The sequence below is a fragment of the Monodelphis domestica genome, chromosome 5 (genome assembly GCF_027887165.1).
Source record: "Monodelphis domestica isolate mMonDom1 chromosome 5, mMonDom1.pri, whole genome shotgun sequence".
NCBI lineage: Eukaryota > Metazoa > Chordata > Mammalia > Didelphimorphia > Didelphidae > Monodelphis > Monodelphis domestica.
The window spans coordinates 187683045-187755133 of NC_077231.1; the positions used below are offsets into that span (position 1 = coordinate 187683045).

The 72089-nt window shown below is 34.7% G+C and overlaps 1 pseudogene; it reads right to left on the reverse strand.

Moving 5' to 3' along the window:
* Window positions 1-30205: 30205 nt before the first annotated feature.
* Window positions 30206-50918, reverse strand: LOC100015473 (WW domain-containing transcription regulator protein 1-like; annotated as a pseudogene).
* Between the last annotated feature and the right edge of the window lie 21171 nt (window positions 50919-72089).

Sequence of the window (72089 nt, forward strand, 5' to 3'; positions counted from 1 at the left end):
AACATTAAGAATACACCAAAAGGTAGTAGAGTTCTAAATGGAGGAGATTTAGTTTGGGAGCTGACTTAAGTCTCTTGAAAAACTTACTATAGACCTTTGACTTTTGTTTTTTGCAATATCTCATTACATATTCTCTGATTCCTCAAAGTATTAAATCCTAAATATTGCATAATCCTGATTGTGCTTCCTTGATCTTTGATTTTTTAAAATTTATGGCTGCTTTTTTGGAAGTTGTGAAGTTTGGCAGTCACCTTCCTGGGAATTTTCATTTTGATGTTTCTTTCAGAGGGTGATCAATGGATTCATTTAATTTTCACATTGTGTCTTATTTTAATATATCTGGACAGTTTTCTAAATAAAATCCCAAGACAAAATACATATTGCTACTAATTAGAGAAATGCAAATATAAGTAATTCTGAGATTCCACCTCATGCCCATTAGAATTGCAGATGACTAAAAAGAATACATAGTAGAGTACCTATGCTAAGCCATGCATATTGATATATAGCTTATGAAACTATGAGTGTGTAAATCATTCTAGAAAGAAATTTGGAACTTTACACAAAAATGACACAAAATTCTATATATTTGAGTCAAGCATATACCACGAAAGAAGTCAAAGAGAATAGAAAAGATACATCATGTCAAATAAGCAGCTCCTTTTGTGGTGGGATGGCAAACATCAAACAAAAACTGGAAACACGGAATGCCCAACAATTAAGGAATGGTTGAAGACTTTGTGGTATATGAAAGTGATTAGGCCCCTTTGAAGTATAAGAAACAAATTAGTAGATTAATTTTAAAAATTATGAAAAGAAGAATTTGAACTGATATAGAGTGAACTTAGCAGAACCTAAATAACAATTTATTCTATAGCATTAGTATTATAAAAATGAATAATTATTAAACTTTGATAAATTGAAGAACAAAATCATCTGATTTATGAAAATGATTTACCCAGTAATGACCACATTAAAAAACAAACAACTCTGAAAGCTATAATAATAATAATCAATATAATAAGCATTCAAGATCCCAGAGTTTCAGTTATAAAACATGTTATCCACTAGAGACATGACCTATTTTGGATACAGAATGAGGCAAATTATTTTTTATGTTGTCATTGAGTGAATTTCTTTGATTGACTATACAAGTTTTTTTTTTTGTTACCAGAAATGAATTTACCTTTCTTTTTTCTACCAAAAATGAGAAAAATAAACTGGAGACATATTAAATTCTTAATTATTAACATAATAATTTAAGTGGACTGATAAATATTTGAAGGAATTTAGATCATTATCATCTGCTTTCTTGAGCCTATTCAGCTGGAAGTTCTGCTATATCTAGACACATTGATTTTCAAATGAATGTCCTTGATACATTTGTAGGTCCAAGTTTTAGACTTTGCAAAGACCTTTACAGATCATTAAATTCAACCTCCATTTTTTCAGAACAGAAGCTGAGAGATTTTGTAGATCACACAGGCTATGAATAATAAGTTTTGAACCTACACCCTCTAATATGAACCCAGTGCTATTACCCCAATATCATATTGGCTCTTAATATGCAATAGTTTTGTCTCTCTTTGGCACTTGAATCTCATGATAACCTTACATTTGTTCTCCCAACTAACTTTCTTGCTTTCAGTAGTCATAATAATATAACCTCATCTCATTCTTTATTAATCCAATAGGAAAAAATAAACTATTTTAATTCGTAATTTACGTGAGTAGCAATCCTATCACATGCTCCTGCCCCCATCCTTGAAACCACAAAATTGTGTCCATAGTGTTTGGATTCTGGTAGTTTGCTGTCTGGAATGAAGAAGACAGGTTTTGTTTTTCTAACCACAGTTTTCTCAAGATAGCACTTTTGAAGGAATTATATCAAGAATCTGAGAGTGTAATCATTAAAGAAAAAATGGTTCACAATAGTGAAACATGAAGTTTGCTTTAAACTTTTGAGCTATAACATTTGATTATTTTGATTTCACCTGTTCTCCATATTTTTCAAGCAATAAATAAGTATTTATGAAGTGCCTACTATGTGTCAGGCATTCTATCAAGAACCAGGGACACAGAGAGAGAAAAAGACAACACCTTCCCTTAAGAAGCTTCTATTCCTTGGAAGACGTTTCCTCAATTACTTTTGAAACATCTTCATGAGACTTTACAAATATTTAACAAAAGTTTCATATTTTAAGAAAATTCAAAATATATGCAATATATCCTTTTTATTATCCAGGCATATGTTATTGATTCATTTTCAGGGTGGCATGTGTGTACTTTATTTAAATCCTAGAAATAAAATGGGGGTAGTGGAAGGAACATTGGTTTTGGAATCAGAAACTCTGGCTTTGAATCCTGGCTCTTTTATCTGCTACTCCTATTCCCTTATATAAACCACATAGCCTTACAACTTCTTTTCTTTGCCAAAAAAATAAAGAGATTGTACTAGAAGATCTCTAAGATTTCTACAAGCTCTTAAATTCATGGTTTCTTTTCTGGAATTTGTTAACTATATAATTACAAGCACGTCAATCATTCCCTTTGAGGAAAATAAAATGTGTTTGACTGGGAAATGCTGATGAATCCCAAATGGCTATAACTGGGGGCTATATTCTAATAGCCTCATTTATAGTGACCCCAACTTTTCATTTATTTTTGGCAAAGATACTGAAGTAATTTACCCTTTTATTTCCCAGGACATTTTACAGATGAAGAAATTGAGGCAAATTGAGTTTAATTGACTTGTTCTGTGTCACACAGTTAGTTAAATGTCGGAGGCCAGATTTGGAGCCCAGAAGATGAGTGTTTCTGACTCTAGAGCCAACAGGTTATCATTTTTGCCACCAACTCCGCTGAATACCATCACTACATACTCCATATCTACTAATCTGCCTAAATCCTCCTTTTGAAAAACTTAGGCAAATCATTTTCATTTTAAAGTATCATATGAAACATGATTTCCATTACCTCAGCATACTTTTTTTCCTTTTTAAGTATCTGAAAGAGGGAAAATCATTATCATGTTCTTTATTGCTGATTATACATAAATTATAGAAAATGTCACATAATCATGACATAACTGCCATTTAATATCCTGTCTGTCATTTTTTTAAGGGTAGCAATAAAATGTCAAGAAAATGGTAATTATGTAACTATTATAAGATGTTTTCTATAACATATGCATAATAGGGCATTAAAGGCAATATAGTGAAAATGTCAATTTACATATGTCCTTAATGGCAGATCACACAGACACCCTAATTTCCTCATGATAGAAAATGTGTGCTGTGCATCATATCTGAGACTGTCATGGCATAGGAGAAGTAAAATATAACGTGATACAAAGTTGATGCCTGGAAAAGTGAAGATTCTTTAACCTAAACAGAGGAAAGACTTGCAAGAACCTAAATGTTATAGTGTGACCTCCAGTTTTCCATCACTGCATCTCTGGTGCAGCTGGTTATACCAGGCTATTTCCCTTATTGGAAGCAGAAGACAGAAATGGTCTGAGTGACTGATTATAGTCCCTCATATCTAAGAATTTCTTTTTTTATTTGAATTTTTTAATTTAATTAATTAATTTAGAATATTTTTTCTATGGTTACATAATTTATGTTTTTCCTTTCCCTCCTCCCACACCCCTCACATAGCCAAAGAGCAATTCCACTGGGTTGTACATGTGTCATTAATCAAGACCTATTTCCATATTATTGATATTTGCACTAGGATGACCATTTTGAGTCTACAGCCCCAATCATATCCCCATTGACCCATGTGATCAAGCAGTTGTTTTTCTTCAGTGTTTCTACTTCCACAGTTTTTCCTCTGAATGTGGATAGTCTTCTTTCTCCTAGGTCCCTCAGAATTGTCCTGGATCATTGCATTGTTGCTAGTAGAGAAGACCATTACATTTGATTGTATCACAGTGTATCAGTCTCTGTGTATAATGGTCTCCTGGTTCTGCTCCTTTCACTCTACATCAATTCCTGGATGAATCATTCCAATTCATATGGAATTCATCCAGTTCTTTATTCCTTTGAGTGCAATAGTATCTCATCACCAACAGATATCATAATTTGTTCAGCCATTCTCCAATTGAAGGACATCCCCTCATTTTCCAAATTTTTGCCACCACAAAGAGTGAGGCTATGAATATTTTTGTACAAGTCTCGTTTTTCCTGTTATCTCTTTGGGGTACAAAACCAGCAGTGATACCTAAGAATTTCTACCATATATATATGAAGAATTTTTTTAAATCTTTAAAAATCTTTAAATTTTTAAAAATATTTTAAAATTCTTTTTTGTAATGGTTGCTTTATTTATTCTAGAAATTTTAATTGAATTCATGCCCAGTCTGTATTTACTTGTGGATATTTACTTGTCAATTCTCTTTATATGTGCTTGTATCTTGAATCCCTCCCACCAGTCCTTGGTTTGGTTCTGTTCTTGTTTGCCCATTTTTCCATGCTCCTTTTTGACTTTGGACTTGATATTAGGGCTTTGCCACAATATTGGAGGAAGGGTCTGTACTTTTCCTGTACTGCTTTCTTGGGGTATTGAATACTGTGTTATTCCACTCTCAGGGGTAACCTTGGGACTCTTTAAACTTTCAGCCCTGCAAGTTCCTGACCTGTGTTTAGGTCTAAGCTACATCAGCATGCTGCTAGACTTACATTAACTGGCTGAAAGCTCTGCTGGTTCAAAGTGACAGATTGTAGATTCCTACTTGGTGTGAGTTTCCTGCCTTGTTATCCCTCTTCGGGCTGGACTAGATGCTGGAAATGAGGTTGTATTCAGAGCTCAGATCTGAACCACACCACTGATGCCACTGGCTTCTGAACTTTACCATTTATTACTATAGCTGTCCCTTGCTATATCACAGTTCACTTGTTGCAGCTTCACTGTATCTCAGGTTTTTAAAAACTATATATGCAATTCTGTATCATGGAGTTTTTGCTATATCACAGGATTTTGTGGATGAATACCATACTGTACACAATGGAAATGCAGTATGCCACTACCACTTGTGCAAGTTTGCCAAAGTGAGATTGTACATGACATAGTATTGGTTGATGGAATTAAAGGTGACCAACCACAGCACTGTGTTCTGTATCCTGGGTGCTGATTGGCTCAGTGACTGTACTTCATGGATTTTCACGTATCACAGGGGTCTCTGGAATGTAACTCCTGTGATAGGTGAGGGACCACTGTATACCGTATATCATATAGGGCCTCCCTATTTGATAATACCCAACTGAGTGCATGTTCCCTTCTGACGTTGCCCATTATTTATGATCCAGGGCTGTGTAACAGGTTACAAAGTTACTAGTAGGGCCAGTTGGGACTAGTTTGCTGATATGCTTGGCACACTGGAATTCTCTGTGCTTTGCTACATGCCTCAACTCTGGCTTCTGTGTCTACATACCTTTGTCTGTCTTCCAATGCCATCCTAGACTAGACAAAGGATTCACTATGACTTTTTCTGTTTTTTCCATTAGGATTTGGCCTGGTGCTTTGAGTGCTCATTTGCATTGTGTAAAAATTAAAATTAGTCTCAATACAAAAATTATATTTTAGGAGATTTATTAATGATCATTAGAAATCAAGGAATAAAAAGGTTACAAAATAAAGACCACGTGACAATGGCTGATCAGCCAGTTCAAATGCCCGCCTTACCACCACCAAGCTCAGGATAGGAAGTAAAGAGATGGGACCCTCTGCGTCCCTGCCGAATATCCCCTGTCTATAGGAAGTACATAATGACAGGAAGTTCATGGACTCCCAGGTAATATAGTTCTTTTTTAGGGTCTGTCAAGGAAGTTTTATCCTCTCCCCCTTCTGAGGGGCTTTACCTGTCTATCAAACATTCCTGACATACCACAGTTGTGCCAGGTTTTGTGTCAGTCAAGGTGCTGTGTATCAATAAAGGTCAAGGCTTTGGGAGAATTGTGGGAGAACTGAGGGAGAATTTGGAAGAATTGAGGGAGAATTGGGGAGAATCGGAGAGAATTGGGGGATAACCAAGAAGAGAACAGAGCAGGTAGGTGAGGGGGAAGAAGGAAAGAGACTGGCAGGCTGGGGATCACGCAGTCAGGTTACTTAGGAATGATTGTCTACCCTTCCTAATAAACTTTATAAAATATATATCTGGGTAGAAATATTATTTAATTCTTACAAGGGTAACAGATTTTCAATTATACAATTGCTTCCTTCTACTCTGCCTAAGAACTGGGTTTGGATAACCTTGTACCTGGCCAATATTGTGAATATTGTGTGGTTACTAATCCCAGTGTTTGCCATTTTAAACAATCATAGGTTGTATATATATATATATATATACATATATATATATATATATGCATATATATATGCATATTATCCCATTAGGGGTGTATGGGGTGCTCAGGGAGGAATAGTATCTCTGGTATGGAGGGCTTGTCATGCCCTCTTAGGGAAGCTCTCCAACCTCTGACCCTCACCTGACACCCAGCTCTCACTTGTGGCTTCCAGCTTCGACAGGCTGGCTAAACCTTGTGAGGGTAGCCATCGGGTCGTCGACCCCTAGTGAACCAGGGCTTTGCTCACCCAGCATGTGAAGACTGCTTCGGCGGAACAGGCAGAAGAAACCAATAAGAAGGTTCAACGGCTGAGATGGCGATGCAGCAAAGCACTGTGGAGTGCTTAGGGCATGTTGGAGCACAAAGGACAACACGGCCATCCAATGCAGCTGAGGAAGCCTCCAGGTGTAACGACTTTTTGTGCCACTGGACCCAGACTCCCAACGCCGAGAGAGTGGGACTGTCTCTGTGCATCAACTTTTCCACTTAAATCTCCTTCATGCACAAGTGTCTTTGTGCACACTCATCTATCATAGATGAAAACACACAAAGACAATCGTCATCCTTGGTTACCGAGAGACTACTACTACTATATATATGAATATATGTTATTTCGATCCTTAGAACATTGCCAAGAGTTAGACTCTATTTTAGATAGCAGGACTCCAGAAACAAATGGTGTTTGGGATTTTTTAATATGTATAATTCAATATTTCACTAGTGGCTTGTATATTACTAATAAACACTGAAATTGGTATAACCGTGTTTCTGTTTCTTAATTTCAAGAGAGGGTATATGCTCCAAAGAGTATTTTAGTTCAGTTCAGTGACCCTTTTTAAAAAAAGGCACTTAAAAGCTGCATTGTATTATGAAACTGTAGGGTTCAAAATTATACTGAGACCTCAGTTTGTTTCAGAGAAAGGTAAAAGTGTAGTTTAAAGTGATCTTTCCTACTAGAGAGGAAGAGAACAAGCATTTAAAGTATTTAAAGTATTTAAATCCTGTTTCTGACATATAATAGTTGTCTGATTTATTGTTGATTCTATAATACATGTCGTTTATTCCAGATTGTATGCATTTCCTAGAAGAGATCATACACTTTTAGTGTTCTAGGTAACTCTTAATATTGAATGCTGAGAGGCCCCATGAGACAATCAAAAGTGAGCTGCCTCCCAAGTCAGGAAGATATAGTGACTGGGTGTCCATAAGCAAGTCACATGATCTCTCAGTGTTGTAGATGGCTAAACCTGAAAACTGCAGTGAAGGTATTGACATCAAATAATAAAAGGAGATTTTTGTATTTGGGTGTTGCTTATGCCAAGGAAATCATAGGTCTAATGCCTATCCCTTTAAAAAAAAGATGTAAAGTGAAGAGAAAGTGCAAACCCAAATTGGTAAAGGGCATTATTTTCTTTTATTTTTTTTCCTTTTAAATATTATTTTATTTGGTCATTTTCAAACATTATTCATTGGAAACAAAGATCATTTTCTTTTTCTCCCCCCTCCCCTCCCATCACCCCTTCCACAGCCTACGTGTGATTCCTTTGGGTGTCATATGTGTTCTTGATCTGAACCCATTTACATGTTGTTGGTATTTGCATTAGGGTGTTCATTTAGAGTCTCTCCTCAGTCATATCCCCTCCACCCTTGTAGCCAAGCAGTTGCCTTTCCTCGTTGTTTTTACTCCCACCATTTGTCCTCTGCTTGTGGATAGTGTTTTTTTCTCCTAGATCCCTGCAGATTGTTCAGGATCACTGCATTGACACTAATAAAGAAGTTCATTACATTTGATTGTACCACAATGTATCAGTCTCTGTGTACAATGTTTTCCTGGTTCTGCTCCCTTTGCTCTGCATCACTTCCTGGAGGTCGTTCCAGTCTCCATGGAATTCCTCCACTTTATTATTCCATTTAGCACAATAGTATTCCATCACCAACATATACCACAATTTGTTCAGCCATTCCCCAATTGAAGGGCATCCCCTCGTTTTCCAATTTTTGGCCACCAAAAAGAGTGCAGCAATGAATATTCTTGTACAAGTCATTTTCCTTATTATCTCTTTGGGGTACAAACCCAGCAGTGCTATGGCTGGATCAAAGGGAAGGCAGTCTTTTAGTGCCCTTTGGGCATAGTTCCTAAGTGTCCTCCAGAATGGTTGGATCCAATTCACAACTCCACAAGCAATGCGTTAATGTCCCAACTTTGTCACAACCCCTCCATCATTCATTACTTTCCTTTGCTGTCATGTGTGAATCTAAAATTTCTCAGACTCTACCTTGGAACATTATCTTAAGGTTAAGGTTAAAGCTAGTCCCCATTTAAACAATGGAGGTACTTGATCAGGAATGTACTGGGAACTTTAAAATTGCTCCACCCATACTTAGGCATACCTTAGGGGAAGATAAAGTTGTAAAATTCCTTACTGAACTATGAAAAAGTACTTAACCCATACTTATAGTGAGGCAAAAGCCCTTATGCTAGGTTTATTTTTAGATCTAATACAAAAGGGTGCTAAGTACCTATGAAGGTTAAATTAATCACTAAAAGGGCAAGCTTAGCAAAGAGATATGAATTGCTCAGAAGTTTTAGTCTACCCAGAGAAGGTGATAACAAGATGTGAATTAAGAAGGTGATAAGATGTGAATTAAGAAGGTGATAAGAAGATGTGAATTAAGAGTGGTCAGTCCTTTGGAAAATGTCTACTGTGATTGGTAGATGTGAAAATTTAGGGGAGGTGACTTAGGAGAAATTTCCCTTTAAAAGGAGCTGTCTGAACCAGTTCAGGGGAATTCGATTTATTTCAGCTTTGGTAGCTGAATTGGAGGTCAGGAGTCATGGGAAGCTGCTGGGTCACTGAACACTAGAGTTTTGCTTGGAAAGATCTTGTGATGAGCAATTAAAGACTGACTTAGTTTCTTTCTTAAAGAGAAAGGCCTAGGCCATTGGCCTAGGCCCTAGCCTTTTCCTACTATTTCCTCTTACTCTGTCTTTTTCCCTTTCCTTAATTCCTTCATTTATATTAATTAAAATCTCCATAAAACCCAGCTGACTTGGGTATTTCATATTTGGGAATTATTTTCCCCATGGCAACCACTTATTTTTTATTTAAAATCAAGATGCTAAAAATTATCTTTACAGTTTAGGCAATTCACAGTCTTGAAACCCACACATGTTAGCCAATCTACTAGGTGTAGTTGTTTTGATTTGCATCTCTCTAATTATAAGAGATTTAGGACACTTTTTCATATGCTTATTAATAGTTTTGATTTCTTTAACTGAAAACTGCCTACTCATGTCCCTCATGAATCTCTTTTAAATCATTACCTTTTATCTTAGAATCACTAATGTTTATTGGTTCCAAGACAGAAGAGTGGTAAAGACTAGGCAATGAGGATTAAGTGACTTGCTCAGGGTTACAGAGCTAGAAAGTATCTGAGGTAAGACTTGAACCTAGGACTTCCTATTTCTAGGTCTGGCTTTCAATCCACCGAGCCAACTAGCTATTCACTTGGGTATTGTGTTTGGGTTTTTTTTTTCAACTTGGAATTTCTATGTTAATGACCTTACATGGTCTTTCCATCATAACTTTGTCATTCTCTATTGATATGGACCAGGGTTTAATCATAATTTTGTATCATATTATATTATTTATATTTAATTTAAAATGAGTTTCCATGGATCTGTTCAAGTCTTATAGGAGAACTTTCATAACTTATTCCTTATGAAGCAAGTATTAACAATTCAGTTTTTATTATGTAAACCAAATAAAAATAACCTAATAAATATATGTCATGCACCAACTATGTTAAGTTATGGGAATCCAATGTCAAATATAAAATGTTCTTTGCCTTCAATATGTTTATATTCTAGACTGAGAAAAAACTAAACCCTCCAGAAGTCATTATTTTAAAAATAATCCTTCTCTTTTTCAGTTTTTGTTTTTCCCACTGTCAGTGAATATGCCTGTACTGAGTAAAATTGCAGATTTCACATAAGCAAATAAAATATCTTTCAATAATTGCCTGACAAGATTACTATGTGGATCTTAACTTCCATATTATTATACACAATGAAAATCTTGCACAGATTAAAACATTTAATTGCCTAGCACTTGATAATCTTATAATGCTAACATTTGCTTGAATATTATATGAAAATTGTTTCCTAATTCCAATTCTTTTGACTACACTTTGCTAAGGGAAAATACATACACCCACTCACACACACAGAAACACACACACACACACACACACACACACACAAATACATGTTCTTATTTAAATTACCTAAAACACCAGAGGACTTCATCTTTAAAATAAATAAAATCTGGAAACACAATAGTTTGTGCCCGTTGAGAGGGAAATCAATAAGCAAAGTGATGGATATGGATTCAATGGGATACCATTATGCTTTAAAAAATAATGAAAGTGAAAAATTCAGAGAAATGCAAGTAGATTTGTATGAACTGATACAACACAAATAAAGTAGAGGCTAGGGAAAATATTAAATATAATTGTAATGAGGTAAATGAAATAAACAGTAAAATATCAAAATTCATATTGTAAACTATCATCAAAGAACTACTTATGAAATAGCAATAGACATGTGATGGATTAAGGGTATAGATAGTTTGACTATGCAGTTAATCAGTGATATGGACTTGGTTTATTTAACCCCCCCCTTTTTTTTGCAATGAGTGATGGTTTTATTAACCAGAGGATTAAAAGATGAATTCTGATTTTTGAAATTGAAAAAAGGTAAATAAATCAAATATTTGTAATGAATTTCATCCATCTTACAAACACAGTAAGTGGAATAACTAGTAGAAAAATAAATAACCATATAATTGGAAATAATAGGCAACTAGTTAGCACCCTGGATAGAATATTGGAACTGAAGTCTGAAAGATTTGAGTACAACTCTTCCTGAGAAGGTTATTAGCTATGTGACTGTAGGCAAGTCAATTGATGTCTGTCTACCTCAGATTTCTCATTTCTAAAATGGGTTTAATAATGATACCTGTTTCTTGGGGCTGTTCTGAGATTAAATTAAAATTATTTTTTAAAAGCTCTTTGTAAATTCCAAAACACTTTATACATAGTAGTAGCTAAAAGTTAATTCTTTATTTACTAAAATTTGAACTTTGTTGGAGAGGAAAATCATATTATTTAGGGAAATTTTGACGTTAGTTTAATGATACATGTTTAAAATTAATATCCTCTGACCACCATCAGTATGTGAAATATACCAAAATGATGACTGTGTACATAGGGTACAATCTGGCTGTAACAATAATATAAGCTAATTTATGTAATATGCCAAGGATTTATTGTCAGTCAAAAGTTATTTCCTGCTAAGTTGAGAGATTCAATAAAAAGGAAAAAAAAGAAATGTGAGATAAATAGATTAGATATATCTGACATTCTAAAAATTATCTTTTCAATATATTTTGCTATTAGGATAAAAATTAAATTAAACTCACATGTAAGTGTATCATATTTTAAAATATATATTGTCACTCCTTTCCAGGCAGTATTATATATTTTTTTTTGTTTATAGCAATCACAGTTTATCAATTCATGGACTATCTGTGATCAGTCATTTGTCCTACCACTGGCTGAGAGAATTTAGAGTTTCTGGCAGGGTAGTCTCCATCTCTGTTAGAACTTAGGACATCTGCATCTAAGTGTCTTGGCTTATAAAGTTCTCTTTTCAAGGCACAAGAATTTTGCTACTTTTTACTCTGAGCTTTTGGGGAATAACTTGAGTACTATTGATTTAATACTTTTCCTTTAAGCTTATTTCCTTATATAAGGTGGAAAAGACACTTGATGAGGAATTTGATGTATCTGAACCAACAGATTCATTAGGTTATCCTCTGTGATATTTTCCCTCTATCACCTTTTGACTTTATTGATAATCTCTTAAGCTCTTCAAGCTCTCCCTATTAATTGGCAATCTTCCTTCCCAAATATTTGAGTCTTCTCTATTCTATAACAATCTTCCTTTGACATGCCTATCTTTTCAAGTTATCATTTGCCTCTTTCTTCTCATTCCCTATTAAGCTTCACCTAAATCATTGCCATAGCATCCTTCCTGTTACCAATTCACCCATTCTTTGGATCATTCTTCATACATCTATCTGAGTAATATGTCTTATTCTCCACATTTATCACATCATGCATTTGCTAAAAAAGCCTTCATTGGTTTCCCACTTCATTTAATGACCTTGATGATATCACTCTAAATATAGCTTCATGCTTTTCTCACAAAAATCCTTTTTTTATGCCAATTTTCTGTCCCCCATTTAGTCATTCTTCTTCTGTTTGTGCTTTTGTTAACCCTGCATTTTGTTGAATTTCCATACCTCAATTCTATTTTTGTGATGAAGCCTCTCCTATTGCCCCACTCCTATGCTAGATCATCAAGAGTATTATCCTGTTCCCTTTACATGAAAGTGATGCCTCTTTCATAAATTGTTTATCTTCTAAATTTATTTGAACATTTCTACATGCGAGAGGAGCAGAACCAGGAGAATATTGTACACAGAGACTGATACACTGTAGTACAATTGAATGTAATGGACTTCTCCATTAGTGGCAATGAACTGATTCTGTACAGCCCAGAGGGATCTATGGGAAAGAACACTGTCCACATTCTGAGGAAAAACTGTGGGAGTAGAAACACAGAAGAAAAACAACTGATTGATTACATGCATCAAGGAGGATATGATTGGGGATATAGACCCTAAATGAACAGACTAGTGCAAACATCAACAACATGGAAATAGGTTCTATTCAAGGTCACATGTAATACCCCCTGTAATTGATCATTGACTACAGGAAGGGCAGGGGCAGGGGAAGGATGAATAGAATATGATTTTTGTAACCAAGGAATAATGTTTGAAATTGACCAAATATAAAAAAAAAAAATGAACCAAGATTAGAGTGAAGTGTGTAAAATCATAGAACTGAAAAAGTCATTTAGTTTCCTTTCTCCCTCCCTTCTAATCCCCCCTTATTTTCCCTGTAGTCTTTCTAAAACTACCCCCTACCCTCTACCTCCCTTGTACTGCTTCCCTCCCCTCCAGTCCATTTGTTACCCTTCTACTCCCCCACAGCACGCAAATCTGTTCTCTGCCCCAATAGATTGGATTGTTCTTCTCTCTTTGAGTCTATTTCAATGCACATACGAGTTGAGTATTTCCTATCTCCAACCTCTTTAGCCTTCCAATGTATTAATGTTCTCTCCCCTCCCACCATGAGGTTCTTTGTGACCTATAAATTTACCCCCATTTGTTTCTTTTCCCATTTCTTTTAGTATTAGCCTCTTTTTTAGCTCTAGTTATATATATGTATATATATACATATACATTTATATATATACATGTATATGTATTTATGCATGCATATATCTATATATCTATTTATGTCTTGTCCCTTCATCCTATACAGTTTGTCACTGTTCACGCTAAGTGTAGTTCTTCTAGCTGCCCAGGTGATAACAACAGTTTTTAAGAGTTACCAATGACCTTTTTTCTTAAAGGGATCCATATCATTTTAACTTATTGAATCTCTAAAAAGGGGGGAGGGTTGTTTGTTTGTTATGTTTTATTTTTTCTATATTCCAGATTTTTTTAATTACCTTTTGATGATTCTCTTGAGTTCTGTGCTTGGGCATCAAATTCTTTGTTCAGGGCTGGTCTTTTCTTTACAAATTCTTGGAATTCTTCATTTTATTGAATTACCATATGTTTCCCTGTAAGAATATAGTCATCTTTGCTGGGTAGTTGATTCTTGGTTGTAGACCTAGTTCCCTTGCTTTCCAGAATATCATATTCCATGCCTCTCAGTTCCTCAGTGTGGATGCAGTCAGATCCTGTGTTATCCTCACTGTGGTTCCATGGTATCTGAATTACTTCTTGGCAGCTTGTAATATCTTTTCTTTGGTCTGATAGTTCTTGAATTTGGCTATAACATTTCTGGGAGTTTTCAGTTGGGGATTAAGTATAGGAGGTGATCTGTGGATTCTTTCAATCTCCACTTTTCCCTCTTGTTCTAGAATATCAGGACAGTTTTCTTGAATGATTTCCTGTAGCAGTCCAGGCTTTTTCTTTTGTCATGGTCTTCTGGTAGACCAACGATTCTTAAATTGTCTCTCCTCAAATGATTTTCTAAATCCTCTGTTTTGTGAATGAGATGCTTCATGTTTTCCTCAATTTTTTCATTCTTTTGGTTTTGTTTTATAGTGTCCTGATGCCTTTGAGGTCACTTAATTCTAATTGTTGTATTCTGGTTCTTAAAGACTGGATTTCATACCTGGCTTTTTGGTCATCCTTCTCCTTCTGGTCTGATTTTCTTTGTAGGTCATCTTTCATCTTCTTTACCTCATCTTTTATCTCCTTTGCCTCATTTTCCAGCTGGTTAATTTTGGCTTTCAAGACACTATTTTCTTGTTTCAGTTCAAGTGCCTCTGTTTCCAGATGACTTATCTTAGATTTTAAGTTTGTTTCCCAATTGTCTTCAGCCTTTCTTAATTTTTTAAAATTTCCTTTTGAGTTCTTCCAAAGCCTGTATCCAATTTGCTGGGATTTCTGATTTATCATTTGCTGATCCCTCCCCCTCTGTTCCTTTTGTTGAATAGAATCTGTCTATTTTAGTTTCTTTCTTCTTTTTCTGTTGTTTGCTCATATTCACCCCTTGGTTACTTTCTGCATTTGTCTGTGCTCTTGCTCCTCTCATTTTTTTTTGGTTTTGGGGGCTTCTGTCAGTCTCCCCTCTTGTAGCTTTGACAGAGGATATCTCAGTGCAGTCTGTGGGGGAGGGTTATTGGAGTTTGAGCTTCCCTGTCCTCTGGAGGCTTTTGATTGGATTAAAGCCCAGCAGGTCCTGAGGGGAGAGGTGTTGGAGCCTGGGATTCCCTGAGTTCTGAAGACTTTTGATGGGATTAAGTTGAGCTGGGTTGGGCTGGGTGTGCTCTGAAGGCAAAACCTCCTGGAAGGCTAGAACAATATGGAGGATCTCCACAGCTCTGTCCAGGCTTCTAGCTCTATGTTCACTCTCCAGCTCCTTCCCCGCTGTCTGTGTTCGATGCTCTGAGCTTGGCACAGCCCTGCCCACAAGGCAAACATTCCAGGCCAGAGCCTTTGCCCACCCCATGTTTCCCACTACCTCTGGGGGCTTAGTGCTCTGGGGGTGGGAGGGGTCCTAGTACCTTCCTTCTGCCTTCCCCTTAAACCCTAGTGTTCTCAGATTCTGGCTTTTTTTTGGGGGGTGTATCTTTTGAATTGAATCCAGCAGGAGGGTTCCTTGGCTCTGTCTTGTTGTTAAGTTTGAATTTCAGTACACTATGAGCATTCAGTTTGTGATCAGTAAGGAAGGGTATTAAGAGGTCTGAACTTCTTCCTTCTAGGCCACCATCTTGTGTCTGACTCTCTCAGAAAAGTCATTTATTAAACCAATATGTCTTTTAATAACAAGTCAATTCACCAAAGAAATATACATTAATATAAATTTCAAAAAGTGCAACATTAAAGAAACATCATCAATAAATCTTTCCTCAGAAGTTTGAAAAAAATAAAAATCTCTATATCCAATATCCATATAAACAAATGAAAAATCAAATGTTTTCCTTCTGTGTTTCTACTCCCTCAGATCTTTCTCTGTGGATAGCATTCTTTCTCATAAATCCCTCAGGATTATCCTGTATCATTATATTACTATTAGTAGCAAAGTCAATTACATATGATCATCCCACAGTATTTCAGTCTTTGTGTACAGTGTTCACCTGGTTCTGCTCAATTCTCTTCACATCCATTCATGGAGATCTTTACAGCTTTTATCAAAATTAAGCAGATTATCATTCCTTATTGCACAGTAGAATTCCATCACTATCAGACACCACAATTTGTTCAGCCATTACTCAGTCAAGGGACACTTCCTCATTTTCCATTTTTTTTTTGCCACCACAAAGAGCACAGCTATGAATATTTTATACAAATATTTTTCATTATTATCTCTTTGTGTTACACACATAGCAATGATATTGCTGGATCAAAGGGTATATATTCTTTTAAACCTCTTTGTGCATAATTCCAAAGTGCCTTTCAGAATGTTTGGATCACTTTACAACTCAACCAGCAATGCATCAATGTCTCAATTTTGCCATATCCCCTATAATATTTATTACTGTCCTTTACTTTCATATTTACCAATCTTCTAGGTGTGAGGTGGTACCTCAGTGTTGTTTTGATTGGCATTTCTCTAATTAGGAGGGATTTAGAACACTTTTTCATGTGCTTATTAATTGTTCTGATTTCTTCATCTGAAAACTGCCTATTCATATACATTGACCATTTGCCAAATGGGGAATGTCTTGTTTTCTTATACATTTGACTTAGTTTCTTATGTATTTGGGAAATTAGACCTTTTTCAGAAAAGTTTTGTTATAAAAATTTTCCTCCAAGTTTGTTGCTTTCTTTCTAATATTGTTTGTATTGTTTTCTTTGTAAAGAAACTTTTAAATTTTATATAATAAAAATATTCATTTTACATTTTGTAATGTCCTCTATCTTTTACTTGGTCTTAAATTCCTTACTTTCCCAAAGATCTAACAGGTATAGTATTCTATATTCACCTAATTTCTTTATATTTCTTTATATTTAAGTCATTTACCCATTTTGAATTTTTGACATAGAGTATAAGATATTGATCTAAACCTAACATTTCCTATACTGTTTTTCAATTTTCCCAGTAGTTTTTATCAAATAGCAAGTTCTTGTCCCAAATGCTGGGATCTTTGGGTTTATCAAACACTAACTTGCTGAGGCATTTACCCCTCTTCTATTCCATTGATCCACTCCTCTGTCTCTTAGCCAGTATCTTATTATTTAGGTGACCACCACTTTATAGTACATTTTAAGATCTGGTACTGCTAGGTCCCCATCCTTCACATTTTTTTTTCATTAATTCCCTTGATATTCTTGATCTCTTGTTCTTCCAGATGTGTTTTATTACATTTTAATTCTATAAAATGTTTTTTGATACTTTGATAGGTATGGCACTGAATAAATTGATTATTTTGGTTAGGACTGTCATTTTTATTATGTTAGCTTATCCTACCGATGAGCAATTAATGTTTTTCAATTATTTAGATCTGGTTTTAATTGTGTGAAAAGTGTTTTGTAGTTGTCTTCATATAATTTCTGTGTTTTTCTTGGTAAATACATTCCTAATTATTTTATATTATCTAGAATGATTTTAAATGGAGTTTCTGTCTCTAACTCCTGCTGCTGAATTTTGCTGGAAATATATATAAATACTAGTGATATATTTGTGGGTTTATCTTATACTCTGCTACTTTGCTAAAGTTGTTAATTATTTCCACTAACTTTTTAGTTGATTCTCTAGGATTCTTTTTCTTTTCTAATTGTTATCTATATTGTTTCTATAAAAATATTAAAAAATATTAAATAATAGAAGTGATAATGGGCATCCTTGCTTCACTCCTGATCTTATTGGGTAGACCTCTAACTTATCCCTACTGCAGATGATACTTGCTGATGGTTTTAAATATATATTGTTTATTATTTTGGGAAAGGCTCATCTATTCCTATATTTTCTAGTGGTTTCAATAGGAATGGGTGCTGTGTTTTCTCAGAGACATTTCCTATATCTATTGAGATAATTATGTGATTTCTGTTAGTCTGGTTGTTGATATGGTCAATTATGTGGATGTTTTTCCTAATGTTAAAATAGCTTTGCATTTTTTATATAATTCTGACCTGGTCATACTGAATAATCCTTGTAATGACTTGCTGTAGTCTCTTTGCTAATATTTTATTTAAGATTTTTGCAACTATGTTCATTAAGGAGATTTGTCTATAGTTTTCTTTCTCTGTTTTTGGTCTTCCTGGCTTGGAAATCAATACCATATTTGTGTCATCAAAAGAATTTAGTAAGATTCTTTGCTTATTTTGTCAAATATTTTGTCAAATATTTGGATTAGTTGTTCTTTGAATATTTGATAGAATTCACTTTTGAATTCATCTGGCCCTGAGGATTTTTTCTTAGGGAATTCCTTAATGACTTGTTCAATATATTTTTTCCATATTGTAGTGGTTTAAGTATTCTGTCTCCTCTTTTGTTAATCTAGGCATTTAATATTTTTGTTTATATACACCCATTTCACCTAGGTTATCATATTTATGTCCATAAGATTGGGCAAAGTTGTTCTTAGTAATTGAATTAATTTCCTCTTTGTTAGAGTTGAGAGCATCCAGTTCATCTTTCATACTGTTAATTTAATTCTCAACTTCCATATTTTAATTATATAAACCAATACTTTATCTATTTTATTTGTTTCTTTTCTCAAAATTTCAGCTCCTAATCTTATTTATTAGTTCAATAGTTGTTTTACTTTCAATTTTATTAATTTCTCCCTTGATTTTTAGGATTTCTTATTTGGTTTTTATATGAGGGATATCTGTTAGCTCTCATTTTTCTAACATTTCAGTCACGTCCCTTACTTCTTTATCTTTCTTCCTTCCTTTCTTTCTTCCTTTCTTTCTTTCTTTCTTTCTTTCTTTCTTTCTTTCTTTCTTTCTTTCTTTCTTTCTTTCTTTCTTTCTTTCTTTCTTTCTTTCTTTCTTTCTTTCTTTCTTTCTTTCTTTCTTTCTTTCTTTCTTTCTTTCTTTCTTTCTTTCTTTCTTTCTTGTTTGATTTATCTAGATATTTTAGATGAAGGTTGGGGTCCTACTCTAGTATGGTTTTGCTACCTATTTCCTTCTTGAGCTCCTTTAGTTTCTCCTTCAGAAATATAGATGCTATACCATTTGGTGCATAAATGCTTAATATTGTTATTACTTCATTGTTTATAGTAACATTTAGCAAGATGAAATTTCCTTCTTTATCTCTTTTTATTTGATTGATTTTTACTTTAGCTTTGTTTGATGTAGTGATTGCTACTCATGTTTTTTTTTTTTTTTAATTTAGATGTTGCCTAATAAATTCTGCTCAAGCCTTTTACCTTGAATCTGTGTGTGTCACCCAGACTCAAATGTGTTTCTTTTAGACAACGTATATTAATATTCTGGTTTTTAATCCACTGTGCTATCCATTTCCTTTTTATGGATTAGTTCATCCCATTCACATTCAGCATTATGATTACTAAGTATACATTGCCCTCCATCTTATTTTCCCCTTTTGATCCTGCTCTATTCCCTTTTACTCCATCACTCCTCAATAGTGTTTTGCTTTTTATCACCCCCACTTTCCCCTCCCTCCAGTTAGTTCCCTTTCCCTTATCTTATTCCCCTTCTACTTCTCTGTAGGGTGAGATATAATTCTTTACCCCAATGAGTATATTTGTTTCTCCCTCTCTGATCATGTTATAATGAGAGAAAAATTTAAGCATTACACATCACCAGCCTTATCCTCCCCTCTCCATAATGGTTTTTCATGAATCTTTATGTTTTATATAATTTACCCCATTCTATCTCTCCTTTTCCTTTTTTCTCACTGAATTCTTCTTTTTTAACCCCTTGATTTTTTACATTTCATATTACATATAATCATATTATATCAAAAGTATTTCATATAGTCACAATTACATACATAGCATATCATTATACATCATCATATATATCATATCATCATAATCAACTTATCATCAATTTCCCCAGCCTTTTTCTATGTATATTCCTTCTATATGCTCTACTACTAAAAGTACTTTTTGAGAATTACAGACATGCTCTTCATACAATTTGATCTTAATGAGATCCTTAAATTTTCTCTTTCTTATTTACCTTTTTGGGCTTCTCTTGTGTCTCATATTTAGACTTCATATTTTAGCTCTGTCTTATTACCCTGTATTATTACTTATTATTCTGTCTTCTTACTTATTAATGGAAATCTATCTCATGGAATGTCCATTTTCCCCCTGAAAGACTTATTTCTCATAAATATTAAATTAACTCTCCCCTGATTGTGAAAATGAAATTAGTTAACTCTCTCTTGATTGTGAAGATTAAATTAACTCCTCTGCCCATTTCTTGATTTAATCACCAAAAATGTAAATATTCCACTTAATCATTGAGTGGGGGAGGTCTGTGACCCACATATGAGATAGAGGGTGATGAAGCAGAATCAAACTGACTGCCCCTGGGCAGTACTAAGCAAAACTTCAACTGTAATTGGTAGACAGAGAAGTGGAGGCAGGCATAGGAAGTAACACAAAAGAAAGCACCTTTAAAAGGGAGTTACAACTGCTTCTGAGAAGTTATTTGTGCTTGGATATCTGAGTGATCTCATTCTTCAGAGTTCCAAGTTTGAGTTAGAGGATGGTGAATAATCTGCTGCCTGGACCTGAGATGCTGCAATTGATAAGATCCTCCTTGAATCTCTCCCTTTGAATTGACATGTAGTTAGAGAAAGAGCTGATTCTTTTTTTTCTGGATTTTCTGAAGAGACTAATCTCAGGAGAGACCTATCCTCTTGATTGAGGCTTCCTGCATCCCAGGGTCCTTTGCTACAAGGGCCAAGGGCCCTCCAGCTAAGGAGTAACTAGCCCTGCCTGTTTTTGAGCCAGGGGTAAGAGCAAAATACTTAGTGCTTAGGCTAGATATCTTGCCCTATTCTCTCATTTTCTTACTTCACTCCTTCTATACTTTGTAATTAAATTGCAAATATATCTCTTTAGAATTAATTAAAATTCCTTGTGATCCTATTCTTAAATAATCCAGTAAAATCTTTTATAGAAAGCCCTCCAACAATAGCATTTTGCTGGATAGGTGACTCTGGGTTGTAAACATAGATCTTTTGCCTTCCTAAATATAATATTCCAAGCATCCAACCTTTTAATATAGAAACTGCTAGGTCCTGTGTGATCCTCATTGTAGGTCCATGGTATTTGAATTGTTTCTTTGTGGTTGTTTGCAGCATTTACTCCTTGGCCTGTGAGCTCTTGAATTTAATGCTTATATTCTTGAAAATTTTCATTTGAGGTTTTCTTTCTGGAAGTGACCTGTGAAATCTTTCAATTTCAATTTTATTTTCTTGTTTGAGGATATCTGGGCAGTATTCTTTGGTAATTCCTTTTATTATGATGTCCAACCATTTTTTTCTTTTTTTTTTAAATCATGGTTTTTAGATACTCCAATAATTCTTAAATTATCACACCTTGATCTATTTTTCAGATCACTTGTTTTTTTTTTCCAATAAGATATTTCATGTTTTTTTCTGTTTTTTTTTTATTCTCTTGATTTTTTTTATTGTTTCTTGATTTGTCATGAAATCATTTGTTTCTGGAAGCTCAATTATATTTTTAAGGTCTCTTTTTCTCCCTCAGCTTTTTTCATTTCTTCCATTTCTTTCCACCACTTTTCCTCTGCCTCTTAATTTTTTTTTGATACTTTCTTTGATTTCCTCCCAATTTTGTTTCTATACCATATTTTTTCTTTTGGACTTTGTGTGTGTTTGTTTTGTTTTCACTGCACCCTTCTATGTCTGTACCTTTCTATTTGTCTGCATAACAATTCTTTAGAGTTAGGTTCTTTTTTGTTGTTTGCTTATTTTTCCCTATATTTTTATTTATAGGCTCTGTTTTTTGGTAGATTATTGTAAAATTCACTCCTTCCTTAATGCTACCCTTAGCTTCTTTTCTGAGGTTCCACCAGTTTTAGTTCTTTAGAGATGATATGATGGCCTGAGGGCTGGGGGTGCTGAGGGCCTCTTCCCACTGCTAATTCAATTAACCCTTGAGATGCTGATAGCTTAATGACTTGCCCCAGGCTTTGGTGTGAGTTTTGGATCTCACTCTCAACTTGATCAGGTCAGGGCCTGCTCAAATTCTAGCCCTAGGCTTAGTGCAAATTCCTTGTCTCACTGTGTACTTGATCCAATAAGAAACACAGTTGATTGTCCTGTCCTGGATCTTGTTCCTGAGACTCTAGCAAAAAGATCTAGACCCCTCTCTTGGGTCAATCAGCTACCTCAAATTCAGATATATGTCCTCACCACAGGCTCAGACTGGGACTCCTGGCTTTGCTCTAGGCCCACATAGATCAACCTACTGCAGTACAGACTTCTCTTTCCTGGGATTCCAGACATTACCACAGGTTTGAAATCTCAGGAAGAGTGCTTTGACTTGGACCTCTATTTGCCCACTAAGGATCCCAGTATATGAATGTTGGCTTGGGCTTAGATTCAGAACCTGGCACAGCAGATATGGTGTGGGAGTGTGTGACTTGCTCTTGGCTTGCTCATCACTCCTTGTATAGCCTTGAAGACTGTTCTCCCCTCTCACCCCAGTGTCCCAATTATTCTCTGCCAAGTTTTTAAGTCTTTATTTTATTGAAAGTTGTTTCTCTGTCTCCTTGTTGGTTCTTTCACTCCTGTATTTGTTTTTGTGACATTATTTAATATCAGTTAGAGGGGATTCTCATTGTGATCTTAAGCTTCTCTGCTCTACTTCGCCATCTTGGCTCCATCTCCAGAAATCCATCATACTCTTTTTAATGAACTTGTCTCTCATAGTATATTTAGAAAGGATAAAATGAGCTTGCTTTTTTAAATTGTTAATCATTTTCCCCAACTTTGCCTAATTTCTTTTCATGAAGCTGGTGGTAAAGTGTAAACTTCAAAAGAAAGTTGGTATTTTTTAAAACTTCTGTTACCTTTTAGTAGTAGTAGTTGTTGCGTGTTTTTTTTTTCCTCTTGAATAACTTGTTAAACAGAAAAAAATGTTTTTTCCCCAAAGTTTTGTACAAGTCTGAGTAAATTACCACCAAACAGTATTAATTATTAAATGTATAGTGTCATAAAATTATATTATGATAAAAGGTTTTTATATCCATTGTTTAAAGATTTCTCTACAATATGTATTGATTTAGAATTTTGAACCCTAGAGACTACATTTTTCATAACCCTTTTTCCCTTTTCCTGTTTGTGCATCTCCTTACATGGATTGGGGTTTTGAGTTTCCGTTTCTACCTATGTGGTCTCTCTGGCTGGTATCAGCATGGAGGAGGGAGGGTTTTTTTTGCCTTTTCTTTTTTATTTCTTTGGTTGTTTTTAGTTTCTCTCTGCTCTAAGTGGATTTTAATAAATTGTATTAAAATAATATTCAAAGTATCAAATATTAATTTTAATCTTTACAAATAGAAATATAATAATAAAGTATGATTACCAAAAATTCCCTTTGAGCCAGGAGAATTGGCCATGACAAATATTTAAAGGCACAATTTTTTTTCAGCATGGCATTTGCAGAATAAGTTAAAAATTAAGTGACTACTGTGAAAAGTAGAAGATTCAAATAAATTTAGAAGCTATAGTGAATATATGTGAAAATAGTGATATTATTTTTTAGAAATATTGTGATCGACTCTCTGCTTCACTTCCTTCCCTAATTAACCATGGTCTGAATTCAAAGCTAGAGGAAAAATCCAGGAAGAACCCTCTCGGGATCACTATTTTCTTAATATTGGGAGTAAGAAGAGTGTTCTACTAAAAAGTTACTGAACAATTAAAAGAGAAGTTAACAGTGACCCTTTTTTGGTGCTATTACTCCTCCTAGAATAACTTAATATTACAACCACTATTACTACCACCACTAATAATAACAACAACAATAAAAATCCTTTGCAATTAATCAGCTTCCCCTTGGGAAACATAACATTGAACTAAAATAATTATTAGAGCCTTAATGTTTTCATTTCCTAATTTTAAGCTGAAATGCCTTTGGAATAGTTTGACTTTTTTTAAACAAAAGATAGGAGAGATTTTTGGTGTGTATTTCCACTGATAGGACTCAAAATACCTAAGAAATTAATTGTTCATGGGAAATATTAAAGTTGTTTGAGTAGTAATGGTTTTATGTTATTTTTAAAAAGCAAAATACTGGCATAAATTATATGAAAAATTTGAGTTATTCATTATTCTTCCCCAAATCTTATCTTTTACATACTCCTCATTTAAATATAATAATATAGCAACAACCTATTTAAAAAAATGGCAAATTCTAAAATTGTGGATTTATTCAAAATCCCTGATTTTCTTTTTTTCTTTGGCATCAAGGGGGAAATTTATTCTATATGAATGATGGCCTCTGTGGGACACAGAGTATATATTTCAATTTTATTAATATAAGTTTTATTTCTATACTATCCACATTTTTACATCACTTAAACCTTTTATTTACTCAGCAATGAAATAATCCAAGAATAGTTGGACATTGTGTACTAACTATAATAATCAGCATCTGAAAGACAATGCTATATTAGTTTTAATCATAATTAAAGTAATCTCACAATATCAAAAAGTAATCAGAAATGTTTGCTAATGAGGTGGACCTGCCACCATGATTTTCAAGGTCAAGTTGAGGAGTCTCCTGAGAAGACATTCTACCTCCAATACTCTTAAGTATTTGTGTGGAAATAGTTCACATAATTTTACCTACTGACCTCTCTTGCTGAGATGCCTCATTAGGAAAGGGATGACCTAATGTCAGTTAAAACAGCTACAACATTTACCTCTTTTAACTTTTCAATTTTTCCTCCTGAAAGTAGATCAGAAAGAAAGTACATTCTGATAACAGAGACATTTTATTTATTTTTTTAGATTATTTCAAAATGTTTTAATTTAGTTTTGTTTCATTTTTCAGATTGTATTTAGCTTTATTTAGATTATTTCAAATCTGAAAGTTAAGTATATTAGAACAATAAATGTATTCTTATGTATGAGAATGAAAAAAAAGTATTTTTTGAAAATAGTTGAAATGTAGAATACCCCACATTTGGTTTCTTTCCTGCCTGGGAATTTTGGGTTCTGGAGCCAAAGACTTTGAATTCCATAAGGAACATGGGATGTTTATTTTGTGAAAAGAACAATATATCATAGAATCATTGATATATAATGAGGATGTTCAGAATTCCTATATTCCAGAGCTTATTAAACTTAACTTTTTCAATATTATAATAATTATAATATTTAACATGTACATTGCATATTATATCTATATAACACTTTCAATGGGTCAGAGATTTTGCTAGTTAGTTTACAACTATTATTTGATTTTTTCCTCACAACTATTCTGGTCACTAAATGCTATTATTATCTCCCTTTAATAGATAAGAAAACTGAGACAAACAGGAATTTACTGACTTGCCCAGGGTCATATAGCTAATAAGTATCTGAGGCAAAATTTAAACTTACGTATTTTTTACTCCAAGTCTGGCACCCTATACAGAGTGCCATCTTTCTACCCAATATAATCAAATTCCTTTGTAACCCTATGTATTTTGTATTATGTATTTTAAAACATTATTCTGAGAAGGGATCATTAGACATTATCAGACTAACAAAGAGGTCTATGTCATAGAATGGTTTAGAACAAAGTGTGAAAAGTAAAAAGGATTCACTGAGTGATTGAAATTAGGAGCTAGATATAATTCTGAAGTTGTTACTTCAGAGAGATTTCTGCCCAGTTTCCAATTCTCTTTTCCCATTATACTCTTTAAACAATCACTTGGACCTATTTAATAGAACTCAACTCTCATTTATGTAGAATTGGGTCTATTCAGCAATTCTAGCAGGGAACTCTAAAGCATTCCTTTTTCATTTGACAAGGATTCTCAGACCAACTTGACAAGGATTCTCAGTACCTGGTCAAGGTACTAAACTGGAGTTTGATAGTAGTGTCTCTTATTTACTAAGTCTCTAGACCCATGTTGGCAAACCTATGGAACACATCTTGGAGGGGTCTACTTCCTTACATGTCTCCATGTGCACCTGAGGACATTTCTCACATCACCTGCCCTTCTGCCTAGCATCCCGATGGGAGCACTTCCTCCCTCCCTAGTCTGGGTATTCATCTCTGAAATGTTTACCATTTCTGCTCTTGGCAATCAATATTTCCTGAAGGGATAATCTTAGTATAGGAAACAAGAAGATATTATAATACACCCAAAATAACAATTTATTTTATTTTATAGCTGCTAGTAGGTATTTGCATATTTACTTAAGTTATGGACTATTAGTGATAGAGAGGAGTGGGATAAAGCAGTGATCTCAGAGTTTGAAATACTTTAGTACATGGTGAGGGTGTGACTCCAGGAAAGAATCTCAAATCCTTTGTCTTTCAAGTATATATTTAAGTCTATAAGTTGCAGAAAAGTTTCTTGTCTATCAGTAGTTGGCGTTTCTTCACTGAGTATTTCTTATAACATTAAACTTTAGGTATCCTCCCATGTAATCCATTTAAAAATTCAATGGTACTTGAATATAAGGTAATGGGGTTGTGAGACTAAGATATGTCTTAGTCATTACTGTTGTAATTATTAAGCCTACACACTGGACAATAGTATCAAGAAGAATATTTTACACAGAATACATTTACTAAATATTTCTTGCTTTTATAAAACACCATAAAACTATTAAAAATCAGCTACCACCTGGAACAACTTGATGGCTCAGTGGATTGGGAGCCAAGCCTAGTGATGGGAGGTCCTGGTTCAAATCTGACCTTAGATACTTTCAAGCTCTGTGATCCTGGGCAACTCACATAACCACCATTGCCTAGTCCTTATTGCTTTTCTGCCTTAGAACAAATATACAATATCATTTCTAAGAAGGAAGTTAAGGGTTTAAAAAAAATGATCAGTCACCACCTCGAGCTTTTGAGGAATTAATTCACTCATTCAACAAACTTTTTATTTTTATTTTTTGAAATTTTAATTATATGTATTTTTCTTGTACAGGATCAGAGAAAAAACCAATGTCAAACTTTGGCTACAGCAGTTTGATCTGATTGGTTTGACTACATACATCTTTGTATGCATAGCCATCTAAATTAAAAATAAACACTCACACGTATGTCATATAACAAAAATGTAAAAGTAAATTAAAAAATTAAGACACTAGAACATAGATGGATGTAGTGTATTAGGAAACATTCTTTGTCAATCACCCATTTTCCCCATTTAAAATAATGTATGATGTCTTTTACAAATAGAATTGTATCATTGAGTCTTGCTTCTTCTGAGAACTACATTCTAAGAGTGTTACCAGAATAAAGGTTACAATACACAACTTCTTTCTTGTTCCATATCACCAGCACTGATGTGGAACTGTCCTACTCAGCAAGGGTCAACTGTGTGCCTGGGCACTTTGGCATATTCACTCTGTATGTATCCTATACACCCAAGAAAACTGTTTAAAAAAAAAAAAGAAATGTCACTTCACATTCTTAAATAATGCAGTGAAATACTGTCTAAGAATTACTGCATAAAAGTTTTGTCCAAGAATTCAATTCAAATTCCTTTTAGATCAGAAAAAAAGGATAGGAAGGAATACACTGTAAACGGTATCTTTCTCATGCCAAAATTGGTTCTTTTTTCCTTTATCTCATCATTGTCATTTCAAACTAAAAAGAATCCTAGCAATTGCTTTATAATCTAATAAAACTTGTAAGATAGCACCTTCTATTTAATTTGGTAGGAGGTTCATGATTGTAATCAATTGAAACTATGTATTTTAGAGCTTTATTGCCTTCAAATTTTCATATTTTAGTATCTATCTATCTTCCTTTTTCTCTCTCCCTTTCTTCCTTCCTTCTTTCCTTCTTTCCTTCTTTCCTCCCACACTCCCTTCCTTTCTTCATTTCTTTCTTTCATTCTTTCTTTCTTCATTTCTTAGTTTCTTTTTTAAACAATGTTTTACATGCCACTAAAAAAAATCTACTTGGCTTTCTTTAGGTGATAACACCGTATTGATCAATGCTTTGCTTTACCCTGGGAGAAAGTGTAGTTTCCTTAATAATAAATGCTTAACTAGTTTTTCTAACAAAAAAAGAAAAAAATTACCTCATATTTATTAATTTGAATTATAGCATACTAGAAAATTCATTTCTGAAAATAGACTCTATAAATCCCTAAAAATTTTTAAGGCAATGAGGGATTGCTATTTCAGATTTAATTTGATAACCTGAAAACAAGTCTTAAAGAAAAAAAAAACTTTAAAAAAATATAGTAACACTACTTATCATTGTTAGGTCCCTTGTTTGTTCAAAATGATTGTTCCATTCCTTTTGCAACAGCAAAAGGGGGAGGGGAATCAGTGCTCCCTTCATTTTTTTGGAGAAACATTTCCGTCCAGCTGCACTTCCTCATCCCAACACCCTCATTGGGTGTAGGAAGGAAAAAGTGGGACAGAGAAAATAATAAAGAAATGGAACGGGGTCTGGGGAAAGGTAAAGGAGAATATAAAGGGAGGAGGGGGCAGAAAATATTATCAGACAAACATACGGGGGAGGAAGGGAGCAAAAAAAAAATCCTCTACTATTTAGGGAAAAAAGTTTCATTGTTTTGGAAGTAAGAGTAGTTTTATCCTCAACCTTCTCATTCCTTCTTTTGTCTTTCTGTTCAATGTAAAGTGCCCCAAAGGAGTTTGTTTGCTTGTTTTAAAAACAAAATAGAAAAAACATTTGGAGTAAAAGTAATCATAGAAAAGAGTTTTTATAAAACTCTCTTGATGCCTTCTATTTGGGCACCCAAGCTCTTTTCACTTCTGGGGCATGATTACATGTCTATCCATATAGATTTCTTAGCTTTCCATGTTTCCATAATATTGCTACTTGAACTCTGACTTTTTCACCTGCTTTCTTACCAACAAGAAAAAAGATATTCTATACTTCTTGTGTCTTCTAATACAAAAGAAAGAATCTGAATTAATAGACCCTCAACAAATAAACACTTAATTGAGTGATCAACCTCCTGTGTTTGCTAGGACATAGGTTATAAATAATGACAATAAAATAAATAGTTTATAAATTCATAGGTTATAAATAATGACAATTAAAAATATTAAAACATTTGAGGGCTTCAGTGGCACACTAGGGGAGCTGAATGCTAGTTATACTTTATGCTCTCTCAGTCCTAAACATCTCAAAAAGAAATTTCTCTTGATTACATGAGAGGTATTAAGTATATATGATATCAAGCCTTTTATACCAATAGGAGCAAGCGGAAAAGTTTGTATAATAGAATTAGCAGACAGGGAATAGTCTGACTGAATTCAGAAACATTTGCCTCCATCATATACCCTCCCCATAAAGCAGGCATGTGTTTACAGGCCATTCAGTGATCGGTCATTCACGATTATAGTTTCATCTGTCTGATTCAATTCCTCATTGCCTCTGCAACAAGACCAACAAGGCTTACAAAAAAGGCAACTGGGTATTCTATTGTCAAGCTGTAAATTGTGCCATACTTTCCCACCTTGATATATTTTAGGATTATTTTCTAAGAATAAAAAAAAAAACAGTTGCCATAGATATATAAAAAAATATGTTGCTAATTATAATCAGTTACAAAATTACAGTGAGTGCTTAATAAAAATAAGCATCATAATCTAAGTTGCATTTTATTATGATTGCATGTCTTTCCATTCTGCTGGCTTATTTTTCTAGTTGTGGTGGTGCTTAGTACAGATATGGTCTCTTTTACAGATTCTTTAGTATAAAGTGGTTACTAGACAAATCTGCTACTTTTTAAATTAGAATTGTTCATTTTCTGGAACCCATACAATAATACACTGGGGAATAAACAATAACAATATTGTCTGTGCCTCTGAAAATATAGAATAATTATTATTATTATCATAGTCAGCATGGATTCAAAACTACTCAGCATTCCATACAGTACTATTTGACTAACAATACAATGATTTTTTTAAAGCTCAAGTTAAATAGAGTTTTATTTTTTTATTTTTGTAAAGCACTTGACACTACTGTCATAAATATAGCTACTGACCTATACTTTTGTGTCTAATCTGGTATAACGATGCTGGCTGAAGCTGTCACATCAAACATAAAGCCTTTTCTTTTTTTTTTCTTTTTTATCAGCTTATATGAACACCCACACGCATATTCAAGGGTCAATGAAAAGGGAAAAGAGAGTATACAATTTCTGCAGGTTCTCTCCCTGAAATCTGGGCTACAGACATGCCTCAGCCAGGATGCTGTAGCATTCAGATACAATTTAAAAAGAATGTGAAAATATACACTTTTATATTTATATTTTAAACTTAAGTTATTGTCAGTCAGATTCAGACAACAATTTCAATTGACCATGTGGATGTAAAGATTGTTAGAAATCTCAAGTTCTTTCTGGACTCCACCTATTTTCCAAAGAAGAGAAGGTGAGAGAGGATGTAGGGGGCAGGTCAAAGCCAAGAGTGCAGATGACAGCCAGGTCAGAAAGGGCTCGCTTTTGGTAAGGATAGACTCCACATCATTGAAGATTAGAATCAGGTCCTCTGACTCCAGAGTCTGTTGCAGGAAGATAGTCAAGGAAGTCAGGGAAATGGATCTGCTGGACATTTAGGTTCATCGGTGTATTGGCTACAGTTTCCCCTGTGTCCATCTCATCAATGTTGCCAAGGAAATCTTCAGGAGTCGTTGGTATGCTGTAGCATCCTAAGACAAGGCCACTGTCAGTGCTCTGTTCCCTAGAATGGTTTGGCCCGCCATTGAGAAATGGATCCGAACTATTATTTGTTATTGGTCTTAGTTCCTGGGCTATGGCAGGTGTATTCCCAGCAGGTTGAACAGAGGCCATTTTCTCTGATTCCATGGGAAGTTGTTGACACAAAATAGCTTCCTGTCTAATGAGTTCCTACTGGCACATTTGGATTCTTTCTCTTTCCATTTGGATCTGCTGAAGCCATAGTTTCTGTTGAGGTTACTGCTGGGTGGTCAAGGCTTTGGGCAAACTCATCAAGTCATCCTGTGGGTTTGGGGCTGGATGGTTTTGCTGGGACAGAGTGATATTGGATGTTATCTGCTGCTGGTGCTGGTGGTTCATCACAAGGTTGGGCTGAGACATCACCATGGAATCTAGGACATTGGGGTTGAAGTTGCCGAGGGATGGAAAGCCATGTGGTTCAAAGTTTGAGTTATTGTCTTCTGAGGGTCTTGCCATGAGGTGATTTTTTCTATGTGATTGAGAAAATACCGCTGGCCAGTGGCAGTGAAAGTCATCTCAAACAAACTTTTTATTAGGTGTCTCTCATATACAAACCACTATTCTAGTTGCAAAGGATAGAGATAAAAAAAAAGTCCCTGCCCTCAAAATGCTTTCCTTTCACTGGAGGAATAAATCAGTTAATTAAAAACATACAAAGACTTTTGTTCATGGAGCAGGTATGTGGAGTAAATAAAAGAATTTATTAAGTTCTCCCTCAAACTTTAAAAAAAAGCCTCAAATAAAATTCTGGAGTAGCAGAGCCATCAAAATGATAGAGTAATATATCCTACTGTTAGAGGTAAAATTAGGGTTGTTGACTGAATATATTATTTTAGGGGTCGCCAGGGATTTAAATTCAATCCCAATAAAATACTAAAGTAAGTTTGGGGTTTTTATGGTGGTTTAATTACAATAGTAGGAAGAGATTAAGAAGAAGAGAGAGAGGAAAGCTTATAAGATTTCTTGGGCCTAGCCTAAGCTAAAGGAAATTCAGAGACCTCAGTCACGAGGACACCTCCATGATCAGGGTTCTCCTTGGAGGATAGTGCTTTAGGAGGTAAAGGAAAGGAGGAATCAGCAGCCACTCACTAAGGTCGCTCAGGGAAGATGCCTCACGAAAACCACACTACAGAGTTTCTCCCATTAACCTCACTGCCAAGTCACAAACACCAAACCTCCACCAGGAGCTCCCAAGCTCCACAAGCCTCATCGCTGAGTGAGCCCAATGTCTCCAAGAGAGAAAGCCCAAAGTCTCCAAGAGAGAGTGAGAGTGGAAGTGATGCAAAATAAATAGGCAAGTCTTTACATCACTTCCTGAGTATCACATGTACCAATGGTAGCTTAAGCTTGACTTAGGACAGCCCAGTGGGTATGCCAGTTGTTTCTGATTTGTCACTTGCTAGCATGTATTGGTCATAGGACATCTTCCTCACAAGTAATCTGTAAGTGGGGTTGTATACATTCCTGGTTGCTAGAATTCTAAAGATTAAAAAGGATCGAGTAAAACTAAAATCCACACTTCCTTGCCTAGACAACTTAGAATCTTGGAAAGTGAGAACTATGCCACAGGGAAGAAGGCCAGTCTGGAATCCACATGGATGAAATGGAAGAGTGAGATGATATAGTAATGACAAAACAGCAGCAATTCTGGGAGCTCCCAAGCCAGAGATGGTAAGGGGATCTGTTGACTGGTCAAAAAGAGATTGTAGGATACTCCAATGCTGGTGGTGAACACAGTACCAGTCACTGTTTGGAAACTTCATTATCTATACCTACTTCTGGGGCATAATTTAAGGGTTAAAAGGACAACTTTCCATCAAGATGAAAGGAGACATCCTGAGGAGAACTATTGATTGCAAAACCAAGTGATCATGGGCCCTTCCTATGTAAGAACCAGGGTACAGACAGAAAACAGTGAACACTTTTCCTCATATCACATTATCTTATAACCATGAAAACTTCCAAACTCCCAGAATTAGTTCTTAAAACAGAGGTACAAAAAAATCTAACACTTGAGAAAGGGCCTTTCCCCCCCATTTCCATCTCTATTCAAAGAACAGAGACCACATTAACCTAAAATTCCAAATCAAGAAATAAAGTGGAAAAAATAAGTAAATAATAAAAAGACTAGATGCTTAAAAAAACTGCAATGGTAATAAAAAAGATCAAGACACACACAGAAGATAATGAAGTCAAAATAGTCATGGGAAAATCCTCAATAATAGTGTCATTTGGACATAAGCCCAACAAGAATTCTTACAAGAGCTAAGAATTATATTATCAATCAAGCATGAGTGGTAGAGGAAATTTTTAAGTAATGAATTTAAGCAAAGAAAAAAATCATTAAACGATAAGGAAAAGCTTGATAAAAGATGCACAAAACCCTGATGATAATATTATCTTAATAAACTAAATTGGCAAAACAGAAAAGAGGTACAAAAACCCACTGACAAAAAAGAACTCCTTGGAAAGTAGACCTGGAAAAATGAAGGAAATGTCATTGAAGGAAAGAATTCCTTAAAAATTAGAAATGGGCAAGTGTAAGCTAATAAATTTATGAAACATAAAGAAACGATAAAAGAGAATAAATGAATTTTAAAAAGTAGAGTTAAATGTGAGATACCACTTTGGAAAAACAACTGACCTAGATTAAAGGAAGATAATTTAAAAATTGATGAATTATTTGAAGGCCATGATCAAAGCAAGAAATTACATATTTCTATTCATAAAATAAACCAAAAACAAATCAAGGAAATAAATAAAATGTTATGGGAACATTCATATATCTAAATGCTTGCATTAATAAAAGAGAGAAATAGTAGATCAATGAATTGAACATAAAATTTAAAAAGTGTCCCCAATTAATCCCCAATTAATAACCAAATGGAAATCCTGAAATTCAAAGGAGAGATGAATAAATTATAAAGTAATTAAATTAATAAATAAAATTATGAGCTCAATTTATGAAAAAAAAACAATGCAATGAATAAAACATTGGGTAATTTAATCTCTGAAAAAAGAAAGAAAAAAGAAACTACTATTACAAAAAATGAATGAAGAAATAGCCTATCAATGAAGATGAACTTAAAAGAATCATTAAATGTTATTTTGTCCAATTATATGCCAGTAAATCACAATCAAATATGAGTAGTAAGGCAAAATTTAAAGTAAAGAAATAAAAGCAAAGGAAACTCATTAAAAGTAATTAATAACTTGATGAAAGAAACACAAAACACTGAAGGCAATACCTAAAAACAGAATCCAGATGAAATAGATGAATATTTATAAAAATATGAACTACTCAGATTAACAGAAGAGGGAATATAATAAGTAACTATATCTTAGGTAAGGAAATTGATAAAGCCATCAATGAATTCCTTAAGTAAAAATCCTCAGGTACAGATGGATTAACATGAAAATTATACCAAAATTTAAGCAACAACTAATCCCAATATTACATAAATCATTAGGACACCATAGGTAAAGAAAGAGTTCTGTCACATTCCTTTTATAACACAAATATAATTTTGACACATAAACCAGGGAGAGCAGAAACTGAAAAAGAAAGCTGTAGATTAATTTACTTAATGAATATCAATGCAAAAATTTTAAATAAATAATAGCAAGGAAATTACAGCAATAAAATACAAATTATAACACAGTAAAACCTGATAGGATTAATACAAATTCATGATTGTCTTAACATTATGAAAAAAACTATCAATATAATTGATCATATAATGAATAATAAAAAATGTAAGTATATTAATAGAAGCAGAAAAAGCCATTGACAAAAAATAAATTCCTATTAAAAATGCTAGAAAACATATAAATCAATGAAGCCCTTTCTTTAAATGATAAGTGATATCTCCTTAAAACAAAGAGGAAGCATTATCTATAATGGAAATAAATTTGAAAACATCTCAATAAAAATCATGAATGAAGCAAGGATATACATTATCACAAATATTATTCACCTTTGTAATAGAAATACTAGCTAAAGCAAGCAGCTGAAGAAAAGCAGTTGAACAAATAAAATGAGGCAATGAGGAAACAAAAATATCTTTTTGCAGGAGGGATTATGGAATACTTAAAGAATCCATAGAATCAGATGAAAAACAATGAAACAATTAACTTCATTAAATTTGCATAATATGAAATAAACCCACATAAATCATCAGTATTTCTACATACTACCAAAGAAACTCAGCATCAAGAGATAAAAAGGGAAAATCCATTTAAAATAACTACAGAAAAATACAATTCCTGAGAGTCTATCTGTCAACATAAGTTCAATAATTTTATGAACACAATTATAAAACACTTTTAAGAATAATAAAGATTGATCTAAATAATTAGAGAAATATTAACTGCTAATGGGTAGGCCATGTCAATGTAATAAAAATTACAATCCTAACTAAATTAATTTACTTTTTCAATGCCATGCTAATCCAAATTAGAAATAAGTGTTTTGCACAGCTAGAAAATAGTAACAAAGTTCATTTGAAAAAAAAAAAATCTGGTTAAAATTATCCAAAGAATCAATAAAAAAGATAATGTAGTAGGAATCCTAGAAACTCCAGATTTCAAAATATATTACAAAGCAGTAATCATCAAAGCACTATCATATTTGCCAAGAAATAGAGCCGTAGATTTGGACAATAGATTACAAAAAACCAAGGAGTAATGTGTAAATGGGGACAATTTATGCCGTCTTGAAGGTGGCTGAACCAAGTTCTGTGGAGTGCTTAGAGCTTGATCAGACAAAGAAGATACAAAGATCATCCACTGCATCCTGGACCAACACGAGTTTGAAGTAAGTATAGAGGAAGCAATAGCAAAGGGAATTATGAATAAGTGCCAGATTTACCAGAAGGAAATATGTGTGAGAGAAGATATTTTCCTAGGTTAAACAGAAGTTTATCTCTCTCTCTCTCTCTCTCTCTCTCTCTCTCTCTCTCTCTCTCTCTCTCTCTCTCTCTCTCTATATATATATATATATATATATATATATATATATGTGTGTGTGTGTGTGTGTATATATATAAAATAAAAAAAATAAATAGCTTTAAGAGTTCTTTAATGATTTAATTTAATAATTTAATTTAATTATTATTACTCATTAATGTTAATTATTTAATTACTTAGTAATTTAATTCATAAATAATAATAATTTAATGAATTAATGATCTGAAATGTATTTGAGATGGTGTTCTTTAATAGAAGCAACATCAATGTCTTTTCATACTTGTGAAAAGCATAACTACCTTAAAGTTTAACTAATTCAAAGAATACTTGATGTAAATGGAGGTATATGCGAAGTGACAAAATAAGAGCCTCCAGAGGTGAGAGAAAAATACAAGCAACATCTGTTTCCCTTGCTTAAAATGTCAGTTATGATTAACTTTGCATGATAAGGTAAGCAACAACTGCTCATGTTGTTTTATCTCAATGAAATACTGCTGAAGTACATGATGAAGGGAAAGGAACACAAATCACTTAAATGTTCTACTGGATTAACCAAGCTTACGTACATTTTTGTTTTGAGATATTGAACCATGTTTATGCACTGAATAAACACTATATTTGGAGTCAAAGAATCTAGGTCTAAATTCTGGCTCTGAGTTTGGTCAAGTCATTTCCACTCTCTGAGCTTCAGTTTTCCAGTTTAGAAAATGTTAGAATCTATGGTCTCTAAAGACCCTTTCAGTGATGAAGCTGATTAAATCTACAAATATTACCCTGCCTCCCACCCTGTCCCTCAGCCATCACCATACACAATGGGAAAGTAGCATGGCAAAATTGATGCTTCAGAGTCAAGAAGTTCTTGGTTCAAATCTTGATTGTAATATATATTGACTGACCCTAAATTACTTAGCCTAAGCTACTCTATGCTCCACAGAGCTCTAAGCAACTCCCTAAAACTATAAATTACAGGGCAGTTTTCAATCTGCAATAAAGAAGAGAGTTTCTACATTGATTGTATCCTATGTTGATGCAATTCTGACCAAATTCAAAATGAGTCAAAAACTGAAAATTAAGGTCATTTTCCCATGCTCTAATAATTTGAGCCAGTGAATTCAGCCCCCCCCCTTGGTATTGTGATGATATCTACTACCAAATAACATAATTCAGTGCTTTCATTTTATTGTTATAGCTAAAATTCCATAATTAAATAAGAAATTATGATAAAAATATAAACTCCTAGAGAATACTAGCACTAAAACAAAGATCTTCCTCATCCTGTCTGACATTTCTTTATAATTTTTCCTGAAATTCATAATTTTACTTTGAGACAGTAGCAATTCTTTCATCTGTAACTTTGTGTTGTCATTCTAGCATGATGTCTTCTTTGTATAGAAAAAAAAAAACATTTAATAAGTACTTGATAGTTATTTGTTTGATTCTACTGTTCCAGGTATACATTCTGACATTGCTTATGGGAAGTCCTACATACTTCATTCCAATACTAGTTCCCATCTTCCCATAATTTCACCAAACATATTAAAGTACCTCCTTTGGGTCTCAGCGTTAGCAGGGTCATAATGTATCATCAAATTTTATTCATCTGTTACTCCCCATTCTTGTTACAAGCCTGGTTTACCTTTTCTCCTAGTCATACATCTCTTTGATAATAACTTTTATGACACTCTTATATGCAGTTTTTCCCTAGAAATAGGCAGCAACTTATTTACATCCATCATGCATCTCTCTTAAAGCCCTTTGAGTGACCTGTAATTTTGATTCATTTCAAAATAAGATATAACAGGACTGACAGCCATTAATCTTCACAGGAAGAATATTGGACTTAAAATACTAGTGATTAATTAGAAATTAATTTAGATCAGCAAGAGTCTTTTTGAAAAGGCAAATTAGTGCACAGGAAGATTAGGCAGGCTATCTATCATTCATTCACACCTGCCCTTGAATTAGTTAAAAAAAAAAAAGATCTTTTCTTGATAATAATTAAATCCTACTTATTGGAAATCTCAGCTTTGATTCTCTGCACATAGATAATGAGGACTTTGATGGGAAACAAAAAAAATCATTCTGAACAGTGGCAGATGAGGTAGGGAGTGCAAAATATTTCATCTGATACCTATACGCTATGAAAACCAAGATATGAATGACTGGAGAAATCTGTGTTCTTCCTGCTGAGGATTTAGGAACCACCACAAGGCAGGAGTAGTTTCCATTGATTAGCTTGCTTCTATTTTCTCCTTCAGTAAAAACATAAGGAGAGGCCTCTATGATTTACTTTAGCTGAGTGTATGTTCCTTGCTTCAAAATGTTTGTCATAAACAGAGATTTAGTGGTCTAAATGTTAGGTTTAGAGACCTTGAGTCTCTAGTCTATCACCAGTGTGTTGACATTACAGGTCTCATAACATTTCTGCTAAGAGCAGTCATTTGCCTCTGTCCTTGGTCACACATTTCTCTTCCCCACATGATTGTGTATGTGCTATTTGCCATTTTGACACCCACTATAATCATTGTTAGGACTCTGAAATATCATTATTAAAATACATAATAACCATCCATAGGATTCATGAGTATTTTTCCTTTTTCTTTTATATAAATGGAGACTTTAGTTACTTTACAAAACAACAACAAACCTTATGTATGACCTGTCATTCAACCATTTTCATTCTGATTCTCAACAAGTTTACTCAGACACCCATATGTTCTGGTTTTTGTTTGTTTGTTTGTTTGTTTTTCCTTCTTATTATCATTGTGAAATCAGTTGACCTCTGATTCAAGACTCAACCTCCTTATCTGTGAAATAAGAAGTTTGTCCTAGATCATCATTATTCTTCCTAGTTCTAATGATAATATAAATTTTAAAAATTCTTTTCAGCATCCATGATCCCATTGATTTTAGATTTGGCTTTTAGTTCAATTCCAATACCACAATCCAATATCATAAGTCAAGCTTTTCTGTTTTCAGGATTAACCACCTCAATTTTTTTTCTGAAGGAGAATGCCTATGAATCAGTACCTTTCTGCCCATCATTTTTGCCTTCATCTTTACTTTTTAAACATAATTATGACTGTTTTCTGGAATAAGACTAATTTATATCTTTATCAGCAATGTATTAGTATGTTTCTTCTACAGCTCTTTTACTGTTAACTACTGACATAATTGCTATCATATTTGTCAATTTGCTAGATAAAACATAAACAATTTAAAATTTTTGAATTTCTCTTATTAGCAACTGAAACATTTTATATTTGTATTAATAGTTTATTTTTTATGATTTGTTTATATTTAGCCCTTTCCCAACAAAGAATGGTTCTTATTATTACAGATTTATAATAACCTTAGATATGTTTATATGATGATATGCATATTTTGTATAGCACATATATATGTATATATAAAAGCATGCCCTTATTAAACATTTTGGTGCCTCCTCCAAACTTGGAATGCTTTAGTAGCCTTCTAATTAGACTCCCTGACTTAAATATCTCTCCTGCAATCCATTATCTATATAACTTCAATTTTTCCTTAAACACAAATCCAGGCATGTCATTTATATACTGAATAAACTCTACTAGATTCCTATGATAAAATATGAGCTCCTCTTTTGGGCATTTAATACTCTTCATAACCTGGCCTCAACCTGTCTTTCCAATTTCATTATATATTACTTTCCTTCCCATAGTCTAGGAGATTAGTAAACTAGCCCTCTTCCTATATCTGATTCACTCTCATCTTTGCCTCATAGATGCCACAATTTTTTCAGTCTTATAGTCTTTTATTGATGTATCTTGTCTGTTAACAAGCCTAGATGTATTAAAAGAAAATCATCACCTGATTGAACAGAAGATGATTAATTTTTCAGCCATAGCTACTCTGGTACACCATTTACTAAGTGGTAAAAGGATTCGGAGTAGTCAAAAGAGGTCTGGCATAACAAAATTGTAACACTTTTAAATATTTGGTGAAACATATAGCATATATTTATATTTGTAAAATTATAAGTAATTATATTATATAATTATGTATATAATTATATAATTATAGTTTTGTGGAATATATTTTCTTCATTTTATAGTAAAGGATTTGAGCTAGGAAAAAAAAAACATAATTACTAATAATAGCATACATCCACCATTCAATATATTAGGATATAAAACCAAGTTTTTATAATTGTATTTTTTTCTATTTGTAAGGAGAAGTAATTACCTCTGATTTATACATTTTCTATCCATGAATTATGACTTGCTAAGCCTTTGACATGGAGCTTTAATTTTCCAATTAACTCAGTTATTATGTGGTCAGTAATATCTTTTTTTCTAATCATTATTTCTGCATTTCAGCTGACAACAGCTTGGAAATTTGGTAAAATTTTTTTCAGATTTTGCTTTAAAAAATAAAGTTTTAGTTAAAAATACTATAAAAATGAATTTAATTTTCAATCTTGGGGCCATTTTACTTAGTTGTAATCCATGTCAACTGAACTAAGCCAAAGATGAATATATAGGCTTTACACAGGATTAAAAAACTTTTTCTTTTATTTTTTTACTCTAAAACCTTCTCATATGATTATTTGGCTTTGGTCCTCAGTTGTCTCATTCTTCCATCCTCAAAGTGAGTTTATTTGTGAAAGTGTCAGTGACAGTGTTTGTGTGTGTGAATGTGCATGTATATATGTGTTTGAATGATATAGAGATTGAGAGAAAAATGCAGAATAATGGGAAAGTTTAATTTGTACCTTCATTTTATTCATTTTTGATGTTATAAAATAATTTTTCTACAGAAGAATGGTCTAGAAGAATGATTGATATAACTCCTGATTACAATTTCATGTTGGCACAAAGTTTTGGAGCTATGCTGTACCTTCAAACCTATGTCAGCATCCTCTGTGCTCACAGTGCAATATGACTTCCTTCCCTCACATAAATTTCATTAATATTATCTCTTTCCTGCACCAACCTTTTACATTTTCCCCAAATACTTCTGTCTCTATTCATTGCCCTAAAGACGTCTGTCTCCATAACCTTACAAAAATATCTGAATTGTAACATATTAAATTTTACATATTTCTTTGCAAGGATTTTATTTAATCAATTAATTAATTTAGAATATTGTTCCATGGTTACATGTTTCCTGCTCTTTCCCTCCCCTTTGCCCACCCCCATCTTATAGCCAATGAGCAATTCCACTGGGTTTTACCTGTGTCATTGATCAAGACCTATTTCCATATTATTAATATTTGCACTAGGGGAGTGTTTAGAGCAGTGATGGGCAACCTTTTGAGCTTGGTGTGTCAAAATTCACCAAAAAACTGAGCATAACTTGGGTGGTGTGTCACTTCAAGAACAAAAAAAAATTCATGATATTTGTAATTTAAATAACAAAAATGTATAATTATAATATATAATTGTATTTAATAAACCAAAAAACTAATTATTTAACTTGTCTGCTTAGTGACTTCTTTGTTCCTCTGTCAGTCAGTTTCTTTTGTTGGTGTTGATATTATTTAACTTGTGTGGGGTGCCCTGTACTAAGATAAGTGAGGGTGAGGGGGAATTCTTTAACTAATCTACTTATTGGTGACTTTTTTGTTGCTGAATTTCATTGGCTAAATCTTCAATTGAAGGTTGGTATTTTGTACACTTCAAGCCCAAGCAAGGGCTACTAACTTCATCTGTCAATCTGTTTCTTTAGTTGGTTTTGATATTATTTTACTCTAAGAATAGGGTCTGACAAAAGTATGTAGAGGGAAAAATTGTGAGTAAAGCCACTGTTATATTGTTCAGGGTGCAAAAAGTGTCTGGTAATCTGTTCCAGGCACTCCTTCCTTGCACATGGGCTGGAGCCCTTCCCAATCTTCCCTGGCCCAGCCCTGTTTCTCCCTGCCCCTCCCCAGCTGGCTGGCCTGGGGGAATCTCCAGAGCAGCAGCTACTGCCCACTAGCCTACATCCCCAGGCAAGCTTCTTGTGCTTGTGCTCCTCCCCTCCCTTTCATCACCCACCCCCAGCCCCCTTGCCAAGCACATGGAGCAGCCCTCCCCCCCCTCTTCTCCCCCAGGCTGAGCCAGGGCATGGCCACAGCAATAGCTGTGGGCACCCCACTTCCCGGAGGAGTCCCAAGCACCAAGATGAACTGAGCCTGCATATGACCTCATGTCATGGAAAATAGCAAACCTATCAGTGCTGACATGCATGTCATAGGTTTGCCATCACAGGTTTAGAGTCTACATCCCCAATCATATCTCCATCAACACATAGGATCAAGTAGTTGTTTTTCTTCTACTCCCACAGTTCTTTCTCTGAATGTGTATAGTATTCTTTCTCATAAGTCCCTCAGGATTATCCTGGATCATTGCATTGCTACTAGTAGAGAAGTCAATTACATTTGATGGTACCACAGTGTATCTGGCTCTGTGTATAATGTTTTCCTGGTTCTGGCCCTTTACCTCTGCATCACTTCCTGGAGGTCATTCCAGTCTCCATGGAATTCTTCCACTTTATTATTCCTTTGAGCACAATAGTATTCCTTCACCAACATATACCACAGTTTGTTCAGCCATTCCCCAATTGAAGGATATCCCCTCATTTTCCAATTTTTTGCCACCACAAAGAGCACAGCTATGAATATTCTTGTACATGTCTTTTCCTTATTATCTCTTTGGGGTACAAACCCAGCAGTGATATGGCTGGATCAAAGGGCAGACAGTTTTTTAGCACCCTTTGGTCATAGTTCTGTGACAAGGAAATCACTTTAAAAGACTGATATATATTAATTTAAGGTCACCAAGGAATTCAGCTATGTAATTCCTAAATGAAAACTCAAGTCAGCAGTCAATCTTTTATGGAGTTTTTAATTACAAACAGGAGGAAGAAAGGTATGAGAGAGAGAGAGAGAAAGAGAGAGAGAGAGAGAGGAGAGAGAAGGGAATAGGGCTTAAATACCCCCTCTGTTTAGGCTGGGCCAAAAGGCCCAAGCCTTTAGATAGCTGAGGCAAAGAAAAGAGATCAGTCCCTATCACTCATGTGACCAAAATGGAGAAACAGTCTCAGGGGCCTCCACCTCCAGCCTCTTTCAGAGCAAGCCCTCCTTTCAGAGCAACCTCCTCAGAGCAAGACCTCCTCGAAACCCCAGTCCTCAGACCCCGCTATCTTTAAGGAAACCACCTAAGTTCCCTCCCCTCAGTTCTCACATCTACCAATCACTGTCCATGTCTTCCCTGTGCCAATGGTGGCTCTAGCTTAACCCAGGACCACCCAGAGGTCTGCCCCCTTGCACATGTCTGTTGAAGGTCATATTGTCAAATAATTAAATCTTGATCCTTGCTGCAGCCCTTCCTAAATCCCTTTACTCTGAGTAGGGTGGAGATTGTAGTTTCAAGACCTGGTTCTGTCATTCCAAGTATCTCTATTGTATCAATTCTAAAATCAATCATGACTCAAAGAACTTCCTGTTCTATGCTTAAGCATAGGTCAAAGCCCTTTCCATTGTTTAGCAAAAGGTTTCTGTACTAAAATAGTCTTAGGTAGGGAGGAGAAGGATCCTCCCATGACTGGGGGTTTCACATTCCAATAGAGTTCCTACTATCAGTAGGAAACTCTTTCCAGTATGAGATTTCCCAATGGGGAAATTTCCAACATTCATAAGTCTAAGAAATTTTAAGGTTTACAGTTCCAAATTCACAATTCTACCAGTAATGCATTAATTAGATATATTTTTCAATAAATCCCCATTTCAACTTTTTATTTCTTATGACTATTTTTCTTTAAGATTTTTATTTTTTATTCTCCATTTCCAAGGTTACTCCATTACTAAATTACTAGCAAACAATTCCTGAAATTTTATGACATTTCTTGCTAATTAAGTATTGGAAAAGAAAGGACAAATGATTTTCATGCTTTTTCATTTCTTTGCCTTCTTCCGGTTCCTACACATCTATTATTATCTTTTCAGTCCTTTTATATTTGAACCACTTGGACATATAACATTTCCCATTATTTTAACTTCTCTTCACAGCATCTTTAATATTAGAATATTTCTTCTTCCCAAACTACCTATCTTCTTCTTTCATCTGTGTTCAAATTTCTGACTAAATGTCCTAAACTTTTTAATTATTTCTATCATCCCATTTAACCAAACATTAATTTTACTGCTTCCTTTCATTACCAAACTTCAAGAATGTATGGTCTTTACTTCCTATCTACCCATTCTCTTATAATTGATTGAAATTTGGATTCTATTTAATCTATCACTGAATGTTCTGACTCTTCTCCCTGAACAGGATATTCAATTGAATATTTCCTCAGCTATCCTCTCTGACTTCTTCCCCATAATGGATAATGTTAATCACTGGCTTGTTCCTGGAAAACTTTCTATTGATTTCCAAAACACTAAACTATTTTTCTATTTCTTTTATTCCTCATTTTCTATCTTTACCATTTTCTCTTCTCTATATTTTTATGTTTTCCCCCAAGTTTATATTCAAAACTCTTCATTATCCTTTTACAATACACACTCTTCCTTGGTAAGGCAAACTCATATACTCTCATGGCTTGAATTTTTCATTCTGCAATCTCAGAACTTTCACTTCTGTCATGACTCCAAGTTGCACACCACTCATATTTCTGAGAACATTTTCACTTTAATGTCTTACTATCTCTCCCGACTCAACATTTGTAAAGCAAAACACATTATCTTCCCTTTTTACCTCAAAATTTCTCCTTTCTGTTAGTGAAATGATTATTGTTTTAGTCTTGAAAGTGAATTCATAACCTTACCACATCACTGATGCATTTCTCTTATTTATCTTCTGTTAATACTTTGTTTCTATGCTTATAAAATTATTCATTGGGCAATGAATGTTGATTCTTGTAAATATTCTTAATGTCAAATCTATCATTTGTAATTGTCATGCATATTATTTTCTCCAATTTCTTAACAAGTACTTTTGTTCCTCCTGTCCAGAATATTTCCTAATTAATATTCTTCATAACACTTCAAATTTATATTTCTATCAATATTTTGCTTATTTACAGCCTATTGTGCCAAATGCATACCTCTCCATATGACTTTGAACCCTTTACATACTGGTTTTCTAATCTTATTTTCCACTTTTCCCACCAAACTTATTGACATTTTCTCTGTACACATGAACATCCTACTCATCATGTCCCATTCCCAAAATAATTTTCTTTCTTCTCTAGCTTTGCAACCTCAAAAGATATCAAAAACCTGTATTTGTGAAAAGACTTACTTAGATGACTCTTCTGCATATTGATGATTATTCAAGTAATTCTCCAGCACTTGTTAAATATGTGCTACCATGAAAATTATTGATGCTATGAAGACAAAATTATGTCTTTAACCTAAAAATCATGCAGAATACCACTCAAAGCTCTTTTCTAATCCCTTCATGTGTGTGTTGCTGTTGTACCTTAAACTAGAAAGCAAATTCCTTGGGTACAGGAGACATATGGTACCTCATGTTTGTTTGTTTTGTTTTGATTTTTTTTTTGTATTTCTCATATGGTATATAACACAAAGTAAATTCTCAGTAAATAATTTTTAAATGTGTATTTCAACATGGAAGGACAAAATACATTTATAGTTAGCTAAATAACTTTCTCTGCCTCTGATTCTGATAATGGTTGGGAATAGATGAGATTTGTTTTTCTTTTAATTTTCTACTTAGTCTGCCCTAACATGGAAAAACAAAATCAGTTGTAAGCAAAACATTAACAACATGGAATAGTGAATGGAAGAGTGTTTGTGAAAAAAATGTTGATAATTGTAGAATGCATGAAATGAACTCGTTGATGAAAAAAATTACTTCATTTCAATCATTGTATGCATAATACCAAACAATGTCCTATAGACAATAGATGCTTAATAATTATTTGCTGACTTGATCTGAATTATTAAATAACCCCAAATAACCTGTGCTAGAAGTTGTAATTGCTGCTTCTGTTAAATGGTAAGTTTGACCAGTAATAAGGTTATTTGAGTCTTCTTGTTGTTTAACTGCTCCTCTCTGGCCTGAGGGCAAGCTGGATGCCCTCTAGCTTGGAGTTCACTAACAAACACTATCTGATTTTCTCGTTAACAAAAAGAGGTTTATTAAAGTTGAAATTCAGAACAATAAGGAAAGGATGATGGGCTAGGAAGATCCCTAATCTTTTCCCAAGCTATTTTTCCCAATACCTTCTGACTCTTATGGGTATCTTCTGTGTTCAACAATGTTGAACCTACTTTGTCTCTCTTTATCTAGTTCCCACCATCCTGTCTAAATAAACTAAGCTAAGCCCAATCAAACAGTTGTTGAATCAAGGTCAGAGCTCATTGATTACTCAGAAGGATGATGGTAAAAATGACTTTGCCACCTCAGTCTGTAGGTTGAGCCTACTGGAAGTAATTTAGAAGTCCAAGCCAATTTCTGTGGTAGAGTCTTCTTGGGAGTCAACAGCTGTAAATTAGATAACTGGGATCACTCTAGAACAACAAGAACTAATGTAGGAAATTTGGGTTGATTGCCACTCAATTTGGTGAAAACTAAGGGTAGGAGATGTGTCTTCCTCCACACCAACCTCATTCTCCCCCAACTGCCAATTCTAGGCATTCAGAACTCTTGGTTCAGAATTCCAAGCTCTCTTACATTCTATTTTCTGCTTTTGGCACACACCTGTATCTGGTTCTTCACATTCACCCAAATTTCTGCCCTTTTACTTCTAAGCATATAGAAGAGGGATTTTATTGGGAATATGTTTCTCATCCTTACACATATCCTACTCAAGTCACCAAATAATTTTATGAAACTGTGACTGACCACATCACCTTTTCCTCTCCCTATACTTCATAAACCTCAGAAGAACCTTTCCTCTGGGATCAAAAATAAGCTCTTCTTTTTAGCAAATAAAATTTCTCTACAACCTGGTCCCATCTGAGCTTTTTGGATTTCTTATATTTCTCCTCTATACACTTAATGATTCAGTCATGCTAGCCTAAGTTTTGCTCCTTACTTACCACATTCCATTTCCCATCTCCCTGATTATGTTTTGCTTCTCGCTCATGCCTATAAAACTCTTCTTCCTCACATCCACTTTGTTGGAGTCTCTGGTTTCCTTTAAGACTCAGCTTAATGACCAAAATCTATCTACATGAAAGCATTCCTACACCCCCTAGATCCTGGTGACTTCCTCTCCAATGTAAGCTTGCATGTGCTCTATATGTGTTTTGTATATGTGTGTATATATATATATATATATATATATATGTGTGTGTGTGTGTGTGTGTGTGTGTGTGTGGTGTGTGTGTGTGTGTGTGTGTGTTTTGTTTGTAGCTTTTATGTATACATGTTCTTTCCTCCACTAAAATGTAAACTTCTTGAGGCATGGACTATTTTGTTTTTGAGCTTATTTTATATTACCTAGGAAAGAATAGGTATTTAATAAATGCTTGATTGATTAATTCTTTTTAACATGGGTACATTGGAAGAGAAGGAAAATTTGAAGTCAATATGGTGAGGACAATTAAAAATACAGTCATTATTGATAGAAAAAATCTAATTAAAGTTGGACATAAATTCACCAAATAATGCAATTTCTTTCTTTAATCATTTCTATAAAAATATATTTTTTCTTTTCTACTTTGTTATCCAAAACAATATCTAATTTTCCTAGGAATATCCTAGTCAATCAGTGCAGTAAGCTCTGTTATCTTGCATTCCATCAACCATTAATCTCTATTATCTGACATATTTAAGTTTCTCCAATATAATGGTCACTGAAGCTCATAATTATGACCTCAAAGTACTTCTAGGCACTAAAATGGCCTATGAATCATCAAATTAGTTTAAATTGTATTCAGATCAGGTTTGCAGCAAGTGTATTTTATTTCTTTGCTGTTTCTCTGAATATAGAATTGGTATAGGAGCAATACATAACTATAAGTTATTTAAAATACATGACATATTTGTATATATGGATGTGCTATTTCTCAGTTGTTTTCAGTCATGTCCAACTCTCTGTGACCTTATTTGGGATTTCATGGGAAACAGTTTGGAATGGTTTATGATTTCTTTCTCTAGCTCATTTTATAGATGAGGAAACTGAAGCAAATAGGGTTAAGTGACTTTCCCAAAGACACACAGTTAAGAAGTGTTGTAGATCAGATTTCAACTCATGAAGATGTCTTACTAAATTCAGGACTGGCATTCTATCTACTGAGCCACCTAACTGTCCCAATATGTGTGTATAAATATATATGTATGCAATTCTCTTAATTATAATACTTGACTAACTAGAGGCTTTATCGCATAAAATTTAGTGAATATTTGTTCAAAAGTATCTATACTATCTTTCACTTATGACAGAGCAGAGATACACAAGTAGAATAAGAAGATTAAACATGGAATAACTGACAGTCCTAACAGCCACTATCACAATCCTATCTATCATAACCACTCCGTCAACCAATGTGATGTTGCATTTTAACTATTTTAATAGTTCCTTCTTTGTTATTAGAATTATTTATATATAAATAAAGGATAGGATTGTCTCTTAAGATGACCAAGTAATCTGTCACCTTTATACTTCTCTTTCTCTCAATGCCTTAAATCAGAAACAACAAATATACCTTTACAAAATGATTTTTTAAATGAAAATACCAAGAGAAGAGAGGAATCAGTTTCTCCAAAAGTAATATAGGGAAAACAAGAAAGTAGGGGCTGCTAAGTAGCACAGTGGATAGAATATTATACCTGAAATTGGGAGGAGGACCTGAATTTGAATTGGACTTCAGACATTTCCTAGATGGGTGATCCTGGTCAAGTTACTTAATGCTGATTGCCTAGTCATTGAAACTCTTCTGTCTTGCAATTTATTCTAATATGAAAGGTAAGGGTTTAAAAATTAGACCCTAGTATTTGCTGTACAGTTCAAGTCCCAGATTCAGTCTAGCTTTAACCTGTTAGATCCTGTAAAAGAGAAGAAGAGGGGGGACTCCTTTCCTTCTCTTTTAAATAGAGTGGGGTGAATAGTTTGTCTCACTGAAAAGATATAAACTCCAGTGAAAGGTTGAGGGGTAATGTGATAATGGGAATACGGATGCTGATATATAAGCAGATGAGTTGAAGGAAAGATGGCAAGATCTATTGTAAACCTTAAAATTTCTTAGACTTATGAATGTTGGAAATTTCACCATTGGAAAGTTTCATACTTGGAAAAAATTTCCTACTGATAGTAAGAACTCTATTGGAATGTGAACCCCTTTGGCATGGGAGGATCCTTCTCCTCCCTACTTAAGACTACTTTAGGACAGAAACCTTTTGCTAAACAATGGAAAGGGCTTTGACCTATGCTTAAGCATAGAACAGGAAGTTCTTTGAGACATGATTGATTTTAGAGTTGATACAATAGAGATACTTGGAATGACAGAACCAGGTCTTGGAAAATACAATTTCCACCCTACTTAGAGTAACAGGATTTAGGAAGGGCTGCAGCAAAGGATCAAGATTTAATTATTTGAGAATATGACCTTCAACAGACATGTGCAAGGGGGCAGACCTCTGGGAGGTCCTGGGTTAAGCTAGAGCCACCATTGGCACGGGGAAGACATGGACAGTGATTGGTAGATGTTAGAACTGAGGGGAGGGAACTTAGATGGTTTCCTTAAAGATAGCGGGGTCTGAGGACTGGGGGGTCGAGGAGGTTTTGCTCTGAGCGAGGTGGCTCTGAAGGAGGACTGAGGAGGTTGCTCTGTGGGAGGACCAGGAGAGAAGGCTGACTCTGAAGGAGGAGAATTCTCTGGAAACATTTCTTGAAAGGAGGCTCTCTTGAAGGTGGAACCTGAGGTTGGCATGAGAAGCCTTACCTAGAGAGATCTTGGGTGAGTGATAAAACCAACTGACTGATTTATTCATTTTTATTCCTTTCTTAATTTCTCTCTTTTTCTATTGATTAATCAGTGTATTATAAATTAAATTTCTCTATAAAACCCAGATGGCTTGGGCACATTCATAAATTGGGAATATATTCCCTGGCGACCATCTTATATTTATATAAAACCAAGACACAGTAGAAAACATATTTCAGCAGTCATAATTGTTATATATTTCCCTTGCTCCCAAAACATTTTAATTATCACAGTTTATGACTCCCACTCTCTTATCTACAACTATTTGACACTCAAAACTATTTTAAATCTAACACTCTCCCTCCCAGAGTTAGCTGACAACAGAGCTTGAGGCCACCTCAGAGAGACAGAAAGGACTTTCTATCTCTCTTCTCAAAGGAAATTTTACAAATGATACCCCTTGAGTCCTAATATAAACACAACTACAGGGAAGATGTTTATATCCCTGATAAGCTTTCCCAAAAGAGAGATTTGTATTAAAGCCATCTTCTGTGGAGGGTTGTGGCAACCTAGGTCTAGTTTGTCCCAGATGAAATAGGATTCACCCTTGAATCCTGTTCTCAGTCACCCAACATTTCCCTTGTTATGAAACCCAGGCCAAACCCAAAATCTGAGTTGAACTAAGATTTTATTTGTAAAGGGAAAGTAAGGTAAGGAAAGGCAAAAGGTGCCCTGACAAGCCAAACCTTGTTTCTGGAGGTTTGAATCCGAGTCCCAAAGGACTCTTCCTCCTTTCCTGCTGTCAGTGTCCTCTATTTCTAAGGTACTATCTCTAGTCTTTAAATCTCAGTCAAAATTCAATGAAGGCAAAAGGGGAGACCCAGAAAGAAGTAAGCAGGATGATTCAGGTGAAAGAGTCCAAACCAAACTCCTTCTGAGTCTAGGGTTCTTGTTGGCAGGTGGAGAAATGGTGGTGAAAGGATTTCTTGATGCAAGCAGGTTCACAGATAAGCTGGATAGTCTGGCTCTTCTTCCTCTTGTGGTTTCAGATCCAATCAGCCACCCAGGAAAAGTCCCCTGTTTCCCTTCCAGAAATTTAAGTGCTGAGCTGTCCAGAATTCTCCTTAGCTCATAGCTCTTTACCCAGAATCCTTTGCTGACTCTCAACTGCCACCAAGCTGCTTGTCCATCAAACATGCAAAATTCTATCCAGGTCCCTTTTGCCATCCTTTACAATCCCTTCTCATACTCCTCATAAAGCCCATCCTAGACTGGTATGTTATCAAATTTCTCTTTCTAGTTCTAAATGGTCCCAGCCTGATAATTGCCCTGTTCCCATGAAAGAAAGTTATCACCATTCCATTCCACAGTCAATTCCAGGATATGACTCAAGTTCCAGAAATGAGGCCTCCCTTGAGTACTCCTTAGTAAGAGCCCCAAGTTCAACCAGTGTCATATGACCAGCAATAAAGTTCCATAATTTAAAACAGTTCTACATAGGATCAAAATGCCAAGGGGAACCCCAAAAGATAACTAATAATATATCAGAATTATTATAATATCTATACTATAGACAGTACTCCCCAAACACCATTCATTAGCTCAGCTCTTACTTTGCACAATAGTGAAATGTTTGAAATAGAGGTAATCAGCAATCCAAGATTTGATCAACCGTATATGATATTAAAGAGAAAGCAGTTATAATAGGAACCTGATCACAGACAGACTGAAAGTAGTGAAAATGAACATAGAAGTGAAAGATGAAGATAAAAGGAGTATAGAGGATGCATACCCAAGGATGTAAGGTAGTATGATACCCATGCTTAAACTGTTTGATATTGCTTTAGAAACATGATTTTTAATGTTATTATGACTCTTACTAACTCAAGAATTTAATTTTCCTCATTTATGAAATTCAATAATTTTTAAGCTCTATTCTAGCTCTAAAGTGATAGTCTCATGATCCTATGACTTTTTATACAGAACATTTCTACATCTATTCCTGGGACTAACATTGCATAAAATAAAATCTATAGGATAAAAATGAGAAAAAGAAGGATAAAGAAGAGCAGAATTGGAAAGATAAGTAATGATTTTAGGAAGCAGAAAAAAATTTGAATATGTCAATAACCACTCTTTCTGTAAGGATGATAGAGGTAATCCAAAAGAAAATACCAGAGTAAAACTTAATAATACAAAACTAGATTCTAGAATATATCAATTCTCAAACTTTCATCTCTGGATACCCTTACAATCTTAAAAAAATATTGGGAATCTACACAAAGGTCTTTTTTCCCCATGAGTTTTATCTATTAATTTTTTTTTGAAGTTAAAATGTTTTAGTATTATCCTACAGATAATTTTGTCTTTGGAGACTACAAATAGGGTCTTGGAAACTTCTGAGGATTCCTAGATCACAGGTTGAGAAGGACTGTTCTAAAGTATTAATGAGAAGTAAGAATTAGGAAGGAAAAAGAGTCTCTGTAGAGGTAAGGATTATTAGGAAAGCCCAATTTATTATAAATGAATGATATTAAAGGTTAGAAAAAAGTTGAGAGAGAAGAGAATTTCGTATTACTATTTCATCTGATTTGGCAAAAAGGAAGTATAAACAAAAAAATAAAATGAATACCAGTTGATGAATTATTGAGGTGATATATTTTTAAATGGCAAAACCTATACTAATATTTAGATATTTCCCTATCAATTTAATTATCAAAGAGCATTTATCACATTTAGCAAAATGGTAATTTTATTAATTTGGAGAAGCAATAGGCCTAGCATTTCAGGGGTTTCTTATCCATATTTTTTTTAAATATTATTTTATTTGGTCGTTTTCATACATTATTCACTGGAAACAAAGATCATTTTCTTTTCCTCCCTTTCCCTTCCCTCCCCCCCCCCCCCCCCCCGCCTTTCCCTCTCCCATAGCTGAAGCATGATTCCACTGGTTGTCACATGTGTTCTTGACTCGAACCCATTTCCCTGTTGTTGGAGTTTGCATTATAGTGTTCATTTAAAGTCTCTCCTCAGTCTTATCTCCTCCAACCCTGTAGTCAAGCAGTTGCCTTTCAGCGGTGTTTCTACTCCCACAGTTTATCCTCTGCCTGTGGGTAGTATTTTTTTTTAGATCCCTGCAGATTGTTCAGGGAAATTGCATTGATACTAATGGAGAAGTCCATCACCTTCCATTGTACCACAATGTATCAGTCTCTGTGTATAATGTTTTCCTGGTTCTGCTCCTTTCGCTCTGCATCACTTCCTGGAGGTTGTTCCAGTCTCCATGGAATTCCTCCACTTTATTATTCCTTTTAGCACAATAGTATTCCATCACCAACATATACCACAGTTTGTTCAGCCATTCCCCAATTGAAGGGCATCCCCTCATTTTCCAATTTTTGGCCACCACAAAGAGCGCAGCTATGAATATTTTTGTACAAGTCTTTGTGTCCATTATCTCTTTGGGGTACAAGCCCAGCAGTGCTATGGCTGGATCAAAGGGCAGACAGTCTTTTATCGCCCTTTGGACATAGTTCCAAATTGCCCTCCAGAATGGTTGGATCAATTCACAACTCCACCAGCAATGAATTAATGTCCCCACTTTGCCACATCCCCTCCAGCATTCATTACTTTGCATAGCTGTCATGTTAGCCAACCTGCTAGGTGTGAGATGATACCTCAGAGTTGTTTTGATTTGCATCTCTCTGATTATAAGAGATGTAGAGCACTTTTTCATGTGCTTATTAATAGTTTTGATTTCTTTGGCTGAGAATTGCCTGTTCATGTCCCTTGCCCATTTGTCAATTGGAGAATGGCTTGATTTTTTGTACAATTGATTTAGTTCTTTATAAATTTTAGTAATTAAACCTTTGTCAGAGGTTTTTATGAAGATTGTTTCCCAATTTGTTGCTACCCTTCTGATTTTGGTTACATTGGTTTTGTTTGTACAAAAGCTTTTTAATTTGATGTAATCCAGATTATTTATTTTGCATTTTGTAACTCTTTCTAATTCTTGCTTGGTTTTGAAGTATTTCCCTTCCCAAAGATCTGACATGTATACTATTCTGTGTTCGCCTAATTTTCTTATAGTTTCCTTCTTTATGTTCAAGTCATTCATCCATTTTGAATTTATCTTGGTGTAGGGTGTGAGGTGTTGATCTAAGCCTAATCTTTCCCACACTGTCCTCCAATTTTCCCAACAGTTTTTATGAAATAGTGGATTTTTGTCCCAAAAGCTGGGATCTTTGGGTTTGTCATATACTGTCTTGCTGAGGTTGCTTGCCCCCAGTCTATTCCACTGATCCTCTTTTCTGTCTCTTAGCCAGTACCAAATTGTTTTGATGACCGCTGCTTTGTAATATAGTCTGAGATCTGGGACTGCAAGACCCCCTTCCTTTGTATTTTTTTTTCATTAATTCCCTGGATATCCTTGATCTTTTGTTCTTCCAAATGAACTTTGTTATGTTTTCTAAATCAGTAAAAAAATTTTTTGGAAGTTCCATGGGTATGGCACTAAATAGATAGATGAGTTTGGGTAGGATGGTCATTTTTATTATATTGGCTCGTCCTACCCATGAGCAGTTAATGTTCTTCCAATTGTTCAAGTCTAGTTTTAGTTGTGTGGAAAGTGTTTTGTAGTTGTGTTCATATAGTTCCTGTGTTTGTCTTGGGAGGTAGATTCCTAGGTATTTTATTTTGTCTTGGGTAATTTTGAATGGGATTTCTCTTTCTAGTTCTTGCTGCTGAGCTGTGTTGGAATTATATAGAAATGCTGATGACTTATGTGGGTTTATTTTGTATCCTGCAACTTTGCTAAAGTTGTTGATTATTTCAATTAGCTTTTTGGTTGAGTCTCTAGGATTCTTTAAGTAGACCATCATGTCATCTGCAAAGAGCGATAATTTGGTCTCCTCCTTGCCTATTTTGATGCCTTCAATTTCTTTTTCTTCTCTAATTGCTACTGCTAGTGTTTCTAATACAATGTCAAATAATAGAGGTGATAATGGGCATCCTTGTTTCACTCCTGATCTTAATGGGAATGGATTTAGTTTATCCCCATTGCAGATGATATTAGCTGATGGTTTTAGATATATACTGTTTATTATTTTTAGGAATGACCCTTCTATTCCTATGCTTTCTAGTGTTTTTAGTAGGAATGGGTGTTGTATTTTATCAAATGCTTTTTCTGCATCTATTGAGATAATCATGTGGTTCTTGTTGGTTTGCTTGTTGATGTGGTCAATTATGTGGATAGTTTTCCTAATGTTGAACCAGCCCTGCATCCCTGGTATAAATCCTACTTGATCATGGTGGATGACCCTTCTAATCACTTGCCGGAGTCTTTTTGCTAGTATCCTATTTAAGATTTTTGCATCTATATTCATTAGGGAGATTGGTCTATAATTTTCTTTCTCTGTTTTTGGCCTGCCTGGTTTTGGAATCAGTACCATGCTTGTGTCATAAAAGGAGTTTGGTAGAACTCCCTCTTTGCTTATTATGTCAAATAGTTTGTATAGTATTGGGATTAACTGTTCTCTGAATGTTTGATAGAATTCGCTGGTGAATCCATCAGGCCCTGGGGATTTTTTCTTAGGAAGTTCTGTGATGGCCTGTTGGATTTCTTTTTCTGATATGGGATTATTTAAGAAAACTATTTCTTCTTCTGTTAGTCTAGGCAATTTATATTTTTGTAAATATTCATCCATATCACCTAGGTTGGTATATTTATTGCCATATATTTAGTTGGGCAAAGTAGTTTTTAATGATTGCCTTAATTTCCTCTTCATTGGAGGTGAGATCCCCCTTTTCATCCTTGATGCTATTAATTTGCCTTTCTTCTTTCCTTTTTTTAATTAAATTAACCAGTACTTTGTCTATTTTGTCTGTTTTTTCAAAGTACCAGCTTCTAGTCTTGTTTATTAGCTCAATAGTTCTGTCACTTTCTATTTTATTAATTTCTCCCTTAATTTTTAGGATCTCTAGTATGGTTTTCTTCTGGGGGTTTTTAATTTGTTCATTCTCAAGTTTTTTGATTTGCATTTCCAATTCCTTGGTCTCTGTCCTCCCTAATTTGTTAATATGTGCACTCAGGGATATGAATTTTCCTCTAAGTACTGCCTTGGCTGCATCCCATAAGGTTTGAAAGGATGTTTCGCCATTGTCATTTTCTTCAACAAAATTGTTAATTGTTTCTATGCTTTCTTCTCTAACTATCCGATTTTGGAGTATCATGTTATTTAATTTCCAATTAATTTTTGATTTGGGTCTCCATGTACCCTTGCCGATCAATATTTTAATTGCCTTGTGATCTGAAAAGGCTGCAGTTAATATTCTTATCCATATTAAATAAGAACTCTTACCAAATCTGGGGAGAACTGAGGCTTAGACAACCTTAGACTATTTATGACAGTAATTAACTAAAAATGGCTATATAGAGTAAATATAAACTATAACTTCATAAATTTAAAAAATGAGGAAAACAATACCTTTTACAACTATGTCTAGGTGATGTAATAGGGGAATAAACAACTAAATAGATACAATTATTCAAGTCAAAATTAAATTACATGTGAAAAGATTGATACAGAAATTATCAATAGAAATATGTAAGACCAATTGTCAGTTTCCAATGGATACACTGTAAAAGCATATGAACAAGTTTTTAAAAAAAGAAATCCAAATGACAAACAACAGTAGGAAAAAAATACCCCAAATAAATATTAAAAGAAAATATAACTAAAATAACCATAGTTTCACATGCATATCCAGTTGGAAAATTTCATTAAAAAATAGTGCCAGTCATTGAGGAATGTAAAAATGGATATTTTGAACCCCAGATTTCAATCCCCAGAAGTCTTTGGTATTTCCAATAATTCCCTATAATCTCACCTGAGTCCCCAATTTGGCCACATCACAATTTGTATTTAACTAGCAGTAATCCCTCCCACGCTCTCTTCTCTTCTGTCCTTTGCAATGATATAGCAAGTATAGTGGTAAGCTAAGGGCGGGTATTTTAAATAGGCTAATCAGCCATGGGCACGTGGTTTTTTTGTATCCTTGATTTCTAATAGATCCTTAAAAAACCTCATAAAATATAATATTTTTATTATTAGATATATAACTTAATTTTTACAGTTAATGGCAACCACTGGTTGACAAGAACTTCTCAATTTTTTTTTTTTAAGATAGACTAGAGAATGTTTTTAAGACACGTTTCTCCTGCCAAGACTTTTTGCCCACACTTGCAAGCAAAGCTGCTTCTCTTGATTCAGCTCGCTCCTGCTGCTCCTGCCTCCAGCCATCCACTCGACCTTCTTAACCAAGATTGCTCACTTGGACCCGGCCCAGTCTGCCCCAATCTCAGGCTCATCCCCAGCCCCAGCCCCAGCAACTCTATTTCGGCCTCTGAGCCAGATTGCCCCAGGCCAGCCCCAGGACCTAGGCTGCTGATAGCTGCAACAATTAGCCTCCACATGGCAGGGGACCTCAGGGGGGAAAACGAGGAGAAGGAAGAGACTTTTCCAAACAGGAAGTTGCAAGTGTGGTGGTCTATGAGAGAGCAGTGCATTGCCTATTTCAAAGGTTATTTTTTGAGTGCTCTGATCCATTTACTTATTTTACCTGAGATTCAGGGGAGAAATTCATCTCCCTGCAACTCTTTGTCATTTGGGCCTGCCCAATTTGGGATTCCTAAAACCCATGTTCTTCCTCAATATGGGGAATTCCACAGTACTGACAAAAGGAATCTCAATGGATAAAAAAAATGAACTTTAAAGAGACTGGAGGTTATATTTTTAAGACTTTTCAGACTCCAATGTTTTATAAAAATCTCTGTATTTTATTGAATTTTGCTGATTGTTTTGTTTAAGATTTAATTTTGTTGATTTTAAGTTCATATATTAACGTATTTAATATTATTCTGTTACATTGAATTATTTTAATGTACTGGGTTTTAACTAAGGTTATATTCTGTTGCTTTCCCCCTATAACTATATGGAACAAACATTATTGAATAAGCCTGTATATAAAAAACAGCCTTTTTTTTCTATTTTGGCTTTGTAAATTGTCACATAGAGGATGAATGGACTTCATCAAAAACTGGTTTCAATTTTATAACAACCTTTGGAAAATTTAATGAGCTAAATATCTCAAATTGATTTTAAGGGGTCGTAGCCATGATTTTTAGGTTTTTTTTTTTTTTCAACAAATTTGATTAATTTGCCTGCCTCTCACAGGAGGAAATGTCCATTTTAGTAGCTGAAATGAAATACAATTGTAACTCCCACCTCCCACATTTATAAAAATTTGAATGCATAGGACATTACAGTCTCATACCAAAAGAGCTGAGAAGTTAATCCCAGCACATGGTACCACTGGATGGCTACCAATAGGGAGCATCTCTCATTTATAAATCTTCAGCTCACTTTACTTCCACCAGAACAATCTAGATTCTTGATGATGTTCTAGACCCAAATAAGTTTTACTTTGTTTAAAAATATGTTTGCCAAGGTTGAAACATTGATACACCTGAAAAAATTGTGACAAATATCCATCAGTTCATAGGGTTTTTTATGTGAAATATGATAGTGGGTTGGTTTGCTATTATAATTAACTGGGCTATTGCAAATTTGGGGGACTTTGATACTTCTTTGCATGTGTATTATCTAGTGTATTACTGTTTTGTTCTGAAAATCATTTTGTACTCACACATGGCTGACAGAGTGTGTCACTGATTTTAAGCTATATATTTTTGATTTTTAAAACTTTAAAAAAAACATTGATTTTTATTGCATGTGCAATATAGTATCAGAGTTCTCATTTTTTTCTCTTTTTTGTATTTGAAGCACATGTCAAAAGTGAGAAGATTTTTCTTTAATTTTTTTTTATTTTGCAGTAATATAAGTTTAAAATACATTTGTTCTAATATTAATACATACCTCAAAACTTTAGATTATAAAAATGATGCCCTTGATTGTTAAAAAATAATTAATGGGACTTTGCATAATGATTCCGTCTGATTCCAGGACTAGAGAATACAAAAAGAGCCATTGTACAGCACAAAGCTAAACTGTATATTGCCAATTGAGCACAAGGTCAAAGAAACCAACCAATCCTAAAGGGGTTGATGAAAATTTTGAGCCAAGGCAAGAGGACTTGAACATGTTTAGGGTTCGAGGTTGCAGCTATTTAACATGTGTTAAAGGCAGGTCTTCCGTGTTCCACATTATACCAAGTATCTCAAATTTGGCTCCTACCTGACTCGTATAATCTAGTCCCTTTTCTGTCTTTCATAATGTGGCAACTTTCTGTAGTCCTGGCTACTGATTGGGTAAATGCTTAAATCATTTTAATTGGGCCCTGACTCAAGAACCTGTTATAGATGTATTTTTCCTTTAATTGGAATTTTTATACATAAGATTTGATAGTCTATATTTCATCCAGAAATTATCATTTTTCATTTGGATTTTTTTGAGGTTTTTGCTTTCTCTTGTCAATTGATTCATATACCTCATAACTCAGTCATTCATCCCTAAATGATCCCTGTTTTTCAATCACCCTCTTCAGGGGTGGGGGGATGTATAATTATTGTATATATTATTATTTTAAATTGCAAAGTTTAAATTCCTTTTGAGAGAGAAATTTTAGGTTAAAAAACATGCTACCTCTCCAAATCCATAAAGTGAACTGTTTGGAGAAGACAGCATGAAGATGCCTCCACAGACAACATGCTGCAACCAGAAGATTAAGAGTAAACTTTGGGAAGTGGTGATTTAAACTGTGTGGGGTTTGAATGCATTTGTTTTGTATGTATACTCTTATGCTGAAGGGGACTGCCCCCTACTTGGCTTTCTGTCAATGCTCCTGGCAATTATTGGTTTTGTTCTCTTTTCCTCTTATGCTTAAATTATTGTAATTTCCTAGCTGGCATGTTTACAAGACCCATCAGAGAGACTAGTCTTCCTCAGGCCTCAGGGGGGTAATGTAAAAATGGAGATTTTGAACCTTAGACTTCAATCCCCAGAAGTCCTTGGTATTTCCTAGAAGTCCCTATAATCTAACCTAAGTCCCCACATCAGCAAGATCACAATTTGTATTTAACTGGCAGTAATGCCTCCCACGCTCTCTTCTCTTCCTTCCTTGCAATGATGTTGTAAGTAGTGTTAAGCTAAGTGTGGGGATTTTGAATGGGCTAATCAGCCATGGGCACGTGGTTTTTATTTTGTATCCTTAATTTCTAATGATCCTTAAAAAACCTCATAAAATATAATATTTTTATTATTAGATATATAATTTAATTTTTACAGTTAGGAGGACTATGTAAAAAGAATAGGTAAATCTGCCACTCTGTCTCAGATCTTTTTCAAGATCCAATTCTTTCTCAAGTCAGCTTTTCTACTTCTTATCTATAAACTAATATAACAAGATATAATTTCTAATATCAACCTTATAGCTGTGAGAAAACAACAGATGAATAGTAACTTGGTAGAGCTGTTCAATGATCTGACTAATCTGAAAAGGCATTTAGAATTATGCAAGAAGTCAATAAGGTTATGTACTTTTATGTAATCATACCATTAGTAGTCATGTATAGTATGGGTATTAATGATAAAAGATGAAGTATTAATATACAAGATATTAATGATCTTATTTTTAAGGTAAGAAAAAATGGAAACAAAATGAATGTCCTATAATGGATAATGCCTGAATAAATTCCAATATCTAAATGTAATGGAAAATTATTGTTTTGCCTTTAAGAAAACTATCACTGAGAAATTCAGAGAAATTATGAAAGACTGGGCTAACAAAACCCCTTTCCCCATCTACTGCACTGAAACCTGCAATAGGACTTGGGCTGACTGTGGAAGACCGTAACCATGATGGTGCACCTTGGTACCACCACATGATGCTAAGATCTGATGGCAGCTGGCAGTGAGGAACTGGGGAGGGATGTATCTGGTTGGGTACCCTCAGCCTCTGTGATGTCTATTGGAGATTTGACCACAGGGCAGATTATTTTAGCAGATTAGCTCAACCAGTCTGATCTAGTATACCAGCAAAAGAGAAAGAAAACTAAAGATTCCCTTCAGGGCAGAGCAGCTCAAACAAGTAGGCCCAGTAACAAAGGAGGGACTGTACAATCCAGAAGGAGAGGAAAAATATGAGTAAACAATAGAAGAAAAGTAGGAAGCAGCATTTGAAAGCTTCTATGGAGATAAAGAACAAAGAACAGAAGCAACAGAGGAGGACAGGCTCTAAGGAACAGCATGCAAAACCTCCAAAAATCTGATGAGAGAAGTTCACCACTCCCACTCCTGGAGGGTGGACCAGTTGATCAACATTTTCCACATACCAGGGTTGTGTCCCTGAATGTCCAAGGGCAGTCTATAAATGTCAATAAGAGAGTGAGCACAGCATCCCCTAGAGCTTTGGGCACAGAAGCGGACTGGAGGAGAGGTGAGGGAGAGAGGAAGATTCTTGCAGGTTAGGTGATGTGTCTGAATTTAGACTAAGGAAAAGACTTTAAATCTATGCTTATCTACCTTTTCTATTAATAAAATTATGAAAAACAATAACTGCTAGATATATTAATTTAAATATAACATTTGGCAATCCCCTCAGTTTAATTCAGATTCTTAATGCTCTTCTCAGACACTTTTGAGTTTTGAGTACAGCACAGGGTGCTTTTTTAGTAGACGTGATTTCAGTTTGCTTGTCCCCTGTCATTTGCCGGACACACTTTGGCCGAGACAGAGAAGTGGCTGCTGTTTTCCTGGATCATTAAGGACTCTCCCCACACGTGGTACCCTTACCCATTTCTCTTAGCTTGGATAAGGGAGGAAGAGGCCTTTTGCACAGATGGGATGCAGCCTACCCCCTGGCACTCTCCCCAGCTCTCCAAATCAGTGGGATGCTGGTGCAGGCTCCTAGCTGCCATTGCACTCTGCTCCACGCACCAGGGAGAAGCCCCTAAACTAACTCCTGAGAGTGATTTCTAGCTGTGTGGGATTGAAGAGAGGGAGATTACTGTCATGTGCCTTTAAATCCTAATTCCACCTAGGGGTAGCTGGCTAGCTTAGTACATTGAGAGCCAGACATGAAGAGAGAAGATCCTGGGTTGGAAATCCAGCACATGTAGAGTGAGTCACTGGCAGTTAGCAGTGCAACTTTGGAAACACATGGCTGCTGGCTTTACCGCTGGGTTAGGGGGAAGTACTGAACCTTTACAAGGAAGTTTTCTCTTGTGTTTTTTTTTTCCTCCCTTCCCCCCTCAAATATTCCTTAAGACTGATTGATTCCTCTACAGTTTATCACAAATGACAGGTTTTTTTCTCTTTCTTTATCTCTCTCTCTCTCACTAATCCCTAGGTAACTTACCCTCTACATGCAGTAGTAGCGGCACCCACAGTCGAGAAGAAAAACTGCAGGAACTCTAAAATAATATTGCTACTATTACTAGTGATCTAGAATATTAACATTAAATTGAATACATTTAAATAAAAGAATCATTAATAGTTCAATGTTAATAATATTGAATTGAATTAAAGCAACATTTCTAGAATTGAACAAAGCTAAAATTATATCAAATTAATTAAATGCAATATTATGGAATAATTTTAGAATGCAATAGTATTAATAATGCTATCAGAAACAATAATTATTAATTTTCAATAATGATTTAGTCATCAACCACTATTATTAATTATCAACAATAATCATCATTTATATTTCATACATCTTTATGATTATTGACTATTATTAATTATTAATAACACTAATTATAATAAACATATTCATTATTGGTATATTTTTGGTATACTATTGCCATGCAACAAATACTTAGTTCCTTACCTTAGCTTCTCATTTATCTCACTCTCATTGCCTTCCACAATAACATTGAAGAAATTTGTGTCTTCATTTTCATTGTATAAACTGACCATTTAGTAATACTCAGACTAGCTTAAATAGACAGATGAAGACAGACAGGCTACACATTTTGGGAAATACTGCAACACATCAAGGGAAATCAAGAAATATTCCTCCAGGTTCACCCCTGCATAAACTTTTTAATTCCTGGGGTAATGCTAATCTTCCTAAGGAGAACTGGATGACAAAAAATGAAGGTAAAAAGCTTTGTAAAGCCTGGATGGACATATCTTATACATGGCCAAAATATGTATCCTTTGACTTCAAGATCTTAAAAGATTTGAAGTTAGCCATTAAAAACAAAGATTCCAAAGATTATAAATACTGGCTCTTGTGGGCATATCATGTAAATAAATTAACTATCCCCTCCAGTAAGGAAACCATTCTTTCTTTGGAACCAGACCATTCTGGCTTAATTCCTTCAGTTCCTTCTCCTGAACCCTTGATTAGATCTAGCAAGAAACATACCCTCTCATCCCACCTGGACTGTGAGAAGGTTTTTCCTCCTTCTAACCAAACCAGGACTTGGACCATTTGACTCCTCTCCCTGACAGACCTCACTCATCTCTAATTCCTCCCATCTCCTTTACTCCCAATCTACCTCTCTACCCTCACTTACCATCCCATTTCCCATATTCTTGAGAGTTTTCCCCCCTTCTCACTATCCAGTACCCACACACCTTCCCTATCCCTACCTGCCTTACTCTCTTGGCCATCCTTTTCCCTACCCCCTTTCCTTGACTGATCCCACCCACCTTACTATGACTCCTCCTCTAGACCTCACCCATCCTACTCCTCTCCTCCCCAGCCCTGTTCCAGTTCTGTCTACTCCTTGTCTCCTCCCTGTTCCTCTCCACTCTGCCCCTAGTCCCACCCCCTCCTCTCCATCTCACCCTCAGCCCTATCCTCTTTCCTCTCCTCCCCACCCCACCCCCTAATATTTTTGCTCTGCCTCCCCACCCCTCATCAGCACCTCCCTCTCTATTCACCCACTCCCCACCTTCCCCTACTAGCCTCACTACAACACACTCCATTGAAATCCAGGAAATAAACTAAGCAATAGTTACCACAGATGATTCCAGGTCTCTTCCCTCTCAGAGATATTCCTATTTATAATATACACAGTGACTTAGTAAACATGAGATGCCATACACCTTTCTCTCCACAGGACATTGAGAGATTACAAGAAAAAAAAATCCTTCTTTTGAAAATGATCCTGTGCTCTTAATATATAAGGTTGAAAGCACTATCCACACATATAATCCCACCTGGATTGATGTGGAATATTTTATCCAGGCCTTGCTAACAGAAAGGTCAGGAAATAAGATTATTTGTCTTGTTAATCAGGCCAAGGGAAAGGGAACAACTTGTTGGCCAACTGAAGATCCCAAATGGAACCCAAATTCAGAGCAAGATTACTTACAACTACTCCAGGCTAGAAATGTATTACTAAAATCTATGAGAGCTTATTCTGATAGGCCTAGTACCTGGACCAAATTTGAAAATCTAAAACAGGAAGATAATGAAAACCTCTCTCAGTTTATGGATAGGCTTATTGAGCTGAGAGGTAGGTATATAGAATTGTGTATTGCTAGAGAAAGGGATATTGGACAAATCAGAATAAAATTTGTGAAAAACTGTTGTAAGGTAGTGAAGATTATTTTATGACTAGCTGTCTAAACTGGCCTAATATGGACCTCAAATAATTGAAAAGAGTGGAAGTTTAAGCCTCTGAGTGACATAAGGAAAATGAGAAAGAGAACACTGACTTAATAGAAACATTAAGGAAGGAAATAAAGGAATTAACTGCTAAACAGGGAGAGAAGGATAAATAGAAAACCACTTTAGTGGAGACATTAGGGAAGAAAATGAATTAACTTGAACAGTTGGAAAGGCAAAGCAGGGAGAGGTCACGGTTCCCTTACAGGAATCCACAAACCAAGTACTAAATGTTATTTTTGTGTAAAGGTGGTTAATGTAAATTATGAATTGTAAGAAGAGAAATCAGGAATATATGAATATAAGCTTTAGGGATAATGATAACAATATGATGAATACTAATTCGACTGAGGCAAATCAGAACTTATACCCAAATATCTGTACTCTATGTGGAAACCCCCCTCAGTATGGGGGACTGCAGAGCTGTGGACAAAGGAATTTAGATGAATGATGGTACTCAGGAGAGGAAGGAACCTCAAAGAGTCTGGTGGTGGATTTTAAGCTTTTTAAGATGCCAATGTGAAAGGACTTGAACCTAGTGTGAGACTCGAGGTTGCAGCACTTGAAATATGTTACGATGCAGAACTCCTTGTACCACACTCCTTGTGAAATATTCTCCATCAAGTACCAAAGTTTGGCAATCATCCTGGCTCCCCCTTTCCCTGACAGCAAAGGTAAAATAAGGTCAGGGAATAAATTTTCTCATTTGCTGCTAAAACCTAGTCCCCTCTCTCTTATAGTTTGGCAATTTTCTGTAGTCCTTGCTAGAAAAAGATAAAGTGCTATATCACTTCAATTATCCTACATGCTTGTGGGAAATGCATAACTTTATTTGGACCTGCCTATGATTCAAAGACCTGTTACAGGTTATTTTTTACTCAGAATTTTCTACATGTAAGATTTTTATTTTTTTTATCATTTTTGTACTTATTATTCTTATACAGAATTTATTTTTGCTCTATTATTTGGGATTTTTTAGGAGGGGGGTTGTTTTTCTTATGATATACCTCATAATTTAGCCATGTATTCCTGGGTGATTCTGGTGTTGGTCAACACCCTCCTCTGGGTTCTGTGATTATCCTAAAATCCAAGATATAAAATAATTTGGAGAAATTTTAGGAAAAGAAACTTGCCAACACCCCAAATCAAGAAAGCAGATCCTTTTGGAGAAAGTGCTATAAAAACACCTGCAGAAGTCACACACTGCATCAAAAGATCCAGATTGAACTTTGGGATATAATGAACTGAATTGAAGGGGATTAAACATAATAATTCGGAATGTAAACTCTTATGCCAAAGGGGACTGCCCCAAAATTGGCATTTTTTCAATATGTTTATCAATCATTTTTTTTGTTTTCTTCTTCTCATATTTCCCTCTCATCTCTAACTATTGGAACTTCCTCTTAGAATGTGCAATATTGTATGTGCTTTTAGCTAGAGGATCTTTAGTGATATATGATAGCTATGTTTAAATGATCCATTGGGGAGACTGGTCTCCCAAAGAATCACAGGGGTGATGTGTTGAGGAAAGTTCATGCCCTCCCCTTCCTCGAGGGTCAACCAGTTGATCAACATTCTTTACATAACAGCACTGTGTCCTTGAAAGTCTGTAACCATCTGTGAACATCAATAAAAGAGAGTGGCCCCAGCCCTCCTACACATTTGGGCAGGGAAGCTGTGCTGGAGGAGAAAAGTGAGGGAGAGAAGAAGATTCTTGTAGGTTAGGCGACATGTAGTCTGAACTTCGAGTAAGGAAAATACTTTAAATCTATGCTTATATACTTTTTCTATTGATAAACTATGAAAAATAATAACTGGTAGATATATTAATTTTAAATACAACAAATCAAATAAGACATGTTTAAGAACATTGGGGAAAATAAAGCAACATCTATGAAAAGCAAAATAGGACATCTGGAAACAGAGGCACATGAATTAAGATGAGAAAATATTGTCTTTAAAGCCATAATTAACCAAATGGAAAATGAGGGGGGGAAGTAAAAGGAAGAAACTTGAAACTTAAAAAGAAGAATAGATCAAAAGGAAGAAGAAGATCAAAAGATTATGGAAAAAATCAGTTTTTAAACATCATAATTGGACAATCTGAAGTTCATGACTCCATTAGACATCAAGAAACTATAAAACAAAATCAAAAGAATGAAAAAATAGAAGAAAATATGAAATACCTCATAAAAAAAAAAACATCTGATCTAGAAGATAGATTCAGGAGAGACAATTTAAGAATTATTGAACCCTCAGAAAGTCATGACTCCCAAAAAAGCCTAGTGTATGATAAGAGAAGAGATATTTTACATGGATAAGAGATCATCTCTTGGAGGAATCTGCTGAAGGAAGAACAGGGGAAGGGAAAGAATGAAGCTGAGAGTTTTAAGGAAGGAACAGAGGCTGGGAGATCCAACTGACAATTCACTTCTGGCTTGGGGAAGGAGAGGAGAGAGGTGAATTCCCTAAAGCAAAAGAGAAACCTATTTCTTTGGAGATCTACTGTGCCTTCTGAACCCCTGAATACCTCCAATCAAACTCTCCATGACAGCAGTCTAAAGTCCTCAGTGGGATTGTGAATTGGGATTTTCCAAGGATTGCTCTCTCTGTCTCTCTCTCCCTTACTTGTCCCTGGACTCCTACATTCAAGTTTAGTTAGCTCAAGAGTAAGGACTAAAGGGCAGTTGGCAAGAAGGAGTGATCAAGGCTGAGAAGCCTTGAACCCCAGATTTTGGAGCGCCAATCTGCTAGAGGGGATAATTTGTAGAGTTTCCTTGTTTACCCACGTTACTATCTGATATCCTTGCCACCCATTCCCTGCTTGAACCCCAACAAATCACCTGTTATTGAAGATTTAGGTCTTGCCCAGTCTCTAACAACATAGTTAAAGTGATTGAAGATTTGGGGAGGGCCATATCTCTCTCCAAAATGGGATTGATTTCTAGATGCCAGTGATTTAAGAATATCTGAACCAAGGAAGTGACATTTTTCCTTGGTAGCTGAATATCCCTAATACTCTGAAATGGACTGATAGTTGATATCCCTTGGGGAAGCAGAGGCATAAGAAACCATCTCGCCTCTCAAGGATAGATTGGACCTCAGAGGGATATCTTGTCATCTCACTAAAGCATTTCCTCTCTAGTTTCCTGTCATCCATCTCCCAGAAAAATATTCTCTGGGGAGACATACTTCCCCTTCAAGGAGATAGGATTTGGCTATCACCCCCCAGAAAGGAAGAGAAGAGAAGAAGGATCTCTTCACTCTCTCAACCCCATTACTTTTTTCCCCCATCATCACTATCCCTTCTCCAAATATCTGCATTAAACTAGGCATTATATTATAAGTAATTATCCAAGAAATCTGTCCTGATATCTTTGAACAAGACGGTAAAATAGAGATTGAAAGAATCTGCAGATTACCTTCTATATTAAATCACTGAATAACAACTCCCAGGTACTTTATAGCCAATTTCAAGAGCTCTTAGTCTAAGAAGAAAATACAAAAAGAAGCTAGAAAAAATTATTCTGATATCATGAAGTCCCAGTCAGGATCACATAGGATCTGAAAGCCTCCATATTGGAGACCCTTAAGGCTTGGAATATGATATTCCAGAAGGCAAGGGAATAGGGTTTACAACCAAAAATCACCTTCCCATCAGAACTGACTATATTCTTTTAGTGGAACATATGTAAATTTAATAAAATAGAAGATTTACAAGCATTCTTAAAGAAAAGACCAGATTTAAACAGAAAAATAGAGGCCCAAATACAAAATCCAAGAGAGGCATAAAAAAGGTAAATAAGAAAGAGAAAAAAAATAAAAGCTTCAATAAGGTCCAATGGCTTATATCCCTATATAGAAAGATGATATCTGTACCTCTTAAAAATGTTATCATTATCATTGTAATTAAAAGAAGTATGCATAGAGGGTGGTTAATAAGCTGTTTAGGATGATATGTTAAAATTAAATCTATGAGTGAAAAAGAAAATAAAAATAAGAGAAATGGGAAAAGAGGAGTAAAATGAGGTAAATATATATCACATAAAAAGTGGGGTGTGTGGGAAGAGGAGATCATTACAATGCAAGGATGGAAGAGGTTGGTTACAGGTAATACTTAAACCATACTCTCAATCGAATTGGCTCAGAGAGAAAAGAACAGCCAGAGTCATTGGGGTATATACTTATATCTTACCCTATAGAGAAGTATAATGTGAATAAGAAAGGGGGCAGTGGGGAGGGGAATAATATATGGGAAAGAGAGATTGAGGGGTAACAAAAAGGCCTATAGAGAAAATGAAAAGTGAGGGTGTGGTAAGGGAAGTAATATAAAAGAAAGGAAAGGGGAGAGACTGACTAAAAGGAAAAAAAACTGGAGTGAAGGAAAAGAATAAAAGGAGAAAGGTCAGGATTAAAGATGGAAGTTAAAATGGAAGGGAATATACAGACAATAATCATAACTGTGAATGTGAATGGGAGCACATAAAATGGAAGCAGATAGCAGAGTAGAATAACAACTAGAATTTTATCATTTGTAATTTATAAGAAACACACTTAAGGTAGATAGACAAACACAAGTTAAAGGTAAGAGACTGGAGCAGAAAATTTTGGACTTCAACAGATACACAAAAGGTAGGAATAGTGATCATAATCTCAGACAAAACTAAAGTAAAAATTGATTTGATTAAAAGAGACAAGGAAAGGAATTGCATCTTGATAAAAAATAGCATAAATAATGAAGAAATATTAGTACTCTACATTTATGCACCAAATGAGAGAGAATATAGACTTTTAAAGGAGCTTAATAAAGAAATAGATTTTAAAACCATACTAGAAAGTGACTTCAATTTTCCCCTATCAGAACTAGACAAATTGAAGCAAAAAAAAAAAATAAAAAGAAGTAAGGGAAGTAAATAAAATGTTAGAAAATTTAGAGTTAATAGATATCTGGAGAAAATTGAATACAGATAAAAAGGAATATATCTTCGTTTCAGCAGCACCTGGTAAATTTAAAATAATTGACCATGTACTAGGGCATAAAAACATCACAAAAAAGCAGAAAAGAAGAAATAATGAATACATTTTTTTCAAAGAGAGGGAAATTTAAATTAATCAAAAATTAATTAGAAACTAAATAATCTAATTCTTCAAAGCTGGTGGGTCAAAGAACAAATCATAGAAACAATTAATGATTTCACTAAAGAGAATGAAAATGAGGAGACAAGATGTCAAAATCTATGGGATATAGCCAAAGCAGGAGTCAGAGCAAAATGTACATACTTGAGTGCCTATATCAACAAAATAGAAAGGGAGGAGGTCAGTGAATTTGTCAGGAAACTTAAAAGTCTAGGAAAAGAAGAAATAAAAAAAAAAACCTTAGAGAATAACTAAATTTGAAATCCTTAACATCAAAGGAGAAATTAATAAAAGTGAAATGAAACAAAATTATTGAACAATATAAGAGTAGGAGCTGTTTCTTTGAAAAAAAAAACAAATAGAATAAAGTATTTGTTCATTTAATTTATAAAAGAAAGAAGAGAATCAAAATAATAATATCAAAAATGATAAGGGAAATCTCAACTCTAATGAAGAAGAAATCAAATAAATAATTAAGACATTTTGCCCAATTATATGATAATAAATATGACAATTTAGGTTAAATGGATGAATATTGACAAAATATAAATTACCTAGATTAATAAAATTGGAAACAGAATATTTAAAATATCCCATTTCAGAAAATAATAACAACAAGCCATTAAGGAACTCCCTAAGAAAAAATTCCCTTGGGCCAAATGGATTCACAAGTGAATTCTAGCAAACATTTAAAGAACAACTAATACCAATATTATACAAAGTATTTGACAAAATAAGCAAAGAAGGAGTCTTATCAAATTCTTTTCATATCACAAATATGATACTGATTCTCAAGCTAGGAAGACCAAAAACAGAGAAAGAAAACTATAGACAAATATGCTTAATGAATATAGATACAAAAATCTCAAATAAAATACCTGCAAAGAGACTACAGCAAGTCATCACAAAGATTATTCACTATGATTAGGTGGGGTTTATGTAAGAATGATTTAAGATTAAGAAAACCATCAACATTGACCATATCAAACATAATTGACCATATCAACAACCAAACTAACAAAAATCATATGACTATCTTTATAATTGAAAATCTGATACCCTAAAAAAGAATTACATTTCTCGGGAGCCCACTGATTTCCTGTCATTATGTACTTCCTGTAGACATATGATAATAGTGAGTGGGGGGTCCTCTTGGGTCTGTTTCTTGGGCTTGCAGCCATAATGGTGCTGATGGTAAGTAAGCTAAGAGTGGGATTTTAAATGGGCTATTCAGCCATGGGTACATGGTCTTTATTTTGTATTCTCTTTATTCCTTGATTGCTAATGATCATAAATCAATCCCTTAAAATATAACATTTTATTATTAATATCTAATTTTAATTTTAACAGAGATGGCAACCATTTGGAGAAAAGAATTTAAAAAAATTTAAGGTATCTTAGATAAAATTTTAAGCCATGTTTCTTCTGCCAAGGCTTTTCACCCACCCTCACAAACTATGAGAGAACTCTGAAACTGCTGTCTTACTTCTTCAGTCCCTTCTTTTTGCCTGGTTGCCCTCCCTATGGACCTGGCTGTTTTCAGTTTGAAGACTCTTTCCCATATGCTTGAACCCATGTTCATGTTCCTTATTCCTCACTGCTGCCTTTGGTTGCTGTTGCCTATTCTGCTTGCTCTTAGTCCTGCTCCTGCTCCTGTTCTGGCTTCAGCCCCAGCCCAGATTTTGTTCCTGCTGGTAGCTGCCCCTGTATCTTTGGAACTCATAATCTTGGAGCCACTCTCAGGGCAATGGTAAAAAAAACAGTGTTTATTTTCCTTAGGCAATAGCTTCCTATCTCCCTCTCAACATTGCTGGGAAAACAAATCATTCCCTATCATTTTACCTCAGTGGAAAGGGAAGAAGGAAGTTACTCTTCCAAACAGGAAATAATTACAAGCATGGCATACTCTTTGAAAGAGCAGTACCTTGCTTACTTCAAACAGCTTCTACCATTCATGAGTGCACTGATCTTCTTATTTATCTTGCCTGAGATTCAAGGGAGAAATTCATCTCCATACACCCCTATGCCACTTGGGCCTGCCCAGTCTCTAAGATTCATCCAGTTTGAGATTCTTCAAACCCATATTCTCCCTCACTATGGGAGAAACCAGGGAAGGAACTTTAAAGAGACTAGAGGTGAAAATTTTAAACCTTTTTAGACTACATTGTTTTATGAAAGACTGCATCTTATTCCATTTTGGTGATTGTCTGCTTTAAGATTTAATTTTGTTGTTTTAAGTTCATATATTAATGTATTCAATAATATTCTATTACACTGAATCAGTATAATCTACTCTGTTTTAACTACTGATATTTTCTGTTACCTTTCTCCTATAATTATACTGAACAAATATTATTGAATAAGCCCATATAAAACAGCTTTTTCTTCCATTTTGGCTTTGTAAATTTTCATACAGATGATGGATGGACTCTGTCAACCTGGCTAACAACCTGTGGTAAATTTAATGTGCTTTTAAATATCTCAAACTGATTTTAAGGGGTCTTTAGACATGATTAAAATTTTTTTCAACAACTCTGACTCATAATTTTGCCTACCTCTGAGTTATTTGTAACAAGAGGTACAGGGTCAGTTTTAGCAGCTAAAGTGAAGTACAATTAT